Source organism: Micromys minutus, assembly GCF_963924665.1.
Source record: "Micromys minutus genome assembly, chromosome: 23".
Taxonomy (NCBI): Eukaryota; Metazoa; Chordata; class Mammalia; order Rodentia; family Muridae; genus Micromys; species Micromys minutus.
Window position 1 is genome coordinate 31,726,572 of NC_137958.1, and position 72,089 is coordinate 31,798,660.

Consider the following 72,089-nt stretch of genomic DNA (forward strand, 5'->3'; position numbering starts at 1 on the left):
CACACAACAACAACAACAACAACAACAACAACAATAATAATTAGAAAGGAGAGGAGGAATTAATGTGGAAGGAGTGGAAATATAGAAGTTGAAAGGGGAAGAGGGACAGGCAGACATGTAATATCCTTGTCATATATGAAAGTCTCCAAAACCTTAAGCTTCAAAGAGTGTTAGTCTTCCTTCGGTGCCTTGCTTTCTCACATATGAAGTGGGGAACGTGGACCGATGCTCTCTGAGCTCTCTTGATATTGCGGTGCATCAGGGCAGCTGCCAGGGAACCTGGAGTGCTCAGTGAAACTGTGTCACCTTTTCTCTTATGCTTTTGGATGTGCCATCTTCTCTCTAGTTCTTCATTTGTACACATATGTGCACTCACAGGTATGCACACACATATTCACACACATGCATGCACATGTATGAACACACACATTCACATGCATACATGCACATGTATGAACACACAATTCACATGCATGCATGCACATGTATGTACACACACATACACACATTCACAAAATGCTCCTACTAAGGGAAATACCTGCTTCACTGGTCAAAATAAAATTATTGATATGCATAGAGTTGCTTGATATGTATTAATAAGAGATAGTATATCTCCAAACGATACATATATATTTAAATCAACAACAACTTCTCTTGCTGTTCTAAAACACATCACTTAAAATCAGTTTCTTTGGGTAGCCTTGGCTGTCCTAGAAATTGCACTGTAGGCCAGGCCTTGAACTCAGAGTTCTGTCTGCCTCTGCCTTCTGAGTGCTGGGACGAAAGCCATGTGCCACCACTCCCGGCTTAAAAAATCAATTTTTAAGGGATAATGTTAGAAGGAAACAAAACAAAAACTCAGAAAGAGTTTTCTGCAATTACAGCCTGTGATCTCTAGAGGGCGATATTAGCAAACAAATCTGCAACGCTTTCTTTGTGGCACCGGGAGATGCAATCTTCCAATTCCGGCAAAGTCGAAGTTCTCCAAGGAGAAGTTTTGCACTTTTGCAGTGGCATTGTGACTGTCTGACTGCACTTGCTTTTTGCTAGTCATGTTTATAAGGGTCTTCATCCAGCAGGTAGGAAGTTGGCAGCGCCACCCCAAAACTGTCCAGTTTGGTTTCAGTTTTGGCTTTTGCCTTTTTATCACTCCATTTTAAAAAGCATTGGCTACGCCACACATTGTCTTATTGTTTTCCCAATTCACATTATCTACCAAATAAACAACAACAATAACAAAAACAAACAAACAAACAAAAACCTAAAGAGGACGAAATCAGTTGGAAGAAAAAGACTCAAAACAGTTTTGTTCATAAATAACCATGGCTCTCCTTGGAGAAACATGTAGTTCAGGTATGTCACAGCACATACATACTCAGTCTTTCTTGTCTTTTTCTATTGGATAGTTTATGTATTTACATCTCAAATGTTATCCCCTTTCCAGGTTCCTCCCTCTCCCATTCCCCCCTCCTTCTGTTTTTATGAGGATACTCCCCTTCCCACACACCCACTCCCACCTCAATACCCTGGCATTTCCCCACATTGGAGAAACAAGCCTTCACAGGACCAAAGGCTTCCTCTTGTACTTATGCCAGACAAGGCCTTTCTCTGCTACATATGCGACTGGAGCCACGGGTCCCTCCATGTGTGCTCTCTGGTTGGTGATTTAGTCCCTGGGAGCTCTTGGGGGGGGGGGGGGAGTCTGGTTGGTTGATATTGTTGTTCTTCCTGTGAGGCTGCAAACTTCTTCAGATCCTTCAGTCCTTTCTCTAACTCCTCCATTGGGGTCCCTGTGCTCAGTCCAATGGTTAGCTGCAAACATCCTCATCTATATCAGTATGGCTCTAGCGGAGCCTCTCAGAAGCATCCATATCAGGGTCCTGTCAGCAAGCACTTCTTGGCATCACCAACAGTGACTGGGTTTAGTTGCTGTATATGGGATGCATCCCCAAATTCTGCAGTCTCTGGATGGTCTTTTCTTCAGTCCTGGTTCGACTGTTTGTCCCTGTATTTCTTCCCATGAGTATTTTGTTTCCCCTTCTAAGAAGGACTGAAGCATCCACATTTTGGTCTTCCTTCTTGAGCTTCAAATGGTCTGTGAATTATATCATGGGTATTCTGAGCTTTTGGGCTACTATCCACTTATCAGTGAGTGCATATCATGTGTTCTTTTGTATCTGGGTTACCTCACTCAGGATGATATTTTCTAGTTCAGTCTTAAGGAACAGTTCTTAGTCTGTTAGAGAAAGTGACTCCTCTCCTTTTTTTTCCCTTCTCTCTTATCTATCCTATTCTACCCTCCCTTCCTTCCCACTCCCCTTTATTCTCCCTTTCCCTCTCCATGTATCCTTTCTCTATACTTTTCCCCTTTGTTTTGACCGGGTCTCATCCTGCCTAAGCTGGTTTTGAACTTAATAGGTAACCTTGAACTTTGAATCCTCCTGCCTCCATCTCCTCAGTGTTCGGATTTAAGGCATGCACCTCCACACCCAGGTCACGTGATGCCGGGTATCAAACCCAGGGCTTTGTGTACCATTTCTAAGGAGACTTTTGGTACCCCATTTTATGAACCCTCAAAGGATATAACCAAGGAATATAAGGGTGTCTAAGAGGGATGCCAAAATATAAAAGTAGGTAGTCCAGGTTAGCAGGTAAATGACCTTGCTGTGTTAGACAGACTGTAAAGTAGTGTGAAAAATAATGCTTACAACACAAATTCCTTCTATAAGCAATGTGAGTACCTACATGCCCAATGATTTAAAGCAGCCACACCAGTCAGTGTGTTGTGTTTTGTTTTTAATAGAGGGTAAAGTCGATCATAAAGGGATTTATATGAAACATAGAAGACAGTCACTCTCAGACGAACACTGTGGTTAAAGTAAGTGACAGACAGTGGGTCAAAGCTCTGTGTCTGAGTGACGTCTCTCATGTCAGAGCCTGACGTCCAACAGCAATCCTAAGCTGATTAAAAGGTGTTCTGCTGAGAACCCACAGGAAGACACTGCTCAGAAGATATAGCTTCCCACAGACCACTCCATGAAGTTCTGCTCCAGACTCCTCTTTCCCGGGTAAACATGTCTGGCTTCTCAGATATTCTGACAAACCCAGGGTTCTACTCCCCCTGCCCCTGCACTTTTCCACCACACTCTGGCTAGAGACCCTCTGCTCTTTACTCTCCTAGATTTCCACTACCCCAGGAAGTGAATGCTTTCTCCAATGCACACCCTTACTCTGTAACCCTCTTCATATTTCTGCTTCTCTGAGCCACTCCGAAGTGGACTCATATAAATAATTTAGTAGAGGGGATACCTGATAGGAAACACAGTAGGGAAACATGCAACTTCCCTTGAAGATTTTGAAATAGGAGCTGTTTAACAAGAAAGTATTCATATATCACATGACTGAAAGCAAAATCACAAGAATAAATCTCTTAAACTGTGAGAGAGCATACTTGGACACAGAAGTGTTTAAGGTAGAAATAAAACCTCCAGGTCCCAGACATCCTAGAATGGGCACAAGTGACTTTTATATTTAGATATGTGACTATCAAGGTGACTGTGTGTGTGTGGTGGTGGGGGGGGGGAGAGACTATTGCCTTAGTCTTTAGAAAACAAGCAGCAACACCATTGAAGAGCTGTGGGGTCAGTGTGTGAGATTGGAACTGCAGACAGATCACCTGCACATCAGGTGCAAGTCTTGGTTGCTCTGCCTTAGAACCTGATTTTCAGGGAGTGACACTGAATTGTGGGTTCCATTTTGGGTACCAAGACCCAGGGCAAAAGAAGGATGCAAAACAATCTAGCTGCAATGCACAGACCCAGATGGCTTTAAAGGAGACTGTTGGAGCACAATAAAAGCCATTTGGGAGAGCTAGAAAGGTTACACTGGATATGACAATGTACAGCAAAGTCATTGCTGACTATTAAGTTGCTAGAACCCTCTGGAAGAATACTCTTAGGACTATTCTGAACTCTTTGGGTTATAGTGACCAATGGCTCATACAATTTTCTCTGATTGTCAATCTAGTAAGCATGTATTCAACTCAATAACATTTTTTTCTTTCCAATGAATAAACAAAAGAAATAATAAGGAAACAGTATCAACTTCTCAGCCGTGAGGCGGTCAGGAACATATTCACTGGCATAGAGGTAGCACTGCTGAACTGTCCCCTTAGAACAAAGACACAGCCAATGCCCTTTCTGCAGTGTTCCCAGAAAGAACTTGTAGATGACCTCTACATTTGCCTAGGCAAACAGCAGGTGCAGGTCTCCATAAGAGAAATTTTACCTGATGTCTTCGTCCTCATTGACCAGTTTGAGCAAAATGCCCACTAAATCCCCTTGGTCAAACTTTGGTAAGGTTTCCTTTCCTACAGACCCCTGAACCTTGGATTTTGATGTTAAACAAGCCCTGTAATGAAAAATTCTTTTCCTAAAAACGCAGAGAAGGTTCTTTCCAGCTCTTTTCTTTGGCATGTGACCCAGCCACCAAACACTACAGCTCCCAATTCATCCTGGCCTTGTTCAGTTTGCTAGTATAGCCAAATCTGGTCGGGTCACCTATAATCCAAGCACTTGGGAGAAGTTCAGCAGAGGCTGCAGCACTAATCTTTGACTTAAGAACACTCTTTAAATCCTTCATGTATTGGCCATGCGCATGCTTTTTGTCTTGGGGACTTTATCTTCTCTGACACAATTACCTTCCATGTGGAATGCTCTTGAAATCAAGTCACTGTGTGTATAGATGTAATGTTAATTTGACAGATGGATAAAGTAGACTTCATGTCATTAAGAAGTGAAAGAAGTACACAGACAGGATATTTCAGATCAGGGGAACCCTGGGTCAAAAACACCGGGATCTATGATAACTGCTACAAGAGCTTGGAAGAGACTGTGGTTGATGCTCAAGGAATGTATTCGTGATTCTATATCCAAACCTCAAACATAAAGTACATGCCGTCCTTCTTCAGAGTTTTGCTGTTACTAAAACAAGCCTTTGTTCATGGTGATCGGATAGGATGCATGGGAGTATTTCCATCTTCTTAAATCTGTTGAGGCCTGTTTAGTGACCGACTATATGGTCAGTTTTGAAGAAGGTAGTGGGAGGTGCTGAGAAAAGGGTGTATTCTTCTGTTTTAGGAAGAAATGTTCTGTAGATGTCTGTTAATTCCAATTGGTTCATAACCTCTGCATGTTTTGCTGTCTCTGTTCAGGTTCTGTTTCCCTGATCTGTCCATTGATGAGAGTGAGGTGTTGAAGTCTCCCACTATTATTGTGTGTGGTACAATATATGCTTGAACTTTAGTAGAATTTCTTTTATGAGTGTGTGTGCCCTTGTATTTGGATCATAGATGTTCAAGATTGAGAGTTCATCTTGACATATTTTTTTCTGTGATGAGTAAAAAGTGTCCTTCCTTATCATTTTTGATAACTTTTGGTTGAAAATCTATTTTATTCAATATTAGGATAGCTACTCTAGCTTGTTTCCTGGAACCATTTGCTTGGAAGGTTTTTTCCCAGCCTTTTACTCCGAGATAGTGTCTGTCTTTGTCTCTGAGATGAGTTTCCTATATGCAGCAAAATGCTGGATTCTGTTTATGTATCCAGTCTGATAGCCTATGTCTTTTTATTGGGGAATTAAGACCATTTATCTTAAGAGATATTAAGAAATAGTGATTGTTGTTTCCTGTTACTTTTGTTGTAAAGGTAGACTTATGTTTGTGTGCTTTTCTTCTTTTGATTTTCTTGCATGATTATCTTTTTGCTTTTCCTTGGGTACAGTTTCCCTTTTTGTGCTGGATTTTTCTATCTATTGTCATTTGTAGGGCTGGATTTGTGGACAGATACTGTGTACACTTGCTTTGTCGTGGAATATCTTGTTTTCTCCATCTATGGTAACTGAGACTTTTGTTGGATATAGTAACCTGGGCTGGCATTTGTGTTCTTTTAGGGTCTGTTTGATGTCGGTTCAGGATCTTCTAGCTTTCATAGTCTCTGCTGAGAAGTCTGGTGTAAATCTGATCTGTCTGTCTTTATATGTTACTTGTCCTTTTTCCTTTACTGCTTTTAGGATTCTTCCTTTGTTTTGACCGTTCCGTGTTTTGACTATTATGTGTCAAGGGGAGTTTCTTTTCTGGTCCAATCTATTTGGAGTTCTGTAGGCTTCTTGTATGTTTGTGGTCATCTCATTCTTAAGGGTAGGGAAGTTTTCTTCCATGATTTTGCTGAAGATATTTACTGTGCTTTCTAGTTGGGAGTCTTTGCCATCTTCTACTCCTATTATCTTTAGGTTTGGTTTTCTCATTATATCCTGGATATCCTGGATGTTTTAGGCTAAGAGTTTTTTGGCTTTGAATTTCCTCTGACTATTGTGTCAATGTTTTCTTACTCTTTCGGAGTAAGTGTAGCCATGTTAGAGTAGATGTGGCATTGTTGGAGAAAGTGTGTCACTGCAGGGGTGTGCTTTGAGGTCTCAATGCCTAAGATCAGGCTCAGTGGCACACAGTTCTGTTCCTGCTACCTTTGAATTAAGATGTAGAATGTTCAGCTTCTTTTTTAGAACCATGCCTGCCTGGATGCTGCCGGCTTCTTGCCATGATGATAATGGACTAAACCTCTGAAACTGTAAGCCAACCCCAATTAAATAATTTGCCTTATCAGAGTTCCCATAGTCATGAATGTCTCTTCACAGAATTAGATAAAAACCCAAAGACAAATGCAGAGTCCACAATCACCCATTTTAAATCATGCCCCACTATTCTGAATTTGGAATTCTGCCCAGGAAAGACAAGCAAACCAACATATTCTCAGTTTGTCCTGCAGGTGCCACAATTGTCCTGAGCCAAGTCGTTCAGACATTCCTTCCAGAGGCCAGTGATCAGCTGGAGGACCACTTTATACAATCTCGTTTTCAGAGTCAGGACTCTCCCATGTTTGTTTGGAGATTCTTAGCTCCATGATCTTTTGGAGGCATTCCCTTTCTTCTACATGTATGGTGTTTCCTATTTTTCTTAAACAAATAATACATTGAAATAGTTCCAAAATCACAAATAAATAGTAAAATCTCTTTCTTTCTTATCAGTATCATTTCTGCCAAGTTTTTGTGCCGCACACAGAAGAGCAACTATTGTTAGCTTCTTTCGAATCTTCCCTGCAGTCATATTATGCATATGCAAATGCTAGTACATATTACTTTGACACATTGTTTCATTTAGATACCATACAAGCTGTTACTCATTGTCTCTATATCATGTATTCCTAGAGGATGCATTTATTTATTTGTGTGCATGTGCAGATGAAAAAGGAGTAAGAGGAGAAGGAGGGTAAAAATTTAAAGTGGTGGTGGAGGTGGTGGTGGTGGGAGTGGTAGAGGTGGTGGTGGTGGTGGTGGTGGTGGTGGTGATGGTGGTGATGATGGTGGTGGTGGTGGTGGTGGTGGAGGTGGTGGTGGTGGTAGTGGTGGAGGTGGTGGTGGTGGTAGTGGTGGTGGTGGTGGAGGTGGTGGTGGTGGTGGAGGTGGTGGTGGTGGTGGAGGTGGTGGTGGTGGAGGTGGTGGTGGTGATGGTGGTGGTAGTGGTGGAGGTGGTGGTGGTGGTGGTGGAGGTGGTGGTGGTGGTGGAGGTGGTGGTGGTGGTAGTGGTGGTGGTAGTGGTGGAGGTGGTGGTGGTGGTGGTGGTGGTGGTGGTGGTGATGGTGGTGGTGATGTTGGTGGTAGTGGTGGAGGTGGTGGTGGTGGTGGTGGTGATGGTGGTGGTGATGGTGGTGGTAGTGGTGGTGGAGGTGGTGATGGTGGTGGAGGTGGTGGTGGTGGTGGTGGTGGTGATGGTGGTGGTAGTGGTGGAGGTGGTGGTGGAGGTGGTGGTGGTGGTAGTGGTGGAGGTGGTGGTGGTGGTGGTGGAGGTGGTGGTGGTGGTGGTGGTGATGGTGGTGGTAGTGGTGGAGGTGGTGGTGGTGGTGGAGGTGGTAGTGGTGGAGGTGGTGGTGGTGGTAGTGGTGGAGGTGGTGTTGGTGGTGTTGGTGGTGGTGGTAGTGTTACACTGTGTCTAGTATTATTATTGGTACATTACTATTTAAATCAAGCTATAATTCAGTATAACTAGAACTTTTATTATAATCATATGTATAGTTTGGAGAAGAAAAGCAAAGAAAGCTCAGAAACTTGATGTAAGATTTTCCAGCTTGAAGGTGTTGAATGTAGATAAAAGGTAAGGAATACTTGGTGGCTTGTATACTTGTCAGGTCGTGCTTCCAATGAACACAGGGTTGGGGAGGGGAGGCACTGAGTTCTCCCCATCACCATTCAGTACAGAATAACCTGCCTCACAGTGAGGGAGGGGGTTCTTTAAGATGGGGACTTCCAGATGTCTGGACCCAGACCGCACATGTTAGGTGTGTCAAAGCAAAAAGACAAGAGAATACTGAGAATCAGGGTAGAAAAAGTCGTGGACTGCGTAAGAACTCAGATGATTCTGTTCAGACATTCATGAAATGATGTGGGATGTAGAGAGAAAATGCACACATGTACCTGAAAACCATCTCATAAGGGCTTCATATCCTTCTATTTTTTTTGCTCAGGAATCTTCTCTGCATGTTCCACCATTAACCTTAACAACCCTTGACTGCCATTCAAGCCACCTCCTGCTTCCTTGTCCTTGCTAACCTGAACTGAATCACCTCTTTGCGATAGCTCCTGGCACATAGGATTCCTGTGTGCAAACGGCAGTCACAGCTGGCTGCACCCTGGATATGTATCCAGAAAAAGAAAGAGGTTCCCCTCATCCTTCCTTGACTTTGCTTTAATAGCATGAACATGAGAACTACCCTGTGGTCTGGCAGACTTTTATGTCTGCAGTCTGTATCACCTTGCCTGGACTGCTCCTCACACACATCCGTTTCCTGTGTTAAGACTCTATTGATTCATTGCTATGGGAAACAGAGGGGAAGTCGCCTGTGGATGTACAGCTAGAGAATGTGAGACAGTGAGTTATTTAACTGTGTGTTACCTCTCCCAGAAGGTAGTGCTCAGACCAATTGTCAAACATTACTCTAGATTGCTACAGATTTCTCTTCAGTTATCATCTTTTTTTGGGAGACTGGCATTTAAGTCAGTCAATTTTTTTAAAACTAAAGCAGATTACCCTCTAAATACTAATCTTCTGTACTGAAGGCAATAAATAAAAGTCCCTCCCCAAAAAAGATAAATTAGAAATACTTTGGGATTCAAACTGCCGGAACAATTTTTCCGGGAACTCTGGACTTGTCAGGGTGACTATAAACACACGCACACTCTCTGTTTCTCACTTCTCCTCCTCCTCCTCCTCCTCCTTCTCCTCTTCCTCCTCCTCCTCCTCTTTCCTCTTCACCTAATCGTGCTGTTTTGGGAGACTCTAAAGGCTTTGAGAGGTGCCATTAACTAGAAAAAGCATGTCACCTGAGCTACTAGGTCTCTAGGGTCAATTATCTCTGGCATCTTCCAGTCAGTCTCTGCTTCCTTTTCTGCCAACCTGCAAACTACCTCTCCATCCTTCTTGTCTGCTATGAGCTCCAGAATGATGGACTGAAAACTCAGAAACAATGAGCCCTGGTTAACTTTCCAATCATTAAAGCCGCTCGTCATGGATTTTGTTACAGCAGTGGGAAAGATAGTCAGTGTTGACAGCTACTGTCCAGTGGGAATGCAAGTGCTGTGGGAGACTAGAGTTGGTGGGTAAGTGTGTCTTCCTTTCCCCTAAGCAGACAGTCCTGAGCTGCTGTGCAGACAAGCCACATTCACTGCTACTCCAGGTACAAGAGCTTGCCATAGCCTCCAGTGGCTTACAACAATGCCATCTCTTTGTCTTTAGGATTACTTTTTATTAGTTAATCTTTTTACTTTACATCCCAGTCTTTTCTCTCCAAGTCCGCCCCCCTCACCTCCGCTCCTCCTCATCCTCCTGTTCTCACTTTCTAATCAAAAAGCCCCCCCAAAAAAACGGGAGACCTCCTATGGATTGTCATACGGAGTTGCCTATACCTTCATTGTCAGAATATCAGCAGTTCAGTCCCCATAGCAAACACCAAATATGACTAGGCACATCTTCTCCCTGTTGTAGCTAGGCAAGGTAGCCCAGTTAGGAGAAAGGAATCCAAAAGCAGCCAAAGTCAGAGTCAACCCCTGCTCCTGTTGTTAGGAGTCCCTCATGAAGACCTAACTATACAACTGTTACATATATGCAGAGGGACTAGGTCCTTCCCATACATGCTTTCTGGTTGGTAGTTCAGTCTCTATGCACCTCCAAAAGCCAGGGGTTAGTAGATTCTGTGGGTTTTCCTGTGGTGTTCTTAACCTCTCTGAGTTCTTAAATCCTTCATCCCTCTCTTCCAGCGAATTCTCTAAGCTCCATCTAATGTTTGGGTGTAGACATAAATTCTTTCCAACCTACTTTAATAAATGTTTAACCTCTCCTCTAGCCTACCACTCACCAGGGGTAGTGAAAGAGAAACGTTATTAGGTAACAGGAAATCGACCTGTTTAGAAATATTGGAGGGGGATGTTCTTTGGGGCGAGCTCAATCTTCTCTATCAGGATATCAGCAGTTCAACCCCCTGGCAAACACCAAAGACAAATCAGCAGCAGTGGTTCAGTGCTCTCACTAGCCAGACACCATATGTGAACCAGCAGCTGCAGTTCAATTCTGAAGAAGCTGCAAAGCTCGCCAACTGGTCCATGGCGTTGGAAGCAGCAAGTGCCCACCCACAGGAACCTCAAAAGAAGTTCTTTGGTGAGTTTCTCTCTGGCATCACCACTAGTGGAGCTCAGCAAATGCAATGTAAGGCTAACCAGTACATGCTTCGTTCATGAAGAATAGAGAGGCATAGCAAAGCAAACCAATGCTAAAGCTCCCACTGTCTTATTAACATTTTTTCATCATGTGTCCTTTCATGTGTCTGCTTTAGAAAACCATCCTTTGACCTGTGCCTGTTTCAGCACAACAATCTTTCATGTGTCTGCTTTAGCAGAACATCATTTGGTCTATGTACCCCAGCAAAACATCATTTGATATAATTGACTTTCCAAACAAACCAGAAGTTTTTACATCCTTTGGCTGTGGGCCTCAGCATCTGTTTCATCAGCTACTGGTGATGACAGTTATGCTAGGCTCCTGTCCGCTAGTAGAGAAGGATATCAGTAATAGTGTCAGGGTTGGGTCCTCTATCATGGAATGTGCCTCAAGCTGGGACAGTCATCAGTTGGCATTCCTTCCATTTCTGCTCCATCTTTACCCCTGCACAACTTTCTATCAGGAGAAATTGTGAGTCTAAGGTTTTGTGGTTGGGTTAGTGTCCCAGTCCTATTTGAAGTTTTTTTTCTTGAGGAGATGGACAGTTCAGGTTCTATATTTCCCATTGCTAGGAATCTTAGCTAGGGTCACCCTCATAAATTCTTGAAAATTTTCATTTTACTAGGTCTCTAGCTTGTCCCAGAGATGCCCTACCTCATCCATTCCAGTTTTCTCTCCCCCCACTTGGTATCTCCTGCTTCCCCCAACTCCTCCTTCACCCAGTTCCCTCCCTCCATTCAACACCTCCCCAGGTATATTCTATTTCCCCTTCTCAGTGAGATTCTTGAGCATCTTTGTTAGTTGTCTTCTTTGGGTCTGTTGATTATAATATGGTCATCCTGTACGTTATGGCTAATATTCACTTATAAGAAAGTACATACCATGTTTATCTTTCTGGGTCTGGGTTAGCTCACTCAGAATGAGCTTTTCTAAATCCACACTTTGCCTGACAATTTCATGGTGTCTTTGTTTTTAATATCTACATAGTATTCCACTGTGTAAATGAGCCATATTTTTTATCCTTTCCTCAGTTGAGGGACATCTATGTTGTTCCCAGTTTCTAGCTATTACAAAAGAAGCTGCAGGAACATAGGTGAACAAGTGTCCTTGTGGTATAGTGGAACAGCTTTTGGGTATATTCCAGGAATGGCATGGTCACGTCTTGGGGTAGAATTATTTCCAATTTTCTGAGAAGCTGTCAAATTGGTTTCTAAAGTAGATGTACACATTTGGACTCACACCAGCAGCGGAGTAGTGCTCCCTTGCTTCACATCCTCACCAACATGTGCTATCACCTGAGTGTTTTACCTTTTTCATTCTGATGGTTGTAAGATAGAATTTCATAGATATTTTAATTTACATTTTCCTGCTGACTGAACATTTCTTCAAGTGCTTCTCAGCAATTAGAGATTCCCCTCTTAACAATTCTCTTTAGATCTGTACCCCATTTTAAAATTGGACTATTTGGTTGGATGATGTCTAGTTTCTCCAAGTTCTTTTTATATTTTAGATATCAGCCTTCTGTCAGATATAGGGTTGGTGAATATCTTTTCAGTGTCATAAGGTAGATACCATTTACAAGTTGTTGAACTTAGTGCTTGAGCTGTTAATGATTTGCTCAGGAATTGTCTCCAGTGCCATACGACCAAGGTCATTATCCACTTTCTCTCCCATCAGATTTAATGTATCCTATTTTATGTTGAAACCATTGATCTCCTTGGACTTGCATTTTATGTTGGGTCATCTATTTGTATTCTGCATGCAGACATGTAGTTAGTTCAGCACCATTTGTTGAAGATACATTCTTTTTCCTCCTTGTTTTTTATAGTTTCCACTTCTTTGTCCATAAACAGGTGCTCATAGTTGTATGGGTTTACTTCTGGAACTTAAATTTGATTCCATTATTCATTCTGTCTGTTTTTATGTCAATATCATGTGGTTTTAATTATGTTGTTCTATAGTACAGCTTGAAGTCAAGGATGGTGATACTTCCAAAAGCTTTTTTAAAAAAAATTATTATATGGGATTATTTTAATTATTCTGGTTTTTGTTTGTTTTTTCATATGAATTTCACTATTGTTATCTCAAGGTCTGCAAAGAATTGTATTGGAAATTTAATGGGAATTGCATTGAATCTGTAGATTGCTTTCGGTAAGATCGCCATTTTTAGTATGTTAATCCTACCAATTCATAAGCATGGGGGATCTTTTTAATCTTCTGATATCTTCTGTTTTTTTTTTTTTTTTTTTTTTTTTTTTCTTCAAAGACTTGAAGTCCTTTTGATACAGGTCTTTCACTTGCTTGGTTAGAGTTACACCAAGGTATTTTATATCATTTGTGGCTATCATAAAGGGTCTTGTTTCCCTCATTTTTCTACAACCCCTTTATTATTTGTATGAAGGACTACTACTGATTATTTTGAGTTAATTTTGTATTCAGATACTTTGCTGAAGGTGTTTACCAGCTGTAGGAATTCTCTAGTAGAATTTTGTAGGTCACTATGTATACTATCATATCCTTTGTAAATAAAGATACGTTTGATTTCTTTTTCAATTTGTATCCCTTTGATATCCTTTAGTTGTCTTATTACTCTAGGAAGAAGTTTAACTGCTCTATTACATAGATGTGAAGAGACTGGACATCCTTGTATTCTCCGTTACTTTAGTGGAATTGTTTTAGGTGTCTCTCCATTCATTTTGATGCTGGTTATTGGTTTGGTGTATATTGCCTTTATTGTGTTTAGGATTGTGTCTTGTATCCCTGATCTCTCTAAGACACTTAACATAAAGGAGTGTAGAATTTTGTCAAAGGTTTTTTCAGTGTCTAATGAGATGATCATGTGATTTTTTTCAGTTTATTTATTATCTCGACCTCTGTAGGGTACAAGTCTAGACAGAGTTCACAGGCAGTTGATGTCTTGAGAATGGCTTAGGAAGACTCTCATTCCAACTATTTGGGTGGGTGGAAGAGTCCTGTTCATTGTGGGCACTGTATTGAATTTCCCACATCCCAGATTGATATCAACAGAAGTAGCCCCTTATTTGTCTCTGTATTTGTCTACTCGTCCTTATACCTCACAGGAAGCAGGAGACGGTTAAATTGTTTTCATATTAGGGATCTCATTGTCTTCCTCTTTTGCCAATTTCCCCTAAGCTCTTTCTTCAAGCCTTCACCATGGAAAGTTTTCCATTTCTACATGTGCATGTAAGAATGGGCTCAGTTGGCTGATGTGATATAGCTTGATACAATATGTTGTAATATGATAATCATCTCATTTTAAAATTAGCTGACTACTATAATTTTACTTATGTTTGTAAAGTCTTTTCCTATCAGTACTTAGATTAGTGTTTAGTTAAATCATCAGGGATGGGGATTCGAGATGCATCATTTTATTCCCAAATGATTATATTACTATCTATCTAGAGTAGCAATCAACCTGGCTTGCACTTTTACAATAATTATCTTTATTTGCTCAGTGATCATGTCATAGCTTTGCTGAATACTCTTTAGTAAGTATTGTATGCTTTAATAGTTCAAAAGGTGTTGGCAGTTAAACTTTGTCTCAGACTCCACATATTGGCCAACAAGCTTACAGTGCCCATGTGATCCCTGGAAATAGACTCCTGGTAGGAAATTCTAAAACTGGTCCATCACAAAGGGAGGCTGCTCGCAACAAAGGGAACATTCTTGGAGTTAAGTGCAATCCAGTGGCCCATCAATTACTGGAGGTGATATCACAGGTTTGATAGAGTGAGAGACAGGGAGAAGAAAAATTATGGGTTATACTTTAGATATGACATGTGATACCAAATAATAATAATGACACTAGTGCTGAGAAAGGCATTTTTATTTATTTTTAAATTATACTTTTTATTTTGAGAGAATTGTAGATTCACATGTGGTTGTAAGAAATGTAGAGGTATAAGGGAGACAAGGGAAAAAAAGAGAGGGAAAGGGGAGGAAAAGAAAGGGAGGGGAGGGAGAAAGAAAGGGAGGACACCTTGTGTACTCTTTATCCCCCAAAAGTAGCATTTTTCATATTACTGAATCTCAGTGAAAGTGCTGATATCAATAACTGCAGGTTATAGAGCATTTCCACCATCACACAGATCCCTTCTGCTCCTTTCTTGTAGCCATACCGTTGTTTTCTCTCCCATCTGCCCTTCCTACTTCCCAATATCCATTCGTCTTCATTTATAGAAATTCACTTATAAGTGTTTGACACTTTTCCCACTCAGTATTTGTACAGAGACTCTGCTATGTCATTGTCGTTATATACACGAATACTTTGTTTCCTTGTGTTAATGAGTAGTGTCCCATAGCATGGAATGCACTATATTTTATTTTGTAGGATTGACCGGCTATAGTTTGTTTAGACATTTATTGGTATATTTCAAGTTGCCTCTGATCTTTAAATATCATTCTGATTGGATAAAATTTTCAAGTTTTAAGGTTTAAAAAAATGAACTCAGTATCTCAGGTGATTCCATAGAATTGTGCAAGCATTCACATAGAAAGGTTCCCAATTTCTTTCTTTTTTTTCTTTTTGGTTTATATTTTTATTTTGCCATCATTTTTGTCCATCCTCATTGCCTAGGTCCATCTTCCAATAAAGCACTGATACACGGACCTTTTTCCTTCAGGGAAATGCATGTAAGCCAGGTGCCATAAGTCTCTTACACTGTTAGTCACACTCTCAGAACTTTCTCTGCAGAGGAAGGCCCTGTCATACAGAAGGCAAAGGGAGAACTGGCAAGCTGGGGACGAGGCTTTGGCAGTACTGTAGTTGTCCATGTCCTTAATCTTAAATTATGAAATGAGACAGAAGCAGGCACCATGGTTTAGAAAAACTAATTCAAGAATATTTTTCAAATGAATTGAAAACACTGTCTGCATTCCCATGTTTCCTGAAGAATTTTACAAGATAGTTAAAGGCCAGGAAGGAACTCACATTACCATCAATGAATAAAAATAAACATAATCACACATACAAACACACACAGAGACACACAAATACACACACACACAGACGTGCACTGAGAGGGGGCAGCATGGATAGCATTCAGGATGAAAAACAAGAGAATCATGCCTTTTGACATGAATAAACCTAGTAGACATTGTATTAAGTGAAACAAGCCAGACACACACACACACACACACAAACACAAAACAAATTATACATGATCTTACTACATGGTAGCTTAAAACATAAAACTCAGATAAGATAGATATCTCAGTGGGTAAAGTCTTTGTTGCTCAAACACACACACACACACACACACACACACACATGTGTGTGTGTGTTCTTCATTAACATGAAGTTCATGAAAGAGTTTGCCAAGGACCATGAAGTAAGTAAAAGCTTAACTGCTTAACCTAATAAAGATCATGGAATTTTAAATTCTGAGTATCATGAAGTGTCATGTTATAGCAAATGACTTTTTATGTGTCTATCATCAAATCCTCAGACAGAGTCATGAGAAAAAAGAAGGCATGGCTGGTAGAAGTGTCTGGTGTAGGACAGTGACTTGGGGTGTTTCTATGCAGAAGCAGAAAGGGATGTTACATGAATATGTCCTTGGGAGGACTATGTAGGAGTCTGGGATTTTAGATGACCAGAGAAGTTAGATTTGGAATTGACCTTGTAAAGCTTGGCACTGCTTCAGCTGAGTGCCATAGGGGAACACATTGTGTCTCAGCAGGGGATGAGCTCAGAGCCAGTAAAATTCAGTGTATGGAGACCTCTGGCTTCATTAATGAGAGGAAGCCTGGGAGAAGCCACACTGAGTCCTTGTGATACACACTGAATTTTCTCAGTCCTTATAATCTTTTACATAGAGAAACCGTGGGATCCTTGAAGTGTTGTTATAACAGGCAGAGTCAATAAAACCAGGGCAGGTATTGTAGTTGCATTTAAGATTGCCATGCATTACTGTAACCACTGCACCATGGAGAAACATCATACCCCTCCTAGTAAGATCTCCTGTGCCCACTCCCACAGGACTGGGTGGTGACTCAAACGTTGTCATTCTTGTACTATTGATTGGCTGTGCCTTCGAAACAGAAATGTAAATGACCCTTTACATGTTGCCAGGCTCCAGTCTCAACTGAGAGAGCAACTGTCAGTCGTGATGGGGAAAGAGTATTGCCTTGCACAGATTATTCTAACAACTGTCAGCAATTGTGTGTTCAGGAAGCTGTAACTTTTACAGTCTTCCAGAATGAGAATGGGAGACTGGCAACAGTGGAAAGGCTCAAGGTGAAAGGAAACAATAGAACCTTCAGAAGGCAATGGATGAGGAGAGGCAGAAACTAACACAATTAATGAGGGTTTCTAGAAGGTAGTCCCTGCCTCAGTTGACCATGAGTAGAGCTAGCTGGCTCTCAACATTTTCCCTGCAGAGTAGTGAGGAATGAATGCATAAGGACTCCCCCTGAACTCTGGCTAAACTAACCAGAAAAGAAATTCATTACACTATTACTATGTGTTTCACAGAGTTGACAGAAAAGATGAAAAGTTAGGCTCAGACAACGGGCAGGATTCCCATGTATCTGGAAGCCAAAAACCACAACTACTGCTGTGCCATAGGCATGCCCTCTAGGATCCCCAAGTTTAGTACTATGGCACTGTAGTTCCTCATGGAGAGTTATTTCCAACCCCTTTGGTGCCTTTTTTCTTCTACATATAAAAGCCTAGGAACAGAAAGGAAAAAAATACAGATGTGTGTGTGTTTGTGGGAGTGGTCTATATACTCACTAGTGTGGGTGTGTGAGCCTATGCTTGTAGGTGTTTGTATATGTGCTTATATGTTGGGAGGTAAGGGATCAGTAAAATGCTAACTATGCTATACTTTCTTTCTTGCTTTAAAGACAGTGTTTCTTACTAAATTGGCTGCTCATCAGTTCAGTTAGTCTAGGCCAAGGAGCTTAACATATCTGTCTGTTCTGCTCTCCATAGTGCCTGAGCTTCAGGCCCATGCTACCACACCCAGCACTCTGAGATTCTGGGGGTATAAACTTGGATCCTCAAGCTTGTGTGGCAGACCTGTTACCAACCAATGCTTCAATCCCTCTCTGTCACTCTTCATGGAAAACCCGAGTCTGTCTCACACAATGAGTTACATGCTATGGTGATTTGGATTTTAACATGATCAGTATTATTGGTTGGCCCCAAAGATTACTTGCCAATGTCTACTCTTGGAGCTGCAGTGACTGCCTCGGATCCCGTGTGCTTTCTTTCTCCCATAACCGCTCCTACTGAAAAGGCATATGAAACAGTACAGTTTTTTTTTTTTTTTTTGCCCCTTCCCTCCCTTTCCCTTCCCCCCAATTTTCCTTATTCTGCTGAACCTCAGCTCTCCACCCACTGTCTGGATCTCTCTCTGAATGCATGTAGATATAGGATGTCAACCCCAGGAGTCATTCTTCAGGAGTCACCCATCTTGGTTGTTGTTGTGGTGGTTGTTGTTGTTGTTTGAGAACCCTTTTCTCCTATGTTATCTGCTCCATAAGTGCCAAAGAGCTTCCTGTCACCGCTACACCAACACTGGGATTACCCAAGTAGATAGCACCTTGGGTACTAGGGACCAAACATATGTCTTTATGCTTTCACAGTAAGTACTTTATTAACTGAGCTTTCTCTTCCCTGTCAACATTCTCATTTGCTTTTCAAAACATAACTTTATGTACACAATAGAACTGAAGTTTTTATCACGGGGTGGTTTCACATGAGTGATTTATGCTATTTATCATTTAAGTTGACAATACTGGAACTGGGAACAGTTGATCCTTATAGACCTATTTACACATCTGCTTTTTCTGTCAGTTTTGATCAGTTGGATTTTCTAGAACTAGAGCAGCACCACCTACATTTTTTATGCATTACTATGAAAGTGCTTATGATATATTGACAAGTTTTTATTATTTTCTAATGCCCAGAAAATCTCCAGGGATGCTACAGCCTTATTACATTTGTTCCTTTTCTCATTTCATATTCTCCTTAGAGATTTTCCACTTTTTTGTGTTGTTTTGCAGCCATGGGTTTCTTTAACAACCTCATTAAAATCTGTCTATATTTTTATTTTATGATCCATTATATGAGCACATAGAATTTTTAAAAATTTAATTTCTTATTGGATATTCTCTGTATTTACATTTCAAATGTTATCCCCTTCCCCCCATTCCCATCTGCCCTCCCCCTCCACTTGCTTCCATGAAGGTGCTTCCTCTCCCAATCGCACACAGAATTTTTAAATAAGCTTTGCCATAGAAGGGAAATTTTCACCCCTCAGAGTTTGACTTGTGTCTCCTCATGTAGGGATTGCAGTTTCATCTATTTTCTTATAAATATCATGATCTCATTTCTCTTTCTGGCTGCATAAAACATACCTGTACAACATTTTCATCACCCATTCATCTACTGACAGACATAGGCTAGTTTTGTTAGGGTCCAAGATGGCCGGACAATGATACTACAAACTCATATAGTACATAAAAGCAAAGAGTGTTTATTCACTACAAATCCTTCATGAAGGGGTCTCCCCATTTGGGATGGAGACAACTAGTGGGCTCACAGGCCCAGCTTTTATTGTCAGGGGGATTCAACGGAGGGGTATGTACTCCTTTACCTCGATTGGTTAGCTTTATCTCTAGGGTCTGACTCTACAATTGATTAGTCTCTGGAGACTTCTAGCTACCTATGTTTACTTCAGACCAAATGACAAGGTATCCTCAGATTGGCTGTTCACAACTATACTTGGCTGACCCAGGTTCCTGGATCTGAGTTCTTACTTCTGGAACTAGACCTAGTCTCCCAAGCTGTCAGTTTGCAGACGACCTTGGCTCTGAGCTTAGTCTCTTCAGTTCCATTTCCTGAATATTGTGTCACCTACTGAGAGACATAGGCTGGTTTCCAAAAGATGAATTGCAAGAATATATATGATATGCTGTTTTAGGCATGTATACAGCATGCTAGAGATGAGTCAGATGGTAGCTGTACTGGCTAGTTTTGTGTCAACTTGACACAAGCTAGATTTATCACAGAGAAAGGAGCCTCAGCTGAGAAAAAGCCTCCATGAGATCCAGGTGTAAGTCATTTTCTCAACTATGGATAAAAGGGGGAGGGTCCAGCCCATTGTGGGTGGTGCCATCCCTGGGCTGGTAGAACTGGATTCTATAAGAAAGCAAGCTGAGCAAGCCAGGGGAAGCAAGCCAGTAAATGGCATCCCTCCATGGCCTCTGCATCAGCTCCTGCTTCCTGACCTGCTTTGCTTCTAGTCTTGACTTCCTCTTGGATAAACAGCAATGTGGAAGTGTAAGCTGAATAAATCCTTTTCTCCAAAACTTGCTTCTTGGTCATGATGATTGCGCAGGAATAAAAACCCTGACTAAGACAAATTGGTGCTAGGAGTTGGGTATTCTTGCGAAAACCTGACCATGTTTTGGGGAGGACTGTGGAAGGACTTTGGAACTTTAAGCTACAAGAGCTATTGGCATATTACAAGCTCTGTGGGCTGTTCTGTAGGAGCTTGGAGGATAATGTTGAGAAAAGTGCAGAGGATGGAAGCCTGGCTTGTGAAGTTTCAGAGGGACGATTAATGACTCTTACCAGGGCTGTTGCTGTTTTGATTGTGAAGTTTCTTTGGTTTTGGTTAGCTGTGGATGAAGAATCAACTGATTAACAAAAATGCCAGAACAACCAAAGCAAAACCTTTGCATTAATGGGACTATTGATGCTGGTCAGCTGGAGCTAAGAAATTAGTGGTGATTAAGAAGAGACCAGCATCACTGAGGTGAAATTTTCTAGAAAGTGTTTTCTGAGAACACAAAGAGGCTGTGTTCCAGAGATAGCCAAGGTTGTATCTAGTGCTGTGGCTGGACTTGGTAATGTGTAAGAGTCACCCAGGTGGTACTGGTTTTGAAGGAATGAAGGGGTCATGGAGAGCAGCTGAGACTTGGCACTATAAGAGGCCATGAAAGGCCATTAGTGAAGGTGCAGCCTCAGTTGCAATTAGTGCCTGGAATGAAGTGTTTTGAAGTGTTTTGAAGATGCCAGTACCATGAGATGGCCACCAAGAACAGCAGCAGCAGTGGAGAACAGGCAGCTGGAGTCTAGAAGACAAGGTGTGTGCTACAAAGGGCAGAGCTGGAGAAGTGACCCAAGCCCTTGGAGGAGCCCAAAAGTTCGTAAGTGGATTCCCAGACATTGCATGGTTAGTGATTTATTTTGCTTTTGTGACTGTGCCATGATATTTTTCCATCTTGAAGGAAGAAGCAGAGCCAACAGTTAAGGCTTTGAGTTGTATAAAGACTTAGATTTTTAAAAGAGTCTGATATTTTAAAGGTATTGCAATTTTAATATGTAAGAATTTGTAAAGACTGTGGAACTCTTAAGGTTATTTAGAGCTTGGTGATGAACAAGAAAGTAAGGGTTGAGGCTTAATAGTGATGTGTTTGTGTGTCAAGTTGACAAGGGTCAATTGTACTGGCTGGGTTTGTGTCAACTTGACACAAGCTGGAGTTATCACAGAGAAAGGATCCTCAGTTGAGAAAATGCCTCCATGAGATCCAGCTGTAAGGCATTTTCTCAACTAGTGTTCAAGGGGGAGGGCCCAGCCCATTTTGGGTGGTACCATTCCTGGACAGATAGACCTGGGTTTTATAAGAAAGAAGGCTGAGCAAGCCAGGGGCAGCAAGCCAGTAAGCAACATCTCTCCATGGCCTCTGCATCAGCTCCTGCTTCCTGACCTGCTTGGCCTCCTGTCCTGACTTTCTTTGGTGATAAACAGTGATATGGAAGGGTAAGCTGAATAAACTCTTTCCTCCCCAACTTGCTTCTTGGAAGTGATATTTTTGTGCAGGAATAGAAACCCTGACTAGAACAGAAGCTATATCATCAGGTAGTTGTGGAATCTTAATACTGACTCCAATGTTGGCTTTATGAAATTGTACTACCACTATATTTGAAAACTAATTCCCCTTCTGCACATTCTTACTAGTATCTGTTATCACTTGTTGTCTTGATGACAGCCATTTTGACTGCAGTGAGATAGAACCTTAAAGCAATTTTAGTTAAAAACAAGCTACAAATGCCAAACACAGTTTCAGACATTTATTGGTGTTTATATTTCTTATTTTTAAAACTGTCTCTTGAGTTAATTAATCCATCTACCAAGTAGATATGATTATTTTGTAATCAACTCTTCTGAGTTCTTTTTATATCTTTGGTATTAATCTCCCATCTTAATATGCTTGACATTGCCTCTCCGCATTCTGAAATCTTCACTCTGGGAATTGTTTACTTATAGTGTGCACAAGGTTTTCTGACTTACTCTATTCTCATTTGTTAATAATTAAGATTGTTTTATGTGCTGCTAGATAGTGGACAGAAGGTTTTTGACTTCATGCATTCTCGTATGTTAAATCTTGAGATTGTTTTCTGTGTTGTCATGAACGTCTTGGCCTGTATTTGTGCAGCAACTAAAATATGAATGTGGTTTCATTCCTCTACAGGAGGAAACCCAGTTTTCCTTGACCATTTGCTCGTTAAAATTGATTATGGGGTCTGAGAATTTCCTATGCAATCTCTGATGTCTTTTAAGTTAAGGATTGAATGTAGAAATAATTGACTTCTTTTTCAGTTTGCATCCCATTTTTCTGAATTTCCTGTCATATTGCTTCAGCAAGTCTTAGATCTCTGTACTGACTAATCCTGGAGAGAACAACCACTCTTGTCTAGTTTCAAGTCTAACAGAAAGTGCTTTCAGTTCTCACACTTAGTGTAAAGTTGACAGTGTGTTTGACATGCAGTTTTTACTGTGTTGAGGCTTGTTTCTTTGCTTCCTAGTCTTTTTGGGGGTCTCTATCATAAAGAGATGTACTTTATCACACAATCTTTATGTAGTGACTGAAGTGACAATGTAATTCCTGACCTTATGAACATGACTTACTATATTCATTGCTTTGTTTATTTGGAACCAACTTTGCATTCTTGAATGAAACCAATTTGACCATAGTGTATAATCATCTTAAATTCTTCAATTCTAATATGTACCAGAATTTTATTAAGAATTTTCTATCCCACAACCCTATCAGGAGGCCAGTGCTCTACTGAAGGCCATGCCAGTACACAGAACCCCAGAGTCCAATACACTCCAATAACTATGGCAGCTCCCACAAACCCAGAGGCAACACCTGTACCCAAAACCCAAAATAGTTTTGGTCAAAACTATTCAGACCAAGAAAACACCAACTGAGATACCCTATAGTGCCCGAAAACTCACCAATTACCAAAACCACATGGCTACTTAGGTTAGAGGATCAGAAAGGAATCAGAAACCAAGGGAGGGAAAATCCATCTAACAAAGATAAAGTCAGGAATCATAACCTAAACTTATAATTACCCAAAACTCAGGCTGATAGGACACAGTAAGAGCACAATCAGCAAAAGCTAAGGCAGTATGCCATCATCCCTAACTTCAAGATATACTACAGAGCATCAGCAATTACAACCACACAGTATTGGTATTCCTGTTGTAAATTCTCAGTTTAATTCTATACCCATTTTTAAATTGGGTTGTTTAGTTTTTTGGTGGTTAGCTTCTTGATTTCTTTATATTATCTTGGATATTAGCCCTCTATCAGATATGGGGTTAGGGAAGATTTTTTTTCCCAATGTGTAGGTTGCCAATTTTTCTTATTGACTATGTCCCTTTCCTTAGAGAAGCTTTCCAGTTCCATGAGGTCCCAATTTATCAATTCTTGATCTTAGAGCATGGGCCATTGGAGTTCTGTTTTGGAAATTTCACCCATGCCTATGAGTTTAAGGCTCTTTCCCATTTTCTCATATATTATATTGAGAGTATCTGGTTTTATGTTGAGGTCCTTGATCCACTTGGACTTGAGCTTTGTGCAAGGTGACAAATGCGGTTCTATTTTTATTTTTCTACACACAGATAGCCAGTTAGACGAGCACTATTTATTGACAATGCTTTCTTTTCTTCATTGCATGTTTTTGGTTTCTTTGTCAAAAATCAAGTGTGTGTATGTGTGGTTTTATTTCTGGGTCTTCAATTCTATTCCATCGATCAACCTGTCTTATGCTGTACCAATGCCATGCAGTTTTTCTCACCATTGCTCTTTAGTAGAGCTTGAGGTCAGGGATGGTGATTCCCCCAGCTGTTCTTTTATTGTTAAGAATTGTTCTCAATATCCTGGGCCATTTGCCTTTCTGGATGAACTTGGGAATTGCCCTTTTCATGTCTTTGAAGAATTGTGTTGGGATTTTTTTTGATGGGGATTGCACTGAATCTCTAGATTACCTTTGGTAGGATGGCCATTTTTACTATGTTAATTCTGCCAATCCATGAGCATGGGAGATCTCTCCATTTTCTGAGATCTTCTTTGATTTGTTTTTCTTGAGAGACTTGAAGTTATTGTGGTATAGATTTTTCACTTATTTGGTTATAGTTACTCCATAATATTTTATATTATTTGAGGCTTTGTGAAGGGAGTTGCTTTTCTAATTTCTTTCTCAGCCTGTTTACAATTTGTATAAAGGAAGGGTATTGATTTATTTCAGTTCATTTTATATCCAGGTACTTTGCTGGAGTTGGTTATTTGCTGGAGAAGTTCTTTGGTAGAACTTTTGTGGTCCCTTATGTATACTATCATGTCATTTGCAAATAATGTGATACCTTTATTTCTGCTTTTCTAATTTGTATCCCTTTGATTTTTGTTGTTATTGTCTTACTGTTCTAACTAGCACTTTAAGTACTATATTGAATATATATTGAGAGAGTGGACATCCTTTTCTTATCCCCGATTTTAGTGGGATTGTTTCAAGTATTTCTCCATTTAATTTGATATTAGCTGTTGGTTTGCAGTAAATTGCTTTTATTATGTTTAGGTATGGGCCTTGAATTTCTGATCTCTCCAATACTTTTAACATGAAGGGGTGTTGTATTTTGTCAAATGCCACTTCCAAGTCCAAGGAGATGATCATGTAATTTTTTTTCTTTGAGTTTGTTTATATAGTGGATTACATGAATGTATTTTCGCATATTGAATCAGCCTTACATCCCTGGGATGAAGCCTACTTGATTGTGGCAGTGAACGATGGTTTTGATGTGTTTTTGGATTCAGTTTGTAGAAATTTTATTTGAGTATTTTTGCATCAATATTCATAAGTGAGATTGGTCTAAAGCTCTCTCTCTTTTTTTTTTTTTTTTTTTTTTTTTTTTTTTTTTTTTTTTGGTTAAGTCCTTGTGTGGTTTAGGTATCAGAATAATTGTGGCATCATAGAATGACTTGGTGTTCCTTCTGTTTCTATTTTATGAAATAGTTTGAGGAATATTGGTATCAAGTCGTCTTTGAATGTCTGGTAAAATTCTGCACTAAGTCCATCTGGCCCTAGGCTTTTATTGATTTTGAGGTTTTTAATGACTTCTTCTCTTTCTTTATTGGATACAGTCCTGTTTAGATTGTTTACCAGTTCTTTACTTTGGTATGTGGTATCAGTCTAGGAAACCATCCATTTGATCTTGATTTTCCAGTTTTTTGATTATGGCTTTTATAGTAGGTTCTGAGGATGTTTTGAATTTCCTCCATTTCTGTTATATTTCCTTTTTACTTTTGATTTTGTGAATTTGGATACTGCCTTTGGGACCTTTAATTATTTTGGCTAGGGCTTTATCTAGATTGTTGATTCTCTCAAAGCTTTTGGTTTTGTTGATTCTTTGTACTGTTTCCTTTGGTTGATTTCCACACTGAGTTGGACTATTTTCTGCCTTCGACTGCTCTTGAGTGAGTTTGATTCTTTTTGTTCTAGGTCTCTCAGGTGGAATTTCTTTACAGGGCCACTTAGTGCTATGAATTTTCCTCGTAGCACTGCTTTCATTGTATTATGTAAGTTTGGGTATGATGTGTAAACATTTTAATTAAATTCCAGGAAGTTTTTAATTTTTTCTTTATTTCTTTCCTGATCATGTTATCACTGAGTAGAGAGTTGTTCAGTTTCTACCTATAGGGGGGTTTCTGTTGTATTTCCTATTATTGAAGACCAGCCTTAGGCTATGGGATTATTTCAGTCTTCATGTTGAGGCATGTTTTGTGACCAATTATATGGTTGATTTTGGAGAAGGTACCATGAGGTGCTGATGAGAAGGTGTATTCTTTAGTTTCAGGGTAAAATATTTTGTAGATATCTGTTACATCTATTTGCTTTATAACCTCTGTTAGTTTCACTGCACCTCTGTTTAGAGCCTGTCTCAATGACCTGCCCATTGGTGAGAGTTGGGTGTTTAAGACTCCCACTACTATTGTATAGGGTTTAATTTGTATTTTGAGCTTTAGTAATGTTTCTTTTATGAATTTGGGTGCCCTTGCATTTGGGGCATAGAATTGAGACTTTCTTTTGGTAGATTTTCCATTTGTGAATATGAAGTATCCTTCTTCATCATGCTTGATAACTTTTATTTGAAAGTCTATTTTATTGGACATTAGGATGGCAATTCCAGCTTGTTTCTTGGGACCATTTGCTTGGAAGAATTTTTTCCATCCTTTTGCTGTGAGATAGTATCTATCTTTGTTTCTTGTATCCAGGAAATTGCTGGATTTTGTTTGTGTGTCTAGTCTGTTAGCTTATGTCTTTTTATAGGTGAGTTGAGTTCATTAATATTGAGATATATTAAAGATAAATGTCTGTTGGTTCCTGTTTTATTTATTTATTTATTTTTTTTTTTTTTTGTGGTTTTATGTGCTTGTGGTCCTCTCCTTTTGGCTTTGTTCTGAGATGCTTAATATCTTGTTTTTCTTTGGTGTAGTTACCTTCCTTGTGTTGGAGTTTGAATTCTAGGATCCTCTGTAGGGCTGAATTGATTGATAGATACTGTTTGAATTTTGTTTTGTCCTGGAATATTTTGGTTTTGCCATCTATGCTGATTGAGAGTTTTGTTGGGTATAGTAGTCTGGACTGGCATTTATGTTCTTTTAGAATATGAATGACTTCTGAAAAGGCTCTTCTGGCTTTCATAATCTCTGTTGAGAAGTCTGGTGTAATTCTGATAGATCTAACTTTGTATGTTACTGGGCCCTTTTCCCTTACAGCTCTTAATATTCTTTTTTATTCTGTCCATTTAATGTTTTGATTATTATGTGACTAGAGGACTTTCTTTTCTAGGCACATATGTTTTGTGTTCTATAGACTTCTTGTACCTTTATGACCATCTCTTTCTTTACATTGTAGAAGTTTTCTTCTATGATTTTGTTGAAGACATTTTTAGGTCCTTTGAGCTAGGAATCTTTGTTCTCCTGTATGTAGTCCAATTATTCATAGATTTTGTCTACTCATTTTGTCCTGAATTTCCTGAATGTTTTGAGTTAGGAGGTTTGTGTGTGTGTGCATGTGTGCGCATGTGTGCGCATGCGTGCTTTGAATTTTCTCTGACAGTTGTGTCAATCTCTACAAGGGTATTTTCTACACCTGAGATTCTCTCTTCTATCTCTTGTTTCTGTTGGTGATATTTACATCTGTAATTCCTAACCTCTTTCATAGGTTTTCCATTTCCATGTTTGCCTCCATTTGTGTTTTCCTTATTGTTTCTATTTCCACTTTTTTGTCTTGAACCACTTTATGCAATTTCTTCTACTTATTTACCTGTGTTTTCCTGTATTTCTTTTAGCAGGTTATTTATCTCTTCCTTAAAGAACTCTATTATCTACATGAGATCAGATCTTAGGTCATCTTCCTGATGTTCAGGTGTGATGGTGTATTCAGGGCTTGCTGTTATGGGAGAACTGGGTTCTGATAATGTCCATGTATATTGGCTTCTGTTGCTTATGTTATTGTGCTTGCCTCTCACAATGTGGTCATTCCTGGTGTTTTCTAGTGTGCTTGACTCTATCTGGAGCCTGCCTCTTTTGACCCTGGGTTGCTTTAGGTCTCCTGGTAGCCTTGTGGCCCTGGCTGTAGCCAACTTCCTGTGAGGCTTTCTAAATGTAGGGTTTTAGAGGGGCAGAGAAGCTGCTTTTCTATTGTCCTGGCTTCAGTAGATCTCCTGAGAAGGCTTCAGACTGTTTGGGTCTTTACAGGAGCAGTCAAGTAGTCTTCTATGAAACTGTATTCCAGAGGGGTCTATGGATTATGGTTTCTGTTTCCCAGTGTTTAGCAGAACTTGAAGGAGGCTTTCAGTCTTTTGAAGTTAGTTGTTTTGCATGCTACAGAGTCCCTGGGAGTTCTTCAGACTGTGGTGTTGGCTGCCCTGTTGCCCTGTGTAGAGAGAAACTCCTGGGATGCCTTTAAGCTGTAGTATCCCGAGTGTAGGGATATCCTAGGTTGTCCCCACCTGTGGTGTCAGATGTGCTGAGTGCAGCAGATCTCCTGGGATGCTTCAGGATATGGTAGTAGCCTAGTAGACTGTTCCAGTAGAAAGGAGCAGTTGAAAAGAGAGTGGTATTTGGGCAAGCATTTTGGGGGGTGGTAGGTCCCGGGGTCCACTGGGCTTCTACCGGCAACCAATGGGACTTTGAGAGGGTTCTTATCAAATTCTCTGAGTTCAGTGGGTCTTCTGGGCTGCCTCAGAATACAGTGTCTTCCCTACTTATTCACTTTTTATTCCTCTCCCTGCCCACTTCCCAGTCACCCCCAACAACATCTCTTCCTCCATCACTTCTCCCCTTCTTTGAGCAGGTGGAGGCTCCCCCTGAGTATCCCCTCTGCCTGGCACTTCAAGTCTCTGCAATGCTAGGTGATTTTTCTCCCACTGAAGCCAGACAAGGCAGTTCAGGCAGACGAACATACTCCATGTACAGGCAATAGCTTTGGGATAGCCCCCAATCCAGTTGTTTAGGACCTGCATGAAGACCAAGCTATACATCAGCCTCATGTGTACAGGAAGCTATAGGTCCAGCCCATGTATGTTCTTTGGTTGGTGATTCAGTCTCTGAGACCCTCAGGGATCCAGGTTAGTTGATTCTGTTGGTCTTCCTATGAATTTCCTTTCTCCTTTGGGACTGCAATCCTTCTTTCTATTCTTCTATAAGAGTCCTCAAATCCTATAGACTGTTTGACAGTGTGTGTCTGCATCTGTCTGCATGAGATGGTGGGTGGAGCCTCTCAAAAAAACAGCTATGTTAGATTTCTGTCTGAAAGCATAACAGAGAATCATTAATAGTGTCAGGGATTGGTGCTTTCCTATGAGATAAGTCTCGAGTTGAGTTTGCTGTTGATTGGCCATTCCCTCAATCTCTGTTTCATCCCCAATTCCTGCATTTCTTGTAGACAGAGAGATGAGTTGGAGAAGAGAAATTTACCTGTATGTGAAAGAACAGCATAAACCCAATTTGTCTCCATATAAGGACCCCCTTTGATTCTATTTAAGGAACAGGCCTGATTTTGGGGAAGAAAAGAAAATGGCTGTAAGCCACCAACTCCAGGAACAGACCATAAGTCCCAGAAACTAAGCCATAAGACACCAGCTCTAGAAACATATCATAAAATTCAGAACAATATCTTAACCCCCCCCCCAAATACAGAATGGGGATAATCACAAATATGGGGAAATATTTTATAATAGACCACCTGTGCTGGGCAGCCCTGTCTCATACTATGGTTAAATGCTCATGACATAGGAATGTAGACTAGTGACCTCCTGTGACAACCTAGCAGTTACCAATGAAAGTTTAGATTACCTAATTCCTCTATAGAGAGTTTCCCTAGCTCCCTACAACAAAAGCCTATGTGCCTTTGTTTGGGGTCTCCATTTTGAAAAATGGTTGACCCCCACATGCTGGTTGTTCTTATAGAATAGACACTCTTTGGTTTTGCATAATGTCTGAGTCTAAGGTCTTCCTTCAGCAATTTTCAAACCCTTACATATACTTCATGATCCATAGGTCTGATGATGGTGGGCAGAGAGATGGGGGAGAATGGAAATTCCCCTGCTCTATCAGAATGCTCAGGTCAGCTCAGCTTGCTCCAGAGGACTCGAAAACCAGGGAGAATGGGTGGGGGAAGAAGAGCTTACCTTTATGGTTCAGACTAAGCAGCTCTGGTAAAGGTGGAGGAGTGGTGGTAGAAGAATAGAGGGAGGTTCCTCTCTATTATTCAGGATCCACAGGTCTGAAAAGGGTGGGGATAGAAGTGGGAGGAGAATGGAGTTCTCCCTCAGATATCAGGCTGCTCAGGACAGTTGTCAAACACACTTTTTAAAAGAAGCCAGTAATTCACACTAGAAAGTATCTTCAGTAAATGGTCAAATCTGGTCAAACTGGATGGGTGTATATGGAAGAATGCAAATAGATTTCACAGTGCACAGTACTCAAGTTCAAGTGGATCAAAGATCTCAACATAAAGCCAGACACAGTAAAACTGATAGAAACAGTTTGGGATAGCCTTGAACACTTTGGCACAGGAGACAACTCCCTGAATGGAACTCCAATTGTACTGGTACTAAGATCAACAATTAATAAATGGAACCTCAGAAGCAAGATAGCAAGCAAGCAGAATGAAAATCTCTGTATCTAGCAACAGGTTTTAGTGTCAGTTTCTCTTTACAATATTGTTTTTCAAATTACTTGGTAAGGATCATGGTCAGGGCAGTAAAATGAGCAATATCAAACAGAACTATCTGGAAGCATTTCTTTCCAATACAAAATGGAGCTTTATCAAGCTCTTGTCACATATCTACATTTTCTTCTCTTCCAGATGACTACAATTGCAAGGTAGAGCTCACTTTGAAATCCGACAGCAGGACAATAGTGTGCTACATCCCTTCTGTGGACATCACCTATGGACACACCAAACTTATCTGTCAGCCAACTAGTCTGCATAATAATGGGGAAACCCATGAGAAGATGCAGAAAACCAAGTTAGGAGGAAACTGCAAGCATCTCAAGCCAGGATCCATGATAGAACCACTCAGCAAGGTGTTCATCACACCTTCACCACAAAGCATTGCTGGTTCCCATACGGACAATATCACAGACATCGTAAGAAACTGAATCCTCCCAAAGACAGATGACTACTCTTGATTCTCTGAGCATCAAGAAAATGTTGCTTTGTGTCTTATTTGTCAGATGAGAATAGTGCATACTGTACTCATTAAGATGGTATATATAGGAAAAGAATAAAAATGCTGTTTCATGTAAAAAAAATAAATGGAACCTCATGAAACCAAAAAAGCTATTGTAAGGCAAAGGACACTGTCTATCAGACAAAGTGGCAGTTTCCTGAATGGGAAAAGATTTTTTTTTTTTACCAACTTCACATTTTTAAAATGTCTAATATCAAAAGTATATAAAGAACTCAATAAATTAGATATCAACAAAAACAAATAATTCAACTAAAGTGGCATACCTATATAAACAGAATTCTCTAAAACAAATTGCAAATGGCTAAAAAATATTTGAAATGCTCAACATCCTTAGCTACCAGGTGAAAGCAAGTCAAAACTACATGGAGATTCCATTTTCTATATGCCAGAATGGTTAAGATCAATAACACAATGACAGCTTGTGCTGGTGAGGATGCAGAGCAAGAGGACCACTCCTTCATTGATGCTGGAAGCACTAATTTGTACAGTCCTCATGAAAATCAATATGGCAATTCCTCAGCAAATGTGGAATTGATCTAGGTCAAAAACCATCTCTATCACGTCTGGGCAAATACCAAAGGATGCTCTATCCTACCACAAGGACACGTGCTCAATTATGGTCATTGTGACTTTATTCACAATATCCAGAAACTAAAAACAACCTAGATACCCCTTAACTAAAGAATTGATAAAGAAAATATGGTACATTTACAAAATGAAATATCACCCAGGAGTTAAAAAAAAAAAAAAAAAGTGGCATCATGAAATTTGCTGGCAAATGGATGCAACTAGAACAAAATCGTTGTGAGGTAACACAGACCAAGCAACACAAATATAATATGTATTCATTTATAAGTGGATATTAAGTAACAATAATGAAGCTCCAGTTTATAGATCCAGAGAGTTTAGGGGATAGAATAAATTTTTTGGGTGAATTTGGGGCAGGTGGAAAAAGGAGCAGGAAGGATTCAGTGGGTGAGGATGGAGAGAGGGAGAGAGCGCAGGAAGAGACAGATGGAATTTGTGGATCATCTGCACAGATTTGTGTGGAAACCAAGTGCAGTGGAAACTTCCTGGAATCTATGATGGTGACTATATTATCCTCAGTAACTGAGGATACAGAGTATGAACCGGCTTTCTTTTGAAGCCAGACTGGGTGCAAGAGGAGGATCTGTGGCGATCCTTAAACAAACAACTCAGGCTACTAATTCAAGGCAGAATGTTAATCTTTGCAAACTGACAGGGGCAGGGAGTAGGGGGCATTTCCAGAGACAACATTAACTATGGAGTTCATTTATAAATATAGACTCATTAGCATCAGCCCACTGAACATAGAAAGTTGGTGTCTTTGTGGAGCCAGAACCCTTATGTTCTAGTCTCTTGGAGAGAGAAGGTATTCCTTAAGCTAAGGAATGAGAAATATAGATACTAATCCAGCCACAAAACCCTTGACCTACAATCCATCCTGCCTGAAAAATCTGCTGGGGCAATGGTGGCTTCGAAATTGTGGAAGTGGTCAACTAATATTTAATTTAACTTGAAACCCACTCCATGAAAGGAAACCCATGCCCTAAATTGCCTGGATGGCCAGGAACCAAAGAGTGGATAGCCCAGATATTTAGGGTAGAACCAAACACAACTGGCCAAAAACAAACAAACAAACAAACAAAAAAAGTCAGTGAAATGTTTCCTAGCGATATTCTGACCTACTCATACATGAGTGCCTTGTGCAGTTGTTATCAGAGAGGTTTCCTTGGTGAAAAGATGAAAGCTGGTGCACGGACCCAGAGCCAGACATTGTTTCAGAAGAGTCTAAAGAGGAGATCTGCATTGCAGCACTCTCCTGAGAAATCCCAAAGCCTCATAGACAAGGCAGAGTAAAGACTGTAGGAGTCAGAACACTAAGGACAAGGACAATATGGCACCACCAGAGCCCAGCTATCCTACTAAAGCAATCCTTGGAAATCCTATCACACCTAAACCACACACACATACAAATTACCTTAAACCCAAACTTATGAAGATGATGGAGGCCTCTATGGGGAAATGTATAAATATAAAGAAATAGAAGAAAATACAATCATACAGATGAAAGAAATGAATAAAATTGTTCAAGACCTGAAGGTGGAAACAGACACAATAAGGAAAACACAGATTCAGGCAATCCTGGAGGTGGAAAACCTAGGAAATAGATCAGGAACTATAGGCACAAGGATCCCCAACAGGATACAAGAAATGGAACAGAGAATCTGGGACACTGTGAAAAGACCAAACCTAAGGATAATAGGACTAAAAGAAGGAGATTCTTAGCTAAAACACCTAGAAAATATTTTCAACAAAATCATAGAAGAAAATTTCCCCAACCCAAAAAAAGTTATATTTATATACATACAAGAAGATTACAGAACACCAAATAGATTGGACCATAAAAGAAATTTCTTTAGCCACATAATCAAAATACTAAATGTACAGAACAAAGGAAGAATATTAAAAGTCAAACAGAATGAAGACCAAGTAGCAGATAAAGGAAGACCTATTAGAATTACACCAGACTTCTCAATAGAGAGTCTAAAAGCCAGAAGGCAGATGTCTTACATTCTCTAGGAGACCACAGATTCCAACCCAGATTACTATACTCAGCAAAACTTTCAAATGCCATAGACAAAGAAAACAAGACATTCCATGACAAAACCAAATTTCAACACTATTCACTAATACAGCCCTACAGAGGATACTAGAAAAAACAAACAAACAAACAAAAAAAAAACAAAACAAACAACAAAAAAAAAAACCCCAGCTCCAATACAAGGAGAGTAATTACAGTCAAGAAATTACAAGAAACAGATAATTCTATACCAGTAAAACCAAAAGAAGAGAAACACACACACACACACACACACACACACACACACACACACACACACACACACACTCACACACACTGTACCACTAAGAACATCAAAAGACAAGAATTAAATACTATTAGCCATTAATATCTCTTAATATCAATGGATGGACACTGGATATTAGGAGTGGATATGTAATTCTGCTGCACACAAGAAACAAACCTTAGCAACAAAAATGTTTCTTCAGAGTAAAGGGTTGGAAAAAAGGTTTTCTAATCAATTGGATCCAATAAACAAGCTGGAATAGCCATTCTAATATCTAGTAAAATACACATTCAACCAAAAATAATCAAAAGAGATGGAGAAGGATATTTCATACTCATCAAAGGAAAAATCCACCAGGATTGTGCCTTAATTCTGAGCATGTATAAACTAAATGCAAGGGCACCCACATTTGTAAAAGGAGCATTACTAAAGGTGAACTCACATACTAAACACCACACGTTAACAGCTGGAGATGTCAAAAAACACAATCTCACCAATGGACAGGTCATCAAGACAGAAACTAAATAGGGAAATAATGAAACTAACCACCATCATGAATCAAAACGATCTTAGAGACATCTACAGAACATTTCATCTAAACACAAAAGAATAAACTGTCTTCTCAAAATCACATGGAACTTTCTCCAAAACTGACCACATAGCTGGTCACAAAGTCAATCTCACCAGATAGAAGAAAACTGTAATAACTCCGTGTATTCTATCAGATCACCACAGATTAAAGCTGGACTTCAGTGACAACAGCAACAACAGAAAGCCTACAAATTCATACAACTGAACAACTCCCTGTTTAATGATCACTGGGTCAAGGAAGAGATAATGGAATTAAATACTTACTAGAATGTAATGAAAATGAAGGCACAATAGACCCAAACTTATGGGCCACAATGAAAGCAGTGCTAAGAGGAAAGTTCATAGTACTAAGTGCCTTTGTAAAGAAATTAGAGTTCCATACTAACTAATTAAAAGTATAGCTGAATGTTCTAGGGGGAAAAAGAAGTAAAGCTATCTGAGGGAAGTAGACAGTAGGAAATAATCAAAGTTGGGGATGAAATAAAATCACTTAGAGACAAAGAGAATAATATTTTTTGAGAAAATCAACAAGATAAACCCTTAGCCAAACTAATTAAAAAGCAGAGAAACAGTATCCAAATTAACAAAAATGGATACATAAAGGCAGGTAGTGAGGAAATTCAAAGAATCATTACCTGTTTCTTCAAAAGCCTGTATGCCACAAAAATTGAAAATCTAAGGAATGGCTGAATTTTTAGACAGATTCCACTTACCAACGTTAAATCAAGATCAGGTAAGCTGATTAAATAGTCCTATAACCCCAAAGGAAATAGGGGCAGTCATTAAAAGTCTCCCACCTACGAATAGGTGCAGGGCCAGATTTCTTTTTAATTGGATATATTTTATTTACATTTCAAATGTTATCCCCTTTCCAGGCTTCCCCTCCATAAAACTCACATCTCATTCCCCCTCACCCAGCTTCTGTGAGGGTGCCCCCCACGCTTCTGCCTCCTTTACCCCCACAACCTCACATTCCCCTACACTGGAGCTCCAAACCTTTGCAGGACCAAGGGCTTCTCTTCCCATTGATGCCCCAAAAGGCCATCATCTGCTACATATGCAACTGGAGCCATGGGTCTGTCCATTTGTACTCTTTAGTTGGTGGTTTAGTCCTTGGGAGCTCTGATTGGTTGGTATTGTTGTTCTTATGGGGTTGCAAACCCCTTCATCTCCTTCAATCCTTTCTCTAACTACTCCATTGGGGACTTTGTTCTAAGTTCAATGGTTGGCTGCGAGCATCTGCCTCTGTATTTGTCATGATCTGGCAGGACCTCTCAGGGGATAGCTATATCAAGCTCCTGTCAGCATATATTTCAGTATCAGCAATATTTTCTGCGTTTCGTGGCTGTATGTGGCCTGGTTGTCCAGGTGGAACAGTCTCTGGGTGGCCTTTGTTTTGGTCTCTGCTTAAAACTTTTATTCTGTATTTTCTTCTGTGGATAATTTTGTTCCCCCATCTGAATGAAAACTGAAGCATCTGCACTTTGGTCTTTCTTCTTCTTGATCTGTATGTGGTCTGTGAATTCTATCTTGGGTAATCCAGACTTTTGGGCTAATATCCATTTACCAGTGTGTGCATACCATGTGTGCTTTTTCAGTAATTGAGCTACCTCACTCAGATGATATTTTCTAGTTCCATCAATTTGGCAAAGAATTTTAAGAAGTCATTTTTTAATAGCTGAGTAGTACTCCATTGTGTAAATGTGCTACATTTTCTGTATGCATTCTTCTGTTGAAGAATATATAAGTTCTTTCCAGCTTTGGCTATTATAAATAAGGTTGCTATAAACATAGTGGAGAACGTGTCCTTGTTATATGTTGGAGCATCTTTTGGGTATATGCCCAGGAGTGGTATAGCTGGGTCTCAGGTAGTACTATGTCCAATTTTCTGAGGAACCTTCAGACTGATTTCCAGAGTGATTGTACCACCTTGCAATCCCACCAATAATGGAGGAGTGTTCCTCTTTCTCCACATCCTCACCAGCATCTACTGTCACCTAAGTTTTTTAACTTAGCCATTCTGACTGGTGTGAGGTGGAATCTCAGGTTTGTTTTGATTTGCATTTCTCTGATGACTCAGGATGTCAAACATTTCTTTAGGAATATCAAAACACAATTTGATATTTCTCAGTTGAGAATTCTTTGTTTAGCTCTGTACACCATTTTAATAGGGTTATTTGATTCTCTGGAGTCTAACTTATTAAGTACATTGTATATATTGGATATTAGTCTATGTCTTTTTATTAGGGAATTGAGTCTATTGTTGATTAGGGACTAATGATTGTCGTTTTCTGCTATTTTTGTTGTTAGAGGTAGAATTATGTTTGTGTGACTGCCTTGTTTTGGGTTAGTTGAAAGAAGATTGCTTTCTTTCTTTTTCTAGGGTGTAGTTTCCTTCTTTGGATTGGAGGTTTCCACCTATTGTCCTTTGTAGGGCTGAATTTGTGAAAATATATTGTGTAAATTTGGTTTTGTCATAGGATATCTTTGGTTCTCTATCTATGTTAATTGAAAGTCTTGCTGGATATAGTAGCCTGGGCTGCATTTGTGTTCTCTTAGGATCTGTATGACATCTGTCCAGGATCTTTTAGATTTCATAGTCTCTGTTGAGAAGTCTGGTATGATTCTGATAGGTCTGCCTTTGTATGTTACTTGATCTTTGTCCCTTACTGCTTTTAATATTCTTTGTTTTGTGCATTTGCTGTTTTGACAATTATATGACATGGGGAATTTATTTTTCTGCTCCAGTCCATTTGAATTTCTGTGGGCTTCTTGTAAGTTCATGGGCATCTCTTTCTTAGATTAGTGAAGTTTTCTTGTATAATTTTGCTGGAGATATTTACTGGGCCTTTAAGTTTGGAATCTTTGTTGTCTTATATACCTATTATCTTCAGGTTTGATTTTTCTCATTATGTCCTGGATTTCCTGGATGTTTTGGGTTAAAAGCTTTTTGAATAGTCTTTGACGGTTGTATCAATGTTTTCTATGATATATTCTGACCCTGAGATTCTCTCTTCCATCTCTTGTATTCTGTTGATGTTTGTGTCTATGACACCTGACCTCTTTCCTAGGTTTTCTATCTCCAGAGTTTTCTCCCTTTGTGGTTTTTTATTATCTCTATTTTTATTTTTAGATCCCAGACAGTTTTCTTCAATTTCTTCAACTGTTTGGTCATGTTTTTCTGTAATTATCTAAGGGATTTTTGTGTTTTTTTGTCTTCTCTTTAAGGGTTTCTACCTGTTTACCTTTGTTGTCCTATTTTTCTTTAAGGAAATTATTTATGATCGTCTTAAAGTCCTCTAACATCATCATAAGTTGTGATTTTTAAATCAGAATCTTGCTTTTCAGGTGTGTTGGGGTATCCAGGATTTGCTGTGGTGGGGAAACTTGAGTTCTGATGATACCAAGCCTTGGTTTCTATTGTTTAGGCTCTTGGGCTTGCCTCTCCCCATCTGCTTATTTCTGGAGTTAGCTGGTCTTGTTGATTCTAACAGTGGCTTGTCGCTCCTGTAAGCCTGTGTGTCAGCACTTCTGGGGGACCAGCTCTCTCACAACAGGGTCTGGATACAGAGAGCTGTGGCACAGGGTCAGCTCCAGGAACAGGAGGAAAACAAGAGTATCCCGTCCCAGACGGCTCCTCAGTTCCTATGTCCAGAGGGCTCTAGGTGGGCTCTTTCTGAGCCAGAAATTTGAGCCGAGGTGATAATCTCACCTGTGCTCTCAGATATGCCAGCACTTCTGTGGGACCAGCTGTCTCCCAGCGGTGCCTGTGTATAGAGCTGTGGCCAGGCACAGGTGAAAACTGGAGGGCCAGATGTTTTTAAGTGCAGAATTCTTCCAAACTTTCAAAGAAGAGATAATAACAATAGTCCTCAAACTATTCTACAAGATATAAACAAAATGAACATTGCCAAACTCATTCTATAAGGCACAGTCACCCTGATACCCAAACCACACAAAGATCCAACAATGAAAGAGAATTTTGGACAAATTTGCTTTATGAAAAATGATGCAAAACTACTCGATAAAGTGCTCACAAACCTAATCAATGAACACACCAAAACATCATGCACCATGATCAAGTAGGCTTCATCCCAGTGATGCAGGGGTTGTTCAATATATGGAAATGTATCAAGGTAATCCACCATATAAACAAATGTAAAAAAAAATAAGCATATCACTAGATGCTAAAAAAGCCTTTAATAAAATCCAAAATTTATTTATTTTAAAAATCTTGAAGAGATCAGGAATACAAGGCATAATCCTAAATACAATAAAGGCAATATCCACAAATCATTAGCCAACATCAAATTAAACTGAGATATATTTAAAGCAATTCCACCAAAATCAGGGCCGAGACAAGGCTGTCCACTCTCTCCTTATATCTCTCAAGATAGTACTTGAAGTCCTAGCTAGAGCAACTAAAGGAGATCAAGGGATATACATTGGAAAGGAAGAAATCAAAGGATCATTATTCTTTGTGAATAAATGGATTAAGAGAAAAGACAGAGAGGCTCAGAAATCTGTAGTATACTTTCAGGAATAATTTATTCTTAAAATTCGTATGGGGAATGCTGGAGTGGTGGGATGGGAGAGGGAGGGCAGGTGGGGGAGAAGCCTCATACAGGCAAAGGGGAGAGGGTAGGTCAGATGTGGATGGTGGACTGCAGAGGGGTAACCTGATAGTGAGATGTCATTTGAGATGTAAATGAATGGAATGATTTATAAAAAAAAATGCAAGTGAAACAATGAGAGTAAATAGTCCTGGGGAAAAAGAAAAAGGTCTCTACTCTGTGCTCCAGGTTAAAATTGCTGCATCAGTTTAGTTAGAAGAATAATGAGTTTTAAAATCTTATACTTTCACATAGCTTTGTGAAATGGAAGTGAAGCTCAATTTCGCTATTGAAAAAGTTTCATTCTCTCTTAGAATTACATTTATTATTTTATATCAGTGCATTCTATGATGTTTATATATCATTTTAGCAGAAATTTTGGGTGGTCTCTTCAAGTAAGGTTATAAAATATAGGTTAGGGGTTACTTCTTGAAATGCATAGTTTCATTAATAAAAATATTTAAATATGGACAAAAGTATATTTTCCCCTCAGGATCTCATTTTAAGTTTAATAACTACATTTTTTTTAAGATTAAAGGTTCAATAGGCTGGAGAGGTGGCTCAGTGGTTAAGAACACTGACTGCTCTTCCAGAGATCCTGAGTTCAATTCCTAGCAACCACATTGGCTCACAACCATTTGTAATGTGTTCTGATGCCTTCTTGTGGTGTGTCTGAAGACAGCAATAGTGTACCCACATACAGGAAATAAATAAATCTTAAAAAAAAGATTAAAGGTTCAAGAATGGTATTCTTGTAAACTCTAATCAAAAGCAAACTAATATAGTAGTATATTGATATGAAATAAATAATTCTTTAGTACACTTAATATTATCTAATTCCAATTCATTAAATTAATTAAATCAACTTAAATTAAACTCATTAAATTCCAATTAATCAAAGGGTCATTGTCTTAGCTATGGTTACTATGATGAAACACCATGACCAAAATTACCATGTGGAGGAAAGATTTTATTTCACTTTTGGTTCCATAAACAGTACATTATTAAAAGTAGGGAGAGTAGCAACTCAAGCAGGGCAAGAACTTTGAGGCAGCAACTGAGGCAGAGGCCATGGAGGAGTGTTGCTTACTGATTTGTGTTATTCATGTTTTGCTCAGCCTGCTTTCTTAGAGAACCCAGAAACACCAGCCCAGGGATAACCACACCCACAATGGGCTGGGGCCTCCTACATCATTCACTAACTAAGAAAATATTCTGCAGGCTTGACTACCGCCCAATCTATGGAAGAATTTTCTCAGTTGATTCTAGCCTGTGCCAAGCTGATATAAAATTAGCCAGCACAGACGTACAAATAAAGAACAAAAAACCTCAATGGGAAAAACAGACACATCCAAAATTATATTTGGAGATTATAGTGTTCCTTTCTTAATAATCAATACAACAATTTAGGTTACAATTATCTATCCAAAATGAGCCTCAATATGAGAGCATTTCTCTATAAGGAATATGAACAAACATGCATGAATTTGTTAGCCCACAAGACTAGTTTCAACCAGGAGCCATTTCTCTGGTATTATTATACTCACTATGTGATAACTGTGACAACTTCACATCAACTTCAAACTTCTAAATTACAAAGAAAATTCCAGGCATGGTAGCTGGGTGGTTTGAATAGCTATGACCACAATAGACTCATGTGTTTGAATGCTTGGCTTACAGGTATGGCAGTATTAGGAGGTGTGACCTTTGTGGAATTGATGTGTTCTTGGAGGAAGTATGTAACTGTGGAGGTAGACTTTGAGGTCTCATATATGCTCAGCTATGCCCAGTGTGCACATATCTCTTTTTCTGCTGCATGTGAACCAAGATGCAGAGCTCTCAGCTCCTTTTCCAATACCATCTCCCAACTACACACTGCCATGCTTCCCATAATGATGATAATGAACTAAACCCATGAAACTGTAAGCTAGCCCCGATTAAACATTTTTCTTTATAAGAGTTGCTTTGGTCACAGTGTGTCTTCACAATAATGAAATCCAAACTAAAACAGTAACACACACAGTCAATCTCAGAACTCAGGAGACAGAGGAAGGCAGATCTCTATGCATTCCAGGACATCTGATCTACTAGACAGTTCCAGCCAGTCTGAGCCACATAGTGAGAACTTGTCTAAAAAGCAACAACAACAAAAAATTAAAGTGGCTTGAAGTTTGTTTGATACTATAAAATCAAGCACCAGGCACCCCAGACCAGCATGAATTTCACTGAACTGCAAGTGTACTACCTTGTCCTTCACTGGCTTACCAGACACTTGGATTGCATCTATGCCCTGACCATTGTGGATAGAGCTGCAACCCACATGGTAATACAGTCATGTCTTCAACATACTGAATTAATCCCCTTTGCATATGTACCTGGTCATGTATTTTAGCTCTTTACTCAATTTAAATTGATATTTTAATATGCTACAGATAAAGATCTACTTTCATCTGAGCAAATCAACTACTGGATCAAAGATTAAGCCCTACAGCTTCATTTATGACAAACATGACTTGTGGTTGCATTATTGGTTTTTCAAGAGGTTTAGCCAGTTTCCTGCCCCATGTTGCCATGTCCATATTTAGGGGACATGTGGCCTTTTGCTTAAGCTGATTTGAGTCACTTCCTGCAGCTCTTCTCAGCAAGCATCCCATGTTATAGCATCCTTGGATCACCCTTGCAACTTCACTTCTATAGTTTCACCTAGTGGCTCTCTAGGAACTTCACGTAGGACTTCCCCTGTTTCACATGGCCTGGCCTTATAAGTTTTTGTCTGGAATCTTGGTAGAAGCTTAAATCACACGACTCTTGTATTCTTTATGACATAAATCCAGCACCATACAGATGACACACGTTTTTCTGACAGTTCTAGGTATAACTTCAGCTTCTTGGCCATAGCTTCAATAGCCTCTGGATACATACCTGATCGAACATTGGTCTTAGTTTGGGTTTTATTGCTGTGAAGAGATACCATGACCATGGCAACTCATAGAAAGGCAAACATTTAATTGAGGCTGCCTTACAGTTTCAGAGGTTCAGTCCATTGTCATAATGGCAGAAAGCAGGGCAGCATGCAGGCACACATGGTGCTGGAGAAGGAGCTAAGAGTTCTACATCTTGATCTGAAGGCAACTAGGAGACTGGGGGTCCCAATAATATCCAGTTTATGATGTACAATTTGGGTCACATGATAACTTTGTGTCCTGTTGTCAAACATTCAGTTCCTACTAAGGCCCAATATCAGGCTAATAGCTATTTTTCAAGGGAGAATAGTTGTCTGAAGATGATGGTGGAGTTTTGCTCCAAAATCCCAAAAATGTCTTCTGTGATTCACCTATAGTGATCTGCCAAAGGCTCCAAACAGCATCTCTATCTGCCTATTCCAGACCCCATACAAAGCTAGCAGCTTTCTGAGTCACTTGGTAAAAAAGCCTAAGTAACACACCCATGTGAAGAATGTGGTATCTCCAGAATTCAAATAAACCCACTAAAACTTGTACTTCTTTCTTGGTGGTGGGATAGGCCAGTTGCAATAACTTATCTTTCACCTTTGAAGAAATATCTCAGCATGCCCCATACCACTGGCCTCCTGTGAATTTCACCAAGGTTGATGGTCCTTGAATTTTGGGTTGGACTAATTTCCCATTTGTCACACCAATAGGTGTTACCAATGAGTCCAAAGTGGTTGCTACTTCCTGCTCAGTTAGTCCAATCAGCATAGTGTCATAAATATAGTGCACCAATGTGATATTTTGTGGAAGAGACAAACGATCAAGATCCCTTCTAACTGCCATAGAGCAGGAGAGTTAATATATCCTTACGACAAAACTGTAAAAATATGTGGCTGGTCTTGCTAATTGAAAGCAAATTGCTTCTCCTGGGTCCTTATGGACAGGTACTGAGAAGAAGGAATTTGCTAAATTAATAGCTACATACCAGATACCAGGAGATGTGTTAATTTGCTCAAGTAATGAAACTACATATGGTACAGTAGCTGCAATTGGAGTTGAGAGCTGATTTAGTTTTTGATAGTCAACTGTTGTTCTTCATGATCCGTCTGTCTTTTGCACTGGCCAGACAGAAGTAAAAGGGAGATGTGGTGGGAACCACACCTCTGCATCTTTCAAGTCCTTGATGGTGGCACTAATTTCTGCAATTTATTCAGAGACACAATAGTTTTTGATTCACTTTTTTTTTTTTTTTTTTTTTTTTTTTTTTTTTTTTTTTTTTTTGGCAGAGGCAACTCTAAAAGCTTCCACTTAGTTTTTCAACCACAATAGTGCTCATTCCATAGGTTAGGGAACCAATGGGAAAAGTCTGCCAACTTTAATGTAATCTATTCCAATTGTGCATTCTGGAACTGGGGAAATGACTCACAATACTTGAGACCTATTGGACCAACTTTGTGTTGGACATCAGCCAAAACTCCATTATCTGGCCTTCATAAGCCCCTACTTCAACTAGATGGCCACAATGTTTCTTGGGATCTCTTGGAATCAGCATAATTCAGAACCAGAATCCAATAGACACCCCAAAAGTCTGATATTTCCTTCCCTCCAATGTACAGTTACCCTTGTAAAATGCCACAGGTCCCTCTGGGGAAACTTTTAAATATCGTATCAAGGTCCTTCCCAAGAGGAGCCTGGGCACCTCTTCATTCAAGTGGTTCTGGGTCTGCAAACTGGCTTAAGTCTGGAAATTGATTCACTGGCTGAGATTGCCTTTAGCCATTATTTCATTTGTTTGAGAAATTTTCTGAGTATACAAATGAAACAGTAATGCAGTCGGCCTTTTATGTATTTCATGCCTGGAAACACTATGATTGATTAGCCAGTACCAACAGTCTCTATGAGTCATACCATTATAAAGTTCACCTCTCCTGATTTGACCACTATGGGAGGGATCATGATGAACATTGTTTTGTCTTCGCTGTCCATTATGATAACTACAATCACCATGTCTCTGGTGATTCAATGCTGCCACCTGGCCCTTGCTACCTCGAGGCCCAATTAAACCATTCAATTGAGCAGCAGTATCTCTAACCCTAAGGTCTGACAAGGAAAAAAAGGCAAGAACAAAACTCTTCAAATGTGCTGGTGTCCCTCTCAGCACATTTGTGTTTAGTAGGATTTATTAAGAACATGTCTTCTGGGCTTTCCCATGGTGGAGGAATACGTTTTACACAGTGTATCTACTCTAGCATTGCAATTTCCCTGAGCCTTAAAATTCCTTCGGCAACACTAAGCCAAGGGATATCAGGCATCTCCAACTCCTTTTCAGTAGGCCATATTTTGATAAACACTTCATCCAACCATTCAAGCAAACTTCTGACATCCTTTAACTGTTCGAGCTTTCATATTAAACTTAGAATCTCCACTCATAGGGCCCATGTCAATAAACCGAGCCTGATTTAGTTTTATGTTCCTTCCACCATTATTCCACACCCTTAAAATCCATTCCCACACATATTTCCCAAACTTCTGCTTCAGTGAATTAGCAAACTCATTAAGCTCTTTAGTAGTGTAGCACATTTCTTCATGGACTACACTTTCTACCTCCCCTCTAGGGGCCAGCTTTGCCTTCAGTCTGGTTATAGGTCTAGAAGTAACTATTGGTGGGCCTTGAAGAATCTAAGTATTGATGTGCCCTGCATTTTCATCAGGGAAAGTCACTGTTGGTGTATCAGACAATGAAGGATTAATTTCCCCATATGAAAAAGGTATTATTTAAAGGGGTGAGGCTGAGGGTACTACTTCCTCAGGTCAGATAAACCCTTGAGAATCTGAGGACTCAAAGTTCTCAGCTTCAATAAGGACTTCCCACATAACCCCATCCCAAGTTATAGTTTCCCATTCTTTGCCAATTAACACCTTTACTTTAACTGCTGACACCCTCTGAGGATGAGACTTAAATTTGTGCTTTAATTCAACCAATCTTATAATTTCTTTTCTTTATCAATTTGCCCGGAGATACTAAGAGCAACAAGCCAGCAAAATCATTTTTCCTATTTTCTCAAAACTGTAGAAAATTTTGTATACTGAGTCACCTAATTCATTGCTAGTCAGAATTGATGGGTCGAGATAATCAAAGACATTTTCTTCTTTAATTTTGAAATATAGTTTTTACCTTTCATAGTATCCAAGCTCCCAGGAGAGAGCATATCTGGAGAGGTTCCTTTCTTTTTAATTTTATTATTCTTTAATCCTTTTTATAGTCCAGTTTTTATCCCCCTCAGTCTGCCCCCTGACCTCTTCTCATCCCATACCTCTTCCCCCTCTCCAAGAGGATACACGACTCTCACCCCAACCTCATCAGGCCTCCCCATTCCTTGGAGCCTCCAGTCTCTTGAGGGTTAGATGCATCTTTCCTCACTGAGGCCAGACCAGACAGTCTTCTGTATCAGCTGTTTCATATCAGGTGCTGTATGCTGCCTGGTTGGTGGCCCAATGTCCAAGAGATCCCTGGGTTCAGGTCAGCTGAGACTGCTGTTCTTCCCATGGGGTTACCCTCCTCCTCAGCTTCTTCCAGCTTTTTCCCAACTCAACTAGTTGTCCCAGGCTTCTGTCCATTGGTTGGGTGCTAGTATCAGCATCTGACTCTTTCAGTTGTTTGTTGAGCCTCTCAGAGGGCAGCCATGCTAGGCTCCTGTCTGCAAGCACACCATAGCATCAGTAATAGTGTCAGACCCCAGGGCCTCCTCTTAAGCTGGATCAAAATTTGGGCCTGTCACTGGACCTTCTATCTCTCATGCTCTTCTCCATTTTGTCTCTGCAGTTCCTTCAGACAGGAACAATTCTGGGTCAGAGTTTTTGACTGTGGAATGAAAACCCCATTATTCCACTTGATGTCCTGTCCCTCTATAAGTTCCCCCTTTCCACTATAGAGCACTTCATCCAAGGTCTTTCCCTTTGAGTCCTGAGAGTCTCTCACCTCCCAGGTCTCCATATATCCTAGAGGGCCCCCATCAACCTCCTTTTTCCTGAGGCTATCTGTTTACATTCTTTCTGCTGGCCCTCAGGGCCTCCCCCAATACCTGATTAGTAAGTTGACACATATGGGTCTATTTTCATTTTTCTACATACAGACAGCCAGTTAGACCAGCACAATTTATTGAAGAAACTTCCTTTTTTTCTATTATATATTTTTAGCTTCTTTGTCAAAGACCAAGTGTGTGTGTCTGGTTTGACTTCTGGGTATTCTATTCTATTGATCAACCTGTCTGTCTCAGTACCAATACCATTCAGGTTGTATCTCTATTGCTCTGTAGTTTAGCATGAGGTCAGGGTTGATGATTCCCCCAGAAGCTCTTTATTGTTAAGAATTTTTCTCACTATTATGGTATTTTGCCTTTCCAGATAAATTTAAGAATTGTTCTTTCCATGTTTTTGAAGAATTGTGTTGGGATTTTGTTGGGGATAGCACTGAATCTGTAGATTGCTTTTGGTAGGATGGTCATTTTTACTATGTTAACTCAATCAATCCATGAGCATGGAAAATCTCTCCATTTTCTTATGTCTTTTTCTGTTTTTTTTTTTTTTCCTGAGAGACTTGGGCATACAAAGAAGAAGTAAAGACTTCACTATTTGCAGATAATATGATAGTATAGATAAGCAACCCAAACCTCATAAAATTGCAAAGCTTCTGTAAGTCAAAGAGCACTGTCAATAGGACAAAAACAACAACCAGCAGATTAGGAAAAGATCTTTACTAATCCTACATCTGATAGGGGGGTAGTATCAATATATACAAAGAACTCGACTAGCTAGACTCTAGAGAATCAAATAATCCTATTAAAAATGGGGTACAGAGCTAAACAAAGAATTCTCAACTGAAGAATATTGAATGGCTGAGAAGCACCTAAGGAAATGCTCAACATCCCTAGTCATTAGGGAAATGCAAATCAACACAGCTCTGAGAGTCTACCTCAAATCAGTCAGAACTGTTAAGATCAAAAACTCAGGTGACCTCAGATGCTGGCAAGAATGTGGAGAAAGAGAAACACTCCTTCACTGTTGGTGGGATTGCAACCACTCTGGAAATAAGTCTGGAGGTTCCTCAGAAAACTGGACCTGAGGACCAGGCTATACCACTTGTGAGCATATACCCAAAAGATGCTCCAGTACATTACAAGGACACATGCTCCACTATGGTCATAACAGCCTCATTTATAATAGCCAGAAGCTGGAAAGAACCCAGATGCCCTTCAACAGAAGAATGGATACAGAAAATGTGGCAAATTTACACAATGGAATACTACTCAGCTATTTAAATAAATGACTTCATAAAATTCTTAGGCAAATAGAAGGAACTAGAAAATATCATTCTGAGTGAGGTAACCCAGTCACAAAAAAACACACATGGTATGCACTCACTGATAAGTGGATAGTGGCCCCAAAGCTCGGAATACCTAAGAAACAATTGACAGCCCTTATGAAACTCAAAAAGAAGGAAGACCAAAATGTGGATGCTTTAGTTCTTCTAAGAAGGGAGAACAAAATGCTCATAGGAGGAAATACAAGGACAAAGAGAGGAACAGAGACTGAAGAAAAGATCATCCAGAGACTGCCTTATCTGGGTATTCATCCCATATGCAGCCACCAAACCCAGTCACTATTGCTGATACCACGAAGTGCTTAACTGGCAGAAGCATGATATGGATGCTTCCTCAGAGGCTCTGCCAGAGTCATACTGATACAGAGGAGAATGCTTGCATCTAACCATCAGTTTGAGCACAGAGATCCCAATGGAGGAGCTGGAGAAAGGACTGAGGAGCTGAAAGGGTTTGCAACCCCATGGGATAAACAACATTATCAACCAACGAAATCCCCCAGAGCTCCCTGGAACTAAAACATCAACCAATAAGTACACATGGAGAGACTCATGCCTCCAGTTGCATATGTAGCAGAGGATGGCATTGTCTGGCATCAATGGAAGGAGAGGCCTTTGGTCCAGTGAAGGTTTGTTTATCCAGTGTAAGGGAATGCCAAGGAACTGAGGTGGGAGAGGGTGGTTGGGAGTGGGAGCATCTTCATGGAAGCAAGGGGAGGGAGTGTGGGGGGGAAGAGAGGGGAAGGGGGATAATATTTGAAATGTAATATTTCAGAGAATACCCAATAAAAAATAAGCAACTCTATATGTTTTACCAGAAAACCTCTACAGCTGAAAAACAATTTCAGCAAAGTGGTCAGATATAAATTTAACTCAAACAAATCAGTATATTATACCAATGATAAATGGGTTGAAAAAGAAATTAGAGAAACACCACCATTCACAATAGTTGTAAATAATATGAAATATCTTGGGGTAACTCTAACAAAACAAGTGGAGAGTTTTTAATAGTTGAAGATGCTGGTGAGTTAGAAGGTGCTAGAAAATTTCTAATCCAATTCCAGGTACTTAAGAGACCCTTCTATTTCTGCTCTCTAGAACAATTCCAGGTACCAATGTATTAGTTAGGGTTTTGCTGCTGTGAACAGACACCATGACCAAGGAAACTCATATAAGGAAAATATTTAATTGCGTGTGGGTTGCAGATTCAGAGGTTCAGTCAATTATCATTAAGGTGGGAACATGGCAGCATCCAAACACACATGGTGCCAGGGGATCTGGGAGTTGTCCATCTTCATCTGAAGGCTGCTAGTAGTAGACTGGCTCCCATGTGGTTAGGAAGAGGATCTCATTGCCCACCCCCAGAGAGACACACTTCCTCCAACAAGGCCCCACCCCCTAATAGTGCCACTGTCTGGGCCAAGCATATTCAAACCAGCACAAATAGTATGTTTTGATTTGGTTTCATGTCAAGAAATCACAAAAGCTGAAGCTGCTTGGCCTGTGGCAGTGGGAGCTTGCTGTGTCTGGTTTCCATTGCGCTCTGAGCTGTCTACTTATCCTCACTACACCACATGCCCAAGATCCTGCAACCTTTAAAAAACAGCAGCCCAAATGGAGGATCAAGGATCGAACTATGTGAGCCTGTGATGAATGTTTCATATTCAAACGATAGCAGACTCGATTCTTTCCTGTGGTCTATGAATCTGCTTTTACATCAGTACCATTATGTTTTAACTAGCATAGCTTCCTAATATACTTCTTAAAGTTGCCTTTTCTAAGGAGTTTAATGTAACAATGGACCCAGTAACTAGCCTTGTTCAATTCCTATTGAAATAATTGTCAATGGAGTTTTTAAAAGCCCAGTCTTCATAATCACTGCCTCAAAAACAGCCATGGTTCCTTTGGAGTGCAAATACAGTTCTTGCTACTTTAGCACCCAGCATGTTGAATTCACATATCCAGAGTAAAGAAAAGATAGCATTATGACCTAGTCGAAACTAGGGAAGAAAAACCTTTGTATCCCCTTTGGTGATTCTTTTTGCCTGCTTTTCACCCTTCATTATTACCTAATATTACCCTCTCTTGGTCTCTGTTGATTGAAGCCTGTCTACTTTCTCCCTGGTACTTCTGGACTGTAATTCCAGGAGTCTTCTTACTTTTCCTCAGACACACATGCATTTCTATGCCTTCATACTCTGATTGGCAAGAGTCAGACACAAGGAACCCCCACCCCAAACAACAGTTGCTTGTCTAAAAATACAAATAAAAATTACCGAGTACATATCGGCAACTACTGAAGTAATAAAATTCCTGTGCAATACGTGTTTAATCACCTTATGTAAGAATTTATAACTCTCTCTATGTCCGCCTATTATCAACCCCTTTTCCTTTCCTTGCATCCCTTCTTTACTCACAGTTTTTATTACTTAACAAAAAAGTATCATACTAGTATGCAGTGCACAGTGGTCCTGGTCCCCTCTCCACACACACACACACATGCACATACACATACACACATACACAAACATACACACACACACACCTCTTTCTTTTCCCCTAGATCCCATGCATCTAGTCCCAGTCCCTGTGTGTCGGTGACTACAATATCTATTCCATATCCAGAAGACAGTACCCCACCACACCCCTCCCATTCTTCACTCCTCATGGTCCTTGCCCCACCTTCTGTGATACTTCCTAGACCTTAGAGGGAACGCCATATGTGCCATGCTTGGGGACAAACACTTGGCAATCACTCACTTATCTTCAGAGTGCTTCTTCTACTCTAGGTTGCTATGCCAACAGCTGCCCACTGCTGAAAGAGGCACTGCTGACCCAGGCTGGGCACTGGGCTGCTTTATTGAAACATAGCCTTTAGACTAAACCATATTATTTTATAAGGTAATGGCTTTAATAGCTTTTTTATATCCGTGCAGTTTTCATTGATCCTCTCCCTGATACCCTACTTTCCTTGCATCCTGCTCTGCCTTCTGTTAACCTGCTCTTCCCCAGCTTTCCTTTCTTCCACGCTCATGAATTGCTTGCTCACTACCCACTCCACTTCAGGTCTCTTTCTACTGCTCCAATTCTCAAGTCTTCTTTCTTGATTTATGGCCCTTCAACTTAAACACAGATGTCTGAAACCTTGAGTCTGAAATTAGCCTGTCAGATAAAACATAGTGTTTGTCTTCTGGGTCTGGATCACCTCACTCAGGATTCTTCGCAGATCTAGTCACTTACTGGAGTTCATAATTTTATTTTTAATAGATACCCACTGTGTATGTGTGCCATGTATTCATTAGGATAACCATTTAGTCTGATTCTATTTCCTAGCAGTTGTGACTAGGGACACATGGACATGGATATGCAGGAATCTCAAATGTGGAGAGTAGAGTCCTTGAGTATATGCATAGGCATGATATAGCTGGTGTAGTGGCGTAGTCATATGGCAGGTCTATTTTTAGCTTTTTGATAAACTTCCATCCTGGTTTCCATAGTGACAGTATGAATTTACACTGCCACCAAACGTTTGTAAGAGTTCTCCCCTCCCCACATTATTTCCAGCATCTGTTGTCATCTGCTTTCTTGATGAAGGCCATTCTTACTGGGACAAGGTGGAATCTCAAGATATTTTTGACCTGCATTTCCCTGACAAATAAGGACAGTTTCTAAAACACTTATCAGCCACTTCTGTTTTGAGGATTCTCTGTTTACTACTATAACCCATTTTAATGTAGGACACTTATTTCCTTGATATTTAATTTTTTGACTTGTTTGTATATTCTAGATAAACATTTCCTTTTATTTTGTGGCCTGACTCTTCAGCCATTTGACTATATCTTTGCTGTAAAAGTCTTCATAATTTTAATTTCATAAGGTCCAGTTGTCTATTGTTGACCTTGTTCCTGAGGAAGCAGACTCTCATTTGAGACTTTTCTCCTTTTTTCTCTGGTAATTTAAGAGTCTCAGATCCTACGTTGAGATCCTTGTCACATTTGGCATTGATTGGGCGGGAGAAATGGCTCAGTAGATAAGAGAACTGACTGCTCTTCTAGAGTTTCAAGGTTTGAGTTCTAGGACCCAGACCATGGTTCACAACTGTAAATTCCAAGTTAGGGAATCTGACACCCACTGTTATTCATTCTTCTACATTAGATCCCAGCTTCCAAGCACTATTTGTTGAAGATACTGCTTGCCAGTGTGTATTATTGGAAAATTGGTTTTAAAAAAAAAATCAAGTGACTGAAGTTTCTTAGACTTAAAGCTGGGTATTCTATTCTTCTATTCTATTCTATTCTATTCTATTCTATTCTATTCTATTCTATTCTATTCTATTCTATTCTATTCTATCCTATTCTATTCTTTTCCTTTCCCTTCCATTCCATTCCATTGAACCCCGAGTCTGTTTTGGTCTCAGTCCCATCATGTTCATATTACTACAGCTCTTGAGTATAATTTGGTATCAAGTATAATAATTACCCAGGATGCCCTTTGTGCTCAGGATTGTGTTGACTGTCTGGGGCCTTCTGGGATTCCACAAGAATTTCAACTTTTTTTTTCTATTTTTGTGAAGATATTATATGAATTTTAGATAAGACTGAACTGAATCTGTAGATTTCTTTTGATAAAGTCGACATTTTTATAATAATAATTTTTCTAATTCATGAGCATGGTGATCTTTCCACCTTCTAGTATCTTCTTTAGTTTTGTTCTTCGGAATTTTAAAGATTTTGTTATAGAGGTCTTTGGTTAAGTTAGATTTATTTCAAGGTATTTTAAGGCTATTTGAATGGGATTTTCCCTTCATGATTTCTTCATTAGTGTGTTTTTTTTTCTTTATAGAAAGAATGCCATTAATTTTCATATGTTGATTTTATATCCTGCAATCTTGCCAAATATATTTATCAACTATAGTAATTTTCTTCTGGGGCCTTTGGATCTCTTCTGTATAGAAGCAAACAGCATCTTAAAAACAACAATAATTTGATTTCTCCTTATTTGCATCTCTTTTCTGTCCTTCTGCTCTATTACTCCAGCTAATACTTCAAGCATTATATCAAACAGGGATGAAGATGTGGATAGACTTGCCTTGTTTCTGATTTTATTAAGAATGCTTTAAACTTTCCCCTGTCTAGCATAATGACTAGAGCATTATCAAATGTATGGGCTTTATTATGCTTAGATATGTCTCTTCCATGCCTATTCCTTTTAGGGCTTTTATCATAAAATGATGTTTGGTCCTTAATGCTTTATCTGCATCAATTGGGATGGTCATATGACTTCTGTCTTTGAGGGAGGGCACTTATATGATATATTACATTTATGGTATGCATTGTGTATATTGAATCATTCCTGCCATCAGAAACTGGATTGGAATGGCAAGTGATAATATGGCAAGCGTTTTGTTGATAGTGTCTGCCACCACTTCATCAGGGGCATTTTGTTGGCATTTTAGTTTTACATCCTTTATTTAGTTGCTGCACTAGAGCAATGCTGACTTTGTAAAGGAGACTTAGACATGTTCCTTCTTTTCATATTTTATGGGATAATTTGAACTTCAGTTTTTACTCTTTAAACATCTGGGAAGAGAATTCTGCTGTGAATGCATTTTGTTGCTGGTGTTTTCTTACTTCGCAAGGAAATATTACTGTTTCAGTCTCAATGCGTATTCTAGGTCTGTTTGCATTATTGAATGTTTAGGTCAGATACATCTAGAAATCCACTTACTCCTTCTAGGTTTTGAAACTAAGTATGATAAAGGCTTGTATTTTTTTTAATTCCCCTGCTATAGTTTATTATTTCAATTCTATCTGTTATTATTTTCTAAATTCCATGGTTACCTGCTGTGATATCTAACTTTTCATCTATAATTTAATAATTTAGGTCTTCTCTCTTTTTCTTTTGGTTAGTTGTGTAATGGCTTGGCAATGGTATATCTTTTTTCAGTGAATCAAGAGGAAATGAGGGAGGAAGAAGGCAAGACTGGAGGAGGGGCTACACGGAGGAAACACAGCTCCTGTCTTCTGCTGATAGAAATACCTAGAGGTTTAACATGCACAGGGTAGCTTCCCTAGTGACCACAATCATCACTGTTTGGCCCACGAAGGAAACTGCTGTCTGGCAGGAGATGATCAGAGCCCGACACTGAGCTATCAAGAAGAATAAAGCATCTCAAAACAGCCCTGGCCATGCAAAGAGATCCTTCAAGTTGAAGGGAAATGGAGAACACGGGGAAGGAGCCACAGATCTAACCAACAAATCTAACCAACTTCCATTGTTTCTCCTTGATGAGCAGCAGGACATTGGAGGCAACTGAAAGAGAAAGAGGGAGATTATTAGCAAAATGAAATGAAAAATGAAGAAGAAAAAGACTTCCAGATCACATCTTCACTTCTGAATATCTACTGAGTCCAAATATGCAAGATATGTGAAGTCGGAACTAGAATTACTAAATGTTGGTATCTAGTATAAAAAATGATAACTAAAAATGCTCCCAAATTGTTATATCCAAAGTAAAAAACTATGGTTACAATCTTTTTCCACAACATTCTGTCCCAAGCAGAATTACCAGATGGCTTTAAGTAATATAATTCTAGATTCAACACATTGAAAACATATTGTCTCAGAAGACAAAAAAGCAATACAATGTCAAAATTTTCAAAAATTAGATCATAGCTCAAGAAGACCCCTCTCCCCCAGTTGCCCAGTTGATCTATATTCTAAGTGCTATGTTCTGGCAGAGTATCTAGGAAGGAGAAGTAAAAGCCACACCTGAATCGGTCTTGTCAATCAATAGGAACACTTCTGAAAGGATAACAAGAGTCAGAATCATTTGGTGCAACGAGGATTTCCACACCCTGCAGCCTGACTTGCCCTATGAAGTGTTGCAGGTCATCTTTGTTTACTGAGTAATAGCTAGGCCCAGTTAAAGAAAGAACTCCAGCAGAGCTTGCTTTCCAGGTTAGAGCTCACATCTTTCTGTCCCCTGTGCAGTACTAGTTCCCAGTGTTTCAACCTCTGGAGTTCAGTTCTTCTAACAACCAGGGCCTACATGGGGCTTGCTCCAGATCACAGGTCATGCCTTTTTTCTACTCCCTAAGCCTTAGAGACCCAAGTGAAACCCATTTGCAATGCTTTGGGGCTAGTATTGTATATACTTCCCAGTGCTTCAAGATGGAAGTTCAGCTTGCTCCTCAGTACCTCAGAACATGCTTTTCTTACCTCTAGTACCCTAACCTCCAAGCACCCCAGGACTCATAAGAAGCTTGCCTAGATCAGAGGTATCTTTCTCTCTCTACCATCCAAATTCACGCATTTACTTTCTTTTTTTGGGAAGGCTACATCTCCCTTTTTCTGGGACCCAACTTCAAGTATTTTGGGATTTATGTGATGTTCATTCATCGAGGCCTAGGGACCCCAGCAGAACTTACTCCCCCATGTTAGCAGGTCCACATCATCCTTCTACCCAGAAACCTAATATCCAGTCTATCAGGACGCTGTAGGATTTCCTTCTAGGTTAGAGGATACATCTGCCTCTTTTCATTGCTGTAAGCCCTAAATTGAAGCTGGTAAGAAACATGTTAGTTGAAGCTGGTAGAGAGTAGGTTAGTTGAAGTTGGTAAGGATCAGGATAGTTAAAGTTAGTGAGTGGCAAACACTTTATTTGAAGTTGGTGACTTGTTTTTCCTATTATGTAGGCTGGTTCTTGTCTAGTATGGGATGGCTATCTTCCCGTTAAATACTTTCATGCACCAGGAGCCTCTGCTGATTACATTTAGCTTTGCAGATTGTGTGTTGGTCAAGCTCTCCCGTGTTTTAAGACTCATAAAGTTTTATACTCTAGGGTATAAAAGTGGTTTTATACCCTAAGGTGTTAATATGCTAGCCAAGTCACGTATAGCCATGGGCTTAGCAAACAGATCGCTGAGATTTACAAGGAAAGACATGTTCTGTCTGTGCTCCTAAAACCTACTCTCTACTGAACATCCTGCTGGAGGGATGAAACAAGAGACTCAGATGCTGGTTGGAGATTCAGAGTTCTTCTTTCTGGAAGCCATGAAGCTCATGGCAGATGCACAGTTCTAGAAGTTAAGCAGCCTACTGAACTCAGACTTAGAACTATCAGATTCACAGTTGTCATCAGCCGAAGGGGCAATAGCCAAAGCTGTATCCCACTAAACATTGTCTAACAAGTCTCCTGCAGCAGGAGCATCTAAGTAAGTTGGAATCCAACCCTCCCTCTTCCAGACAGACTGTTACAGCTACCCATCCCTAGAGCTATGGCAGGCAAAGCGCAGTCAGCTTCAATTGTGACTATTTCTCATTATCAGGCCCTGGGGTTGCTCCTCAGAATGGCACAGGAAAGTGTTAAAATGAAATTTCTTCTGACTGCTGAGGCATGGTGCATGAGACACCACCATCTTTCCAAGACCTCCAACTGGATTCAAGGCTCCTGTGGTCATCAGGCTTGTCCTGTGGGCCATGCGGAGAGTTGTCTGGTGTGCCTTTGGGATGTGACTGCTTATTCCCTTCTCTTGTAGGAAGGCTTCAGCTGAACCCTGATGCCACCTGCTTCTTTTTCCTGTCACCCTTCCCCTCCCTTCTCCCCTCCCCTACACTATTCATCTTTTCCGTTATCCATTATGTAATCTCTAAAACATCTCTAATCATTCGTTCCCTTCTGAATAGTGTCTATTCTTTCTTATCCTGACACTTTTCCCTCACCATGTGACATGGAAGCAGCTTCTGATCTGCCATCTTTCCTCCCAAAGCCCAAATGTGTTTAGAAAGCACAGACATAGGTCCATTGACATTCACTTAACACTTTATTGATGCGAGAACTCAGTCCAGCCCCATATGTATTGCTTTATGGGTGGTTGCAAAAGTGTTTTTGTATTGTATTTCCCATGGTACCTACATAAAATATGTTATAACAAGGACTATCCCAGTCAAACTTAATCTTGTAACAACATAACTTCATTTGCACGTTCCCTACATTTTCCTTCTTCCTTCCCACACCTGATGTATTCTATGTCGAAGTTAATTTCTTCTAATGTATCTTTTGTATCTATAATATGATAGGTTACAACTGTGAAACTATTGTTTATTTTTTAAACAACTTCTGACTCCTCCATAGAGAAGAAGTGATTCCCGCACCAACTTTGCAGTATATAGTTTTGGGTTGACTGTACACTTATTGTTACCAGTGACGGTTTTTTGTATTTTGTTTTTTGGGTTAGTTTTGTGTGTATGTGTGTGTGTGTGTGTGTGTGTGTGTGTGCATTTGTTTACATGTTATTGATTAACATCACTTCTTTTGCAGTTTGAAAAGTCCCTTTGGTAGTTATTGTAAGGGAGGTTTAGTGACCATAAGCCTGCCAGCTGTTCTGTTTGTTTGTTTGTTTTGATTTGTTAAGACCTATTCATTTTCAGTTTATGTGAATGGGTATTTTGCCTGCTTGTATGTCTGTGCAATGCATGCATCTAGTACCAACAGAGGCCAGAAGAGTGTTGGGATCCCCTAAAGATACAGTCAGTGGTTGATGACCACGTGGGTGCTGAGAATTGAACCTGCTCATAGCTGCTAAGCCACCTTTCCAGCTTCAAGCTCATCAGCCTTTGTTTGCTAAAGAAGGCCTTTCAAGACATGGAATTGATGAATTTGTAGTCTTACAACTTGAAGTGACACATGAAATATAATGTCCCATGAAAGAATCAATCTTGTCATGATCTGAAAAAAAAATCTCAATAATTAGTAGCAGAAGTGTCATGTTACTACCATCCCCATCAAGAGGATGTATGTGGCACACACACACACACACACACACACACACACACACACACACACCTTGTTTAAAGTCACTAACAAAAAACAGGCCAATTTCTTCTACAACAAACTTATCACACAAATAAACAGAACAAAACCTGAGAAAATAAGCCCAGACAGAAGTGAGAGATTTCCCATCCTGGGGTCACAGATACTGGTAACATCACCTCTTTCCTTGACTTTGATAATAGAGTCACTCATATCCCCTCATGCTCGAATTGGTCGGATTCCTCCTTAACACTCATTGCTATAAAACAATCTATCACAGTTCAGGAGGCTCACTAGGCTTAGGAGTAAGGCACGCTGGTGTATTTTGAACCCCACAGTTGGCAGAAATGGAAAGGTTTAGTATCGGTGCCTAGCTCGAGTGTTTAACAAGTTAGCTTATACCAGAGACTGGGCACAGAAGGCAGTAGGGGATGGTGAGTTTGAGAGGGGAGGGCACTTAGGACAGACTTGTGGGAGGCCAGAGAGCCATCCTGAGCACAGCCACTTAAGACGGTACAAAAATGGCTGGCTAAACTCTGAGAACATGCTTGCTCTGCCACAAGCCTTGATTTAATGAGCTTGTTTGACCTTGAGCTCTCCAGGTTGGAGTCATAGAGTGATAACTATCAATGCTATCTAACATTGGGTCACAGCCTATGCATCAAACACTCATCCTCAATAAACCAACGGAAATTATCTGGTTAATAGTGGCGAGCAGAAAAAAAGAAAAAAAATATTTAAAGTGACAACATTGAGAAGAAGATCCTGCAATTCCCTAAGTCTGTCTTTGGGCGACATTGAAATTTAAAGACTGTAGCAAGGATTGGCACCTCTAAGCAGTCCTGGTCAAAATGTAGTCCTGAGCACCCTGACCCATCATTGTCATCCTAACAGGTGGTCTGACATGCAAATTGAGAGGTTGGTGTCTCAGAGCATCTTTATTTTTGCCAGCCATACCATTTAATAATTTAGATCGTGTGTGTGTGTGTGTGTGTGTGTGTGTGTGCGCGCAAGTGTGTGTGGGTGTGGGTGTCAGGGGGTGTGCTGCACTAGGGTAGCCTTTCCACAGCTCTCTTCTGACAGGTTATTGTGTGTTTTTTTCTGTTCCCTGTCTCAGTGTCTCTTGGTGAGCCTTTGTGTCCCACCCCCTTTTCACACGGCTTCCTTCTGTTCCCAGTAACAGCTGAACAGCTGCTACTATTGGGTCGTACCCACTATTCTCAAAAAGAAAGAAAAAAGGAAGGAAGGGAGGGAGGACAAAGTAAAGAGAAAGGAAAAAAAAAAGAAGCACAAACCATCTTGGAGATCTGCTAAGACATAATTTGAGGTAATAAGTAGCCCCCCACCCCCACCTCTAGCCCCCAGATTTAATAACAGTGAACACTCGGTGTGTGGTGTTTCAGCACATTTGCTCTGCTAACATGTTTCATTCTCAGGATGGTCTAGTGGGCTAGACCTCCATCTTTCCATTTCACAAAGGAAGAATCCAAAAGACAGCAAAGCAAACTAACTTGGCTGGAGTCAAGTTAATATCTATCTGGCCATAAAGAAAATTCTGAAAGTCTTGCAATCTGGCTCTCAGCTTCCGTGCTAACATAGACCTTATAAAATGGTAATGGCGGCACGGCTAGGCAAGGACTGAGGCTCTGGCTTCCTGTGGCTTGAAGGAGGCTTCACCTTATGCTTTGCAACCAGTGAGCTCAGGTCAGCAAATTATCCACTGTGGCGGTTAATCTTCATTGTCAGCTTGACCAGATTTGGTATTTCCTAGGAAACAATCTCCAAATATACCTGTGAGGCTGTTTCCAGAAAGGTCTACCTGGGGTGGAAAGATGCAGCCTGAATGTGAGCAACAGCATCCCATGGGCTAGAATGCTGGACTCAATAAAAAAGGAGAAAATAGAAGAAAACAAGCTAAATACAGATATTGTTTTGTTTTCCTTTTCTCTGCTTGCAGATTGCAGACAGACTTGACCAGCCTCATCACATCCTATCAGGATGGAGCTACTCTCCCCTTCAGTGCGTCCCTTATTCTGAAGATCTGTCAAGGGTAAACGAATGATCCCTTCCTTGTGGAACTTGCATTTGCCAGGTATTTCTTCAGTCACAGCACTGGGAAGAGTAACTAACACAATGACCCTCTGTCATCTGCAGCAAGGTCTAGGCCATGAGGTAATGCCAGTGGCCTCAATATCCCAGGAAGAACATAACAAGAAAAGGAAGCTGCATCTTTGATTCTTGGTCCATAATGGGCATTTGGCAAGTATTCGTAGAAGGTCAGCCATTACAATGGAACACATATTTATGAAGTCAAGGCCCATGGCCTTTGTATTCTTTCAAAACCCCTTCATTTCTCCATCAGTTGAGAAAACTTGAAAAATACTTAAGTATTAACAGAAGATTATTTTAAAGACAAGCAATATAAACCAGTAATTTGACACATCAGTCATTTACTTCAAAAACCAAAAATGATGGTAAAAGCCAAATTTCTCTCATCCCTCAAAATTGATGTTCACTCTTGGGCATAGCTACGGTGAAGCATTATCTCTGATGCTTAACATGCCTCACGCATCCCTTTGATGGTGAAGCTATAAACGTTTCTCTTCGACATGCAGGTGTGGCACAGTGGTAGAGCACATGTTTAACATGTGTGGGGTTGCCTTTTGATCCTCACACCAAAGGGAAAAAAAAAATACAGAAAGCTCTTCACTGTCTTTTCCTGGTACCCTGGCATACTCAATTATGGGACTTTTGCATCAAAATCTTGAAGAATTATTGCTAACTTATGAATGGTAATTAAAGTGTAAATTTTCCACAGATTTTTCTACCTTAATACACACACACACACACACACACACACACACACATATATTATATACATATATTATATATATGTATATATATCATATACATATATTATATATATATGTATATATATTGCCTATAAGGAAAAAAATTCTATGCTTGAATGTGAGAAAAATTTATAAAGTAGAATCTGTCTCTGACATTAGTCACCATGGAATGAGGCAGCATAGGATTTTTTTATAGGTAAAAATATAGTCTAATGAAGGAACAATTCAACGATGCAGTTGCCAAATTTATGGAAAAGATAACACTGGCCGTTAAGTGCAAATGTCAGTCCTCCAGTTATCTATTTGTGCCCAGGTAAAATTCCTAGACTTGCACTGGAAAACAAGCCTTGATTCTAATTATAAATCTTGGTGCTTAGAAATAGCAAACCATATGTTCCCAACAGCGAGGGGCTATTTAAAAACTGTTAGTAAGACATAGAGCATCTCTCCAAGGTTAAAATGGCTGGGACCATAGAACAAAGCACTTCATCCAATTTGAGATTAAATTTAGGGCTGACTGAGCTGTGTCTGCATGGATTTGTATTTTTCTGTTTTTTTGAAATTTCTTGCCAACGATTTAACTCTTGTTCACATTACCCCCACCCCAATCTGCCTCCTTCCCCTTCCCTCTCCCTTTCTCCTCACCACACCATACCGTAACACAGAAATAGAACATAAAACATACCCTTGTTATCTTGATTGAACAAAACTTGGAATTCTGTTGCCTTGCTGGCTTAACCTGTTCCTAAATGTCTTTTGTTTTTTCAAAGTACAATTTTTTTTATTTACAGTTCTTTTAATATAAAGAAAAAAATATGCCTTTCTGACTCTTACTGCTAACCATCTCATTTGACATAACCCTGTCTTCTGACTTTGGTAGTGTTTGACAAGTGAGAATATTAAACTCTCAGAATAGTTCAGCAATTTATCTCCATCAACACAAGTCTTCAGTGAGGAGGGAAGTGTGACTTAAAAATCATGAAGTAATATTAAGAATGGCAAATTAAAATATGCAATTGTGTTAAGCAGCTTAAGATAGCTAATCTTTTGCTTTCAGTCCAAATGATAAGGGCATTTTAATAAGAAAAAGCTCTTTAGAAAAAATATGTGTCTGTACCCACTGACAAAAGATGAAAATAAGTTTGAATCTGTAAAACACTCCCGATATGTTTGTTTACAATACATCTGTCTATTAGTTGTCTTTGTGCACTTCTGGGATGAAAACCAGGACCTGAAACATGTAAGGTGAGCACTCTATCCAAAGCGTGTACCCTGAGGTCATTATCATCCAACCTGAGAAAAGCAAGGGTGACCTCAAGGCTCAGTGATAAATACACAGCTAAGATCTCTTCAGTGTTGAGGAAGCAATCATCTCCCTCAACTCGCTTGCTCCGTTATTGAAGGGGGGAGGAGTGTTTATTGTGAGGAAGAGAGAGAAAGGCTACAGAGGAGTCTGGAAGAGTCCAAAGCAGAGAGAAGAGAAAGGAGACTGGTCACGGCCAGGGCTAAGGAACCAGGAGAGTGAAACAGTATAGCAGAGACAGTGAGACAGCAAGGCATAGCAAGATAGTGGGGCAAGAGAGAGGATGAAAAAGAGGGGGAGGGGAGACTAGCAAGAAATAGAAAATAACATAAAACGGAGAGAGTGGGTTGGACAAATTATGTAGATTACAAGAAAAACCAGTCACTGGATTGAGGCAAGGGACAGGAGTTGTTGTAGACTTTGAGATGACTCACGGAAACTTGTGTGATCACTGAGAGATCCTGGAGTTCAGCTTGGGCTTTAGTATGTGGACAGGTATAGGTTTAAGAAACGTAGTGACTTTTTTGGGCAGATGAAAAAAAAAATGCTTTTAGCAGTTCTTGAGGGATTCTGGCTTTTATCTATCCCCCAGAAATCCTTCTATAGAAATCCTCAGCTTGAGCTCATTTCTCAATGTATGGACTACCTGAGACCTAACAAACTCCAGACTAGTATTTAATGTTGGAGTACATATATGCACACATTTACACACAGAGAGACATACATACACACACACACACACACACACACACTCACTCACTAAATGAGGGGTTCACTCTAAAATATCTACTTGAGCTGAGTGTACTATTGCACACAGAAAGTTAGCACCAAGGACAGAACACACATCTTTAATTTCATCAATGTTGGCGACATCTCTGCAAGGTTCCAGCTAATCTGATCTACATAGAAAGCTCCAGGACAGTCGGGAGTACATAGAGAAACCCTGTCTCAAAGAAATAAACCTACTACTACTCTACTACTACTGCTGCTGCTACTACTACTACTACTACTACTACTAACAACAACAACAGCAGCAGCAACAACAACAACAACAACAACAACAACAATAATAATGTTAACATTAAGAGTCAGGGCCAAGAATGATCATGAGTTACTGTAGGCCTACCTGGGCTATAACCTAAGACCCTTTCAGTAGACAAACATATACATACAAAACTTAGAAATCTCTCACAGCTTAGCAAAGACTATGGTACATCACTATAGAACCCTGAAAGGGACTTCCTTATTGTTTGTAGCTCAATACAACCAGATTGGTGCATGCAGTAATCTCTTAAGTCGTCTGTGCTAGAGAGAACACAGAAGAAGGTCATAATATATCTTTACACGGGCAATGTTAGGACATGAACATTCCCCTCCTCCACAACTTCACCCATGTCCTGACTCTCCTTGTGGCAAGGGAATGCTTCACTGGCACTAAATTCTAGTATATATCACAATCACTGCTAAGGGATAAGAATTTTATGTTCAGGATGTTTAAAACGAAAGAAGCTCAACATACAAATGTTGATTTATGCCTATACCTAACACTTGCACTAAAACAAAAACAAAAACAAAAACTTCCATTTATCAGCTTACTTGAAAACACAATGCACACTACACAGGAAATGTGGCAAATTCAAAAGAGGAAAACGCCATATATGATACATTATAATTACCTGGAAATGCCATCGTAACACTGTGTGTATGTGTGTGTGTGTCCCCTATAAATACAGATGATTTAAAACATGTTCAAAGACCTGTAACAAAGCAGGTGTCACACTCCTCTGTTACAACCAGCCTTTCTAAGTAGTCATTACAAAAATTACATTTTCTAGATGTTTTCAGGAATCATCTAGAAAAGCCAGGTTCCCAGTAGTGGGTTATTAATTATCTCAATGTGGGTTTCTTTGATGTGTCTTAATAGAAATTCAAAATAAGTAATTAACTAATAGTTTAAAACAGAAGATATATATACACCGATTTCACCTCATTTAGGCAATGATAGAAAGTGGATTTGAAACGAGAAAACCAAGCAGTTGTGTGATCATTGTCCCTAAGTTTATATTATTTAAATGATGTTTCTCACATGGAAAGCTCTTCCTTGCGGCTGTACATGTTGCTTCCACTAATGTATTATGTATGAATTATTAACACCATGCATTTTAGCTTTGTATCATCCTTGGGAGAGAAGTAGAAGAGCCAGTACAAAGACACATGGATGCAGGAGTGAAGGGGCGGGAAGATGGGTTGATACAACCCATCTTCATGATACAACGCTATCACGAATATAGGCAATTACAGTATAATTGCAGTTGTTTTTGGGAATTATCCAAAGAGTTACTTTGAATAACTCCCTAGTCATCCAGCAGACATCTCAGCTCATTCTTCCAAAACCGAGAACAATTATTTGGGGTACGTTCTTGCAGGTGCTTATTTATTTATAGCAGATCTTTTGGCACTCCACTTAAAAGCATAAAGGCTGTCTCTTCATGAAAAACATTTGTGCAATAAAAATTAGAAGCTAGGGAATCACTGATTTCTCCGTAAGTCAGTCTTGTAGTTTAAAGATATTTTCAAACACAAAACACATACTCATTTCTGAACATACAGTTTTCAATCTGAGCAAACAAACTAGCTTCTGTTTTGTAACAGAACAAACACAAATACATATATGGGAAGTGATATAAATTTGTTTGTTTTCACAGATGTTTTGTTACCTAGCATAATGTACACATCATATGAACTTTAAGTAAGAAATATTTTCAACCAACTTTCCTTAGTAAGCATATTACATTGTATGATAATTAATTAATCATCTGTTTATTTTGGGGTATGTCCTCATTTTGGGGTATAGCCTAGGCTGATCTCTAACTCACTGTATAGTTAACCCTGACCTGATCCTCCCAACTGCTGAGCTGACAGTCATGTGTTACCACATACGGTATTAGGGACATGCCCTAGGGCTTCATGACAGCTGGACAAACATTCTTCTAACTGAGCTACATGCTCAACCTCAAGCACTTTACAGTTTCACCGCTGATTCAGGTGCACATCTTGTTTCAATAATTTCGATACCTTGAACCACTGAAGTTAATTTTCAGTGTGTTTGTGTGTGTGTGTGTGTGTGTGTGTGTGTGTGTGTTCACTAAGGTACAATAAACTAAAGAATGCAGAGGAGACTTTGGGCATGGATGAAGGTCTAGGCACCTAAGAGTGCTGGAGGAAGGGAACAGGTGCACAGCCACACCCAGCATGGATGAAGGACAGGTGCTCTGACCTAGAAGATTTTTGTCTTGAAGTCTGGCAGTGACCTGGCAATATCAGTTTTGTGATATTAGATTAGCATCACATGGATTCTAGAGGCTACAAAGGTTTACTTCCCTATAGGCTGGTCTGAAGGCCTTGTTAAGGACTGTTGCAAGTGTCTTTATAGATGAACTTGTTGCACTATCATAGACAAATGTTATTGCTTCACCCAGAGTCCTAGGATATTTGTGTATCCTAAGAGTCTAGTAACTTGCATACAGACTAGCTGTGAAACCAGCAAGGTGGTGGTGGTGATGGTGGTGATGGTGGTGATGGTGGTGGTGGTGGTGATGGTGGTGGTGGTAATGGTGGTGGTGGTGGTGGTGGTGGTAGTGATGGATACTTATGTTTAGATCCACAGTCTAATTCTACATAGGAACTCAGTCATACCATTAATTCCTTGGAGGAGTCTAAAGTATCTGCCTCTTTATGGCCGGCCAGTGAATAGGAATTCCCCTGTCTATTCTGATCATTGGGTTAGCTCTTTCTTTGAGAACTTATTTCTATCTTTTTTCTTCCCTTCTGATCCTGAATTCTCTTTTAAGTGCATGGAAGTGCCCAAGAAGCTCAGAACTACTTTTATTAAAGGATCCAGTAGTCATACTCTTAGATATTAATCCAAATGAACCCCAAAGCATAAATGCATGTAAAACTCTGCTTATGAATGTTCATTAGAATTGTATTCATAATTTTAAAAAAGATAGAAACAACTAAGATGTCTTTCATTAAGTGAGTGGGTAAAATGGTACCTTAAAAACTAGAACACTATTCAATGATTTAAAAAAAAAAATGAACCACTGGAACATGAGAAGCTATAAAAGAAACTTTGCTAAGCCAAAGAATCTATGCACCATGTGAAAAACAACCAAATGAAAATAAAAACAAAACTGGGTGTTAGCTAGATTGGTGGTGCCCAGAGCCTTAAAATGGGGCATTCGTTTCCTGTCAATTTCCAGTCTCACAATATTTATATTGTACTTGGATATTACATAGTGAAATCATTTACAACTACCTTTTTATTGTTTAAACACACAAAGTAAAATATCTCAACCATTCTTAAGGGTTCAGTAGTGTTACGTATATTCTCATTGTTAAGCTATCAATCAATGGAGGTTTTCTTCTTTCAAAAGCAAAGCAAAACAAACAAACAAACAAACAAACCTCAAATCATTCCTGTCAGTTTTCCTTTTGGGAATTATCTGCATATTTTGTTCCTTAATTTTGTTTTTTTTACATACGTAATGCAAGTGAAATCATACAATATTTTCCTTCTGTAACTGGCTTACTTCACTTGGCATAACACGTTCTACTTTCTTCTATCTTGCAAGATTCAAGAGGGTTTGTTTTGAGGCTGCATACTGTGTGTGTGTCTTTTACTTTCACTTGTGGGTAGATGTTTGAGTTGCTTCTACTCTGGCCATCAGACAACAAAATGGTTCAATGAACATCAATGCATCAATGTCCAAATACCTCTTCAAGCTCCTACACTGAACTGTTTTTGAGGAAACAAAACGAGGTAACCAACATGACTAATTTTTACTTACCATTTTGAGTTTACTCTCCTCTGGAACTTTGTATGTAGCAATGACGCCTCCTCTTCATTTCTACCATTAGACAGCATAGCTCTCTGTTCAAACATCTACAGTCACAGTTGTTTTTAATTGTTTCCTTTCTTCTACCACCATACCTTTGAGAACAAAGACTAGTCTCCTAGGTCTTGGATCACATGACATGGCCAGCACACTGGTTTGAATGGAGTAGGTACTGGACAGTTTTTGTTGTTGTGAAGACAGAAATTTGGCTTCTGATCTGACTGCTGAGGTCAATGAAATTCAAACCTCAGCTAGGCTGCTCGGGAGCCATGGTGCTCTGAGGCTCAAGGTTATTTTGCAGACTGTTATTCAGGGTGACCTAGAGGGACAGAGCTGAGTAAATGGTTATTGGATGTGTATTAAACGAGGATTATTATTAGGTTGACTCATATGATACAATGTAGGTTGTCAAACAACAAGGCCACATCTCCTAATAGCGCCACTCCCTGGGCCAAGTATATTCGATCCACCACACCAGTACTGACCAGTTAAGGGGATGGATGTTTCTGCAGTCTCAGTCCAGTGCAAAGGAGAATTCCTGTAGAGCCACTGAATTTCAGCTCACTCTGAAAGACAGGCGAGGCTGGCTTCTGATGTCTTCAAAGAAAGGCAGCAGTAGCCATGGGTGACGTAAGCTCGACAAGATGTGAACAAGATAGGTCCATTTGCCAGGAAAACGAGAAGGCAGTAGAAAGAAATACACGGGAAAATGTTTCCCACACTTAAAAGTGGGTCTTCCCTTTTAGATAACCTGATCGAGAACATGCTTAACAGGTGTGCCCAAGGGGATGCCTCTCAATTGATTTCAACTCCAGTCAGGTTGACAGCCAAGGCTAAGCATCGCGAAGTTCTCATAACATTTTATCTACTCTATCAGGTAATAGAAATATTAAAAGAAAACTCATGTAAACTTGACCTGCATTGAGCATCTTCAGTACATGGTAATAACATATTGAATAGCATTATTTTTCTCTGGATATCTTGAATCTCTACAACCTAGAAACACTTAGCCTTCAGTCAACTATTTCTATGATTTAAAAACAAAACCAAAAAACAACCAGCCAGGAAGACAAATTCAAAACAATGACAGATAAGACACTGTATTCATAATTGGATTTTATTTTGAAGTTACTGTGGCACCGGCCAACTGATAAAATTACAAATGTTTGGGTATCTAAGAGATGCCCTCCACATATTTACTCTTATCTGCATAGTGATGACCAGGATGTTCCTGCAAAGCAATGCAAAGCTCGTCTACAGAAGAACGCCAATCCCACACCACCTAACACCTACTCATCCTATAAAACTCCATCCCTGAGCTTTATAACAGCGAGTATGCTAAGCTATGGAACATCCAAAATATGTTACTCGGGGTTTTTGTTTTGTTTTGTTTTTTGTTCTTTTTAAAAGCCAGGACATCTGCGAAGCAATGAGAAGCAAGCAGAAGCAAACCACACACACACACACACACACACACACACACACACACACACACACTGTATATAGCATGTGTACCTATGTTTATCTATTCCTGTATGTATACATGTGTGTATGTATCAATATATGTATATATGATTTATACACACACTGTATATAGCATGTATATAGTACCTATGTATATCTACTCCTGTATGTGTCAACATATGTATATATGATTCACACATACATATATATATATAGAGAGAGAGGAGTATAATGTATATATTGGTGTGTGTAGCTGTGCATGTGTATTTGTGTATGCCTGGGAAAACCTAGGTTCATCCGTACCTGTACAACACAGATCTAAGCTTGCTTGTTTCTTTTTAAAAGACTTAAAGTTTCTCTGTCTGGGAGTAAAAGTTGTTCATGGAGGAAACCATCAGGAGCTTGGCAGACTTGGTCCTCCTTGGCAGTAACTTAGGTGTGCGCCTCCTGCAGCCTAGGACTGACTGTCCCCGGGTTCCCTCCTCCCTGTTAGGTTGGCCCGAGGCGGCGCTGCGCTGTGCGGAGGCCCTCCCGCGGGAGGCGCGGGCGTGGAGGGCGTGGGCCGTGGGCGGGGCGAGCCCCGCAGCCAGGGTGCTGGGAGCTGTCAGTGTCAAGCTCAGGAGAGAGGAAGTGATCGCTCCGGGAGGAGCGCTAGCCTAGCCACGCAGCGTGAGACAGCACATCCTGCTGGCGCCGGCCCTCTGCTCTCCGTCCTCCCGCGCCTCCTCCACCACCACCACCAGTAAGCCTCCGCGGACAGTATCCAGGTAACCCATGGGTGGGAGGTCGTGTTTATGCGCAGCCACCACCTTGTCCCTGAGCCAAGGCGGAATCTGCAGGACACCAGGCAGGGTAGCAGCGACTGCCGCAGCCACCGCTGGGCACAGTCTGGGCCCCTTTTCCCCATGCTCCTCCGAACCCTAGTGCCCCAAGCTGGAGTCCTCCAGCGGCAGCCAAAGCTGCCGCTCCCCAGGAACGGAGAGGTGCAGGCAGAGGAGGAAGGGTCATCACCTTGTAGCCCACCTTGCATACTGGGAGGGGCATGACAAGGTTCCTCATCTTGGTTTTTTTGTTTTCTCCCCGGGAGCAAAAGGCCAGCAGCTGTGCTGTCCACATCCCTGTGGGCTACCAGCTCATGGCCCCTAGGAAGGGAGAGCTGCAGAGCGAGGGAAAGGATGCTGTTTGATTACATTTCTGAGCTGTCTGCAAAGCTCTAGGATGCTGTTGCTACCCGCCAAGTCTGAGGGGGGCAATGCACTTCCAACCGAGCTCTAATTAAACACTCATGCAAGATGCCAGTTTCTTTCTCTGTTGGATTAAAAAAGAAAAGGGAAAAAAAAAGTGTGGCCGGGGATGTGTTTTGGTAAATACCTCCACGGCTCTCCTTCCCCCACTCCCACCCGGAATTGCTCTGGCCATATAAAGCTCGGAGTTGTCACTGGAGCACACTGATCCTCGCAGAGCTGGGGAGGAACTGAGTGTGCGAGAGTCTCATGACTTTTACCTTAGCAAATGTTCACCCGAGGCTGGGGACCAGGAGGGGACATCACTTAGGAAACCAGAGGCTCAAGGAAAGACAGAAAATCGAATAAATAAACTGGCTCTCTTGGACTCTAACCACACCTAAGGCAGAAACAAGTAGCCAGCCATTTTCTTGCTGGAGTTGTATCTGGAATGAGCATTGCAGACTCGATGCAGTCTGAAGTTGAGAAGGAATTGCTTCCAGACTAGCAGGAAGCTTAGCTGACGGTGTGGTGAGCCAGCGACACCTTGGGGAAGAGCATAGATTTGACTGACCACCCCCTGAATACTTTTGTGCAATTGTGGAAGTTATTGGGGGTGGGAGGGGATGTGCTGATCAGTATTAGAGTGTTGGTCACTTCGAAATGGGAACATCCGGTGCAAATTGCGTCCTCCGGAGTCTTCTTGAGAATGTTCGTATTACTTCCTCTGGTGTTTGCTTGTTTGTTTACAATGCCTAGTCTGCTCCTGAAGGTTTACCATAGGGAAATGGATCTCTTGGTCTTCTGACCGCGCTTTTTAGTGAATCAGAATCTGACAGTCTTAACACGGAGCAGTTCTCTCTTCACTAGAACTAGCTAGCTCTCCAGGTCGTTAGATCCAAGCAGCCTGTGATCAGGAGACACTCTTTAAAAAAAAAAAAAAAATCCAGCACAATTCTGGGAGTATGGAATGCACACTTTTCCAGCCTGCCCAGGTTGGGCACTATGTCCTCCCAAAGCATTTTTGTGCATCTCTGTCTTGTTTCAGGGTTCTGTCATGTGTGCACCTGCATGAATCTCTGGGATGGTGAAGCCTTTTGTGTGCTGGCTTCCTAAGGCAGAGAGAGCTGGTTCACAGCTTCTGCCCAATGCCTGACCTGACCCCCCTTTCCTATTGGTTACCCGTTAAAACCTTACTTGTATCTTTATGGAGAATCACGGTTAAGGTTATGGGCAGAGAGAAGAGAAGACACTCGGTCCACAAATTGAATAGGGCAGAGTCACTATACTGTTGTGTTTAGTTTTTGGAAAGCTTCTGAGATGGCCTTTCTGCTAGCATGCTGTCTGTTTAAGAGGGGGTACTATGAAATTTCACCCAGTACTTGTCTTTCCTAAAAATATCAATCCTTTCCTAAAGATTATCAATCCTTGTCTACATGGAGCAAACTTTTCCCCCTGAGTCCAGTGTCGATCAAGAAGTTGATAGGAAATCCGCACATTCTGTGCAGGTTCAGACACCTATGTAGGCCAATAGTGAAAAATGAGTGTCAGGTTTTCAGCCTCGGGCTGTTCTCACAGCACAGGTGTTACCCTTTATCCTTGTGGACCACTTGCCTTCGCCTGTTTCTTTTTGTCACTTAAAGGAGCATCACATGAAGGGATCAAAGACTTGCATGGAGGGCTAAGTATCTTCTCTTTCTGCTTTATCCCCTTCACCCTGTGTTCCCTAAGTATAGCCAGAGCTGAAAAGAGCAGAGGCTACCATGTGCTGAGCGCTCTTTTTCGTGAATTCCATTTTAAATTTCTTGTCACTTGTATTAAGGAAAAGCTCACAGGAAAGCTTATGATAGAGGCATCGCTTAGAATCCCTTTAAAGAATTAGGTCATGGTGATGTCAAGTGACTCCCTAAAGTTTACTCAAGTTAGCTGGTGAGGGTTTTTGATGTAGAGGCCCAGGCCTCCTCTTGTAACCATGCTTTCAGACTAAGGAGCAATTCTGTTTGCTTTAATTTTAGGTAGTGGGTCGTAGGCAGTTGTTGTTGTTGTTGCTTCTTTGTTGCAACTTTGTCTTTAAGTTGGCTCCACAGGGTAGAGACACTGGAACATGAAGCAGAGTTAAGTGATGTAAAGAGATCATAGTTAATAAATAGTTGAAGTTGGAGTCTAGCCAGGTCAGGCAGCTCTACTCCAGAACTTATCCATTTTGGTTACTGATGACAATAACCGAGAGTAGACTGTAATTGTCCTGGCAGTAGACAACTCTTAAAGAGAGATGCTGGGGCAATTCGACTATTGAAACAATGCATGCCAACTACTTAAAGCCTCCCTCCCCCAAAAACCTTATATAGGAAGAGAAAGGCTGCAATTCCAGAATCAACTAGAGGAGGAACTTGTCTCCTAGGAAGAGCTTTCACAGTGTTTTGAGATTTGGAAAACCATCATAAAGCGGGACCCGGAGCCTAGTAATGGCAGCTACTGTTACACATACCTCTGCCATTAACTCAACACAAACCGGCCAGTACCCCAAAGAAAAATGTGGAGGGGGGGCATTGGATCCCTTTGTTTTCCTTCCCAAGGTGGTGATGTTGAGCTTTTCACTATTACTTATCAATCACTGCACCAAGGATGAGTGGCCCCAAACAGTTTTTTGGGGTTGGCAGGGTCGCCATTCACTGTCGAAGCCCCCCTGACATTTTCTTAGATTATCCTGGAAGCTACAAGTGTGGCCACCTTCTTCCTCACCCGAGTAGTAACTGTGGATGACATCATCAACTCAAACTCCATTTATTTCCCCTTTGGAATAAAACATTGAATACCCACTCCACACCCCCTTAATAGCTTTCAAAGCCTTGTAAATTGCTGCTCCCTTGATCACCATTTCTTTCTTTCTTTCGTTCTTTTTTTTTAGAATATGTAGTCTCTGTATCACCTGGAAAAATGCTCAACCAAGTGTTTGTTTGGGTACATTCCTGGAGCAATAAACAGATTGATATTTTGAGTATATCTCAGGTTACTCAGCCCCTCCCCCTATACATCCTGGGATTATTTCCTTTGCTGTGCAAGTAGGCTGACTTGAGAATGGCAAAGGAGGTCTCGCCATAATGCAGAGTGCACTGTCTATGAACTAGTCTGGAAGAGATCCCTGATAGGTACATAGTCTCACTGATACTGTTATTATTACCATCATCATATTACTGGAATGG

The 72,089-nt window shown here is 40.3% G+C and overlaps 1 pseudogene across 1 annotated transcript; it reads left to right on the forward strand.

Annotated features, from left to right (window-relative positions):
* The first annotated feature begins 8,380 nt into the window (after positions 1-8,380).
* On the forward strand, positions 8,381-30,837 carry LOC308435759 (large ribosomal subunit protein mL42-like; annotated as a pseudogene). The gene is made up of 3 exons: positions 8,381-8,449; positions 10,564-10,759; positions 30,426-30,837. The product of its transcript is annotated as a large ribosomal subunit protein mL42-like (transcript).
* The last annotated feature ends 41,252 nt before the right edge of the window (positions 30,838-72,089 follow it).